A 69,680-nucleotide genomic window follows, 5' to 3' on the forward strand; every position below is an offset into this window, starting at 1 on the left:
AGTCATTGGTCTAGGGATAGGCATGTATCCTAAGCAAGTCCCTGGGACTCTTCAGAAGGAACAGGGGGTGCAGATGTTGAAGTCCCTGGCTCCAGTGACCCCACCCTTCTGTGATCTGGCTATCTGCTAATTTGAATTGTGTTTGTGTCACATGCAACCAAAAGAATCCTGTATAAGCCAGGAGTAGAGTGTTCAAAGAGACAGACTCTAAAATGTGAACAGATTGAATTAAGGTCAGCATGGTGGTTTTAACGTATGTCTGCATATTCTTGACATGCCTTCCATCAAGAGGAGAAATCTGTACCCTCCCCTCCCTCTTGACACTGGGCAGGCTTGGTGACCACCTTGATGAACAGAATGTGGTGGGAATGATAGTGTATGATGTCTGAGGTTAGGAGGCAAAGAGCCACAGGGCTTCTGCCAGTTTCTCTTGGGACACTCACCCTGGAAGACTTCAGCTGCCATGTAAGACATTCAGACCCCCAAGGCTGCCATATGGAGAGACCACGTGGAGAGAGAGTTGCCCGAGAAGCCCCAGCAGTTCCAGCCCCGGTGGTCAGCGTCTTCCCAGACCCTGGAAACCTTTATGGGACAAAGATGCCTTTGAGAGGACACCAGCCCCAGCCACTGTCTGAGACCACGAGTCAGGACTGCCTCACTGAGCCCAATCAAGCCACAGCATCATAAGCAAAAAACAACAACAACAAAAAAAAGTGATTGTTATTGTTTTAACCACTGTTTGGGGCTAGTTTGTTGCCCGGCAACAGGCAACCAGAACAGCAAAGGGAAGGCAGTCAGGATCCCTTCATTCTGTCTTTGGTAAGAATCAGTTAAGCTGTTTGTTCATCGATTACCTGCTGTGTCTGGGGACTAAGCCCACTGAGACTAGAGCCTTGGGAACTCAGGGAACTTGAGAAAGATTAAATGTTCATGTCGCCTGTAAATTACAGGATCATAAGATGCTGCATCCGGGGGTGATGAGAAGGAATGCACATCACCAAAGACGTGGAGCTGTGGAATGGTGTATAGTAGTTGGACACGACTTTGGAATATTTCAAAGGGCTGAGGAGATAAGCATGTTTGCAATTTTGGACAGGATCATTGCATCTCTAGAAAGGTCTCAGACAGAGAATGTGAGTGTGTGTGTGTGTGTGTGTGCGTGCAAACACACACGTGTGCACACATACCCAGGTACTGAATAGCCAAGGGTGTGGACTGTACTGGATCTGTTTTTCTCTTTACCCAGCACTCTTCCCTCCTTTTGAGAACAACCTTCCCTTCCTACTCCATTAGCCTTCTACTCCCCCTCCTCCTTCACTACGAGGTCTGACGCCACCATTGCCATCTTCTTACAATGCCCACCTCACCAGCACCATTGATCGGGAGGTAAAAACCTGACCCATGCCAGCCATCCTGGGCTCTTCCCCAGCACTGTTTACACTTGAACCGGGTGGGAATAGTAGGGTTGGAGGGAGAGACCCCTCCTCATTAAACCTGAATCTGTAAAGATGTAAGACCAAATCTGACAGTCGAAATGGTTCTAGCCTCATGAAGTGTGATATCAACCCAGAAAAAAGAATTAATGAGAGACCAGGGAAGCCTGTACGGTGCTTCAGTCCCTGCCTTTTCCACCATTTATTGGTATCAGCCGAAAATTCTTTGCCGAAGCTGTTTGATTCTGTCACCTGCAACCAATAGAATTTTTAACACAGGTCCAGGTACATAGAAAGCAGCCAATAAGTTCTTTTCACACTTAGCTCTTTCCTACTTCTGTGCTTCTAGCAAGAAGGAGAGAAGTCAAGTACACATGAGAAAATCACCCAAAGCCACACTCCGCTGGGGCTCAGGGAGCCACCAAGTCAGCTCACCTCATCACCCTACTGGGAGCCCTCAAAACATAGGAACACCCAGATCCCACCCAGGCCCCTGCATGAGAATCTTCAAGATGGGGCCTGGGTACCAGGATATTATTGAATTCCCTGAGTGGACTTCTGATGACATAAACACAGGTGTTATCTCCACTTCTTCCTAAAGTCTGATAAAATGACAGCAAAAGAATTAAAGAGCTAAACATATACAAAGGAAGAAAAAGAAAAGAAAACACAGGAGAAGAGCCAACAACAGATGAGAAATGTCAGTAGCATTCTGTAATATGGAAACTACATGAAGAGTCAAAAACAGAAATCGTCTAAGTACCTGCTGGGGAAGGCAAACGGAGGCAAGCCTATTGTACCCCAGGACCCCAGAAAGACTCAGGAGTTGATAATACTAGATACCCCTGAAGGCAGAGGTACAAAGTAGGGCTGCAAAGAAGAGGACTGATGGGAAGTCTGTGTAAGAAGCGATTCATACCCCGGGTGCCTGCACCATCCATGCAGCCAGGCAACAGCTCCTCCCGCACCAGGCAGAAGATGAGGTTCACTCTGGGAGGGTCACCAAGCCGGGGAGGCGGGGAGGGAGTCTGGGGTTTAGGCACAGGTGAGGGCAAGATGAGGTGCGTCTGAGAAAGGGAGAATTAAAGAAGATACTGCCGAACCTCCTCCCCCCTTCCCTTCTTACTCCCCAAATGCTGGAACTAAGTTGAAATTCTCAAGAGTATACAGAGGATTCCTCTCCAAGAAAACTGATAGGCCCAAGGGAAAGACCCCCAGATAAAAACATGTGGGTGTCCCCAACAAAAAGCCAAGTCCCCATCCATCTTCCACACCAGCTCGTAGTCCTGCTCATGTACACGGAGCTTCCATGGAGCTTCTCAGGGCCTCACGTTTAAGTATCATTGACAGCCAAGGCTCCCAGATAAGTGAGGAAAATCACTATAGGAAGAGAGAATCCAAAACCAATACACAGGACAAAGAAACCTGGAAGAAATAAAGACAGTACAGGGAATAGACAAAAACTTCTTTAAAAACTGTAATTCATATCCCATTAGATATAAGAGAAACTAGACTAAAATGCTATTTTTAAGTATCATTTGAGAACAAGAAATATGAGAGCAGAATAAAAGAAGTGGAAGATAAAGATGTGAGAAATTCAAAGAAATTAGAATTTTTTAATGGAAAATTAAAAAAGATGAATGATCATTCAAAAGATATTCCAAAAAGTGAAGATATAGGGAAAGAAACTGACCCCCAAAAAAGGACAAGAAAAATTCTTAGAACTAAAGGATACACATTTTCCTTTTATGATGCTGTAGGAAGCAGAATGTCCAGTCTCAAAACCCAAAAAAATACTGGGTAACTGTTCATCTTATCTTTACACTGCATACATTCACAGGAAATACATGGAAATAATAAAATAGCTGTACTTACCGAAGGCTTGCTCTATGCCAGGTACTTGCTGTGTTTTCTATTCCTTATATCTCATTTAATCTTCATGGCAATCCTATGAAGTAGGCACTATTATTTTTCCCACTTACAGATGAAAAAACTAAGACTCAAAGAAGTTAAGTAACTTTGGGAGCTGTGATTCAACCCAAGGCTGTCTGTCCTCCTAACTAACAATTATGCTCTTGTGTATCTTCTCTATTAATGCCAACTGTGTATATGTACACACACACACACACACATTTTTTTTTCCCCAAGTTTTGATGGGTTTTATTATTGTGTTTAAATTCTTTACTCCCCCAACTCCATGCCACTGTTCCCAGATTCTTTTCAATTGAAGTACAGTTAACTTACAATGTTGTGTGTTAGTTTCCAGTGTACAGCAAAGTGATTGACTTATACATATCTATCTTTCTTTCTATCTATCATCTATCTATCTATCTATCTATTCTTTTACAGATTCTTTTCCATTACAGATTATTACAAGATATTGAGTATAGTTCCCTGCGCCATATAGTTGGTCCTTGTTGTTTACCTATTTTATGTACAGTAGTGTGTATCTGTTAATCCTAACATACACACCCACATCTTTACCTGTGACATCCCTTGCTCTCACTACTTGGGTAGCTGCTAACAAGCCTTATTATGTGCTTTTTTTGGTTGTTATTTTACTTGTCAAAAAAACTTGGTCCCTCGTACCCCTTCACATTCTCAAGTTTTAACTAAATTGGTCATTTTCTGATTTTCATTTGGTAGAAATGTGAAAAATTGATCATTCCTATGGTCTGTCACATCAGCTCATATGGCCTTTTAACCTCCCAGTCAGTCCTTGGAAGTCAAAATCCCCTAGAAAAGAAAAATCGCTTTTGTCCTGTTTGATGAGGTAGGGACCTTCTAAGGAAGGACTTTACAGGAGTGGAAAAAATTACAACTGCTTGTCCCTCGCGTTCTCTATGAAATGCAAAGACCTGCTTGGCAGCCCGTATTGATAGATCTTGGGAGAGGCGCAAGACCGCCTTTCACCAAGGAATGTTTTATTTGAAATTGCAAAGATAATGTCAACAGTGTCTGTCTTTGGACGTTTTTCTAAAGGAAGGGTATATATTCAGCTGGTCTGACCCAACCCTCTCCAGATAAAGGCAATGACAGAAACTTTCAAGACATGTCAGCTGCTATGGAACACTACCATACACCAGCACTTGAAAGCATGGAAAAGCTCATAAAATGCCTCAAGGGCTACATTGCTGCTGCACAGCAAGAAGAGGACTTTCCTCAAAGATGCACATTTATGCAGTGGCTTAAGTTCTGTCCGTCCATTGAGGTGTTCTGACATGTCTGTTTCCAGTGTCTCTGATGCTTCCCTTCTGCTCCGCAAAGATTCTGCATGAGCAATGCCCAACTGCTAGCAGAGATCATCTCCTGCAATTCTCAAAGGTGAAAAGAGCAGTGAGCGAATTAGGGTTTGCTCCGGGCCAATATGTGCCAGCTATAGATTGCTGCAGCAGATAATCTACAGAGAGATTAGAAAACGGGGGATACAGCTACCAAAAGGAGAAAATGCGGGTACAATGAATGACGGTCCAGCTTTCAAGAGGGGGTTGTCCTGTGAAGAACTGAAAACAACTTTTTGGTAACACAAGAATATTATTTTCTTAAGCCACCAAATTACAATTATGCTGTTGACTGCTTAAGGAATTATTAGAAACTTGGAAATCACCTGTAGATCAAACTAAACAAATGGCAACGTTCAGCCAGGAAGAGCAATCATTCAATTATCCCCAAAGGGACAACACTCAAGGCATTTCCCTTGAATTTTCTTAAAATAATTTTTCTAAGTTGCTGAAAACGTATTTTGCCATTTAGCCAGGTTTTTCATGTTATTTCATTTTTGAGCTTTAAGATAACTTTATGGAATGGATAGGCCTGCCATGACTCTTCCCATTTTACAAAGAAAGAAATCAAAGTCCAGGAAAGATGAGACTGGTTCAGAGTCCCACAATTAGTAAGAATAATGGCTAAATTAGTACAGTACTTTAGAAGACACAAAGCACTTTCAAATACATCATACTCCATGGAACCCACCTAACAGTCCTGTGAGAATAATGTTACTGGTAGGTTCATTTTAAAGAGCGAAACTGAGGTTCTGAGGGGTGAGAAGGTTTTCATAGTTGCTAACATTGGTCCGTATAAGACCCTCATCTCAAATTCCAAATCTCAGCCTCTTTCCCCTTGAGGTTAAACCCAGCTCCATCAAGTACAAATCCATTGCACTTTCTGCTAAGCCATCTGCCCTTGAAGAAGACGGAGAAATAAATCTGCTTCCTCTTTAACTGGCAATTGTTAAGCCAGATGTTTTGAGAGCTTTAGCAGCCTTGGGTTCTATGTTGACTCTTTCAGCTCAGGGGGTATTGGAGCAATAGTCTACCCAGCAGTCAATTTAAACTGATTTACAAATGGAAGATGCCTGGGAAACGGTAGAAGTCTTAAGATGCCCTTATAGAGTACAATATTTGGCATTTTAGATCCAGCTAAGAACATCCATGGCTTTAGAACCACTAAGTGTCTTAGAATGCCATCACTAAGCCCTGAACCAGACCAGCGTACTTGAAATGAAAAGAAGTAAGTGAGGTAGTTTCAAACAAGATGATACTCAAGGGGCCATTCACAAAATGCCCCGCTGTCCTGTGTACCTTACACACTCCTTCTTTAGAGTAATCTAAATTGGGGTCCAGTGTGGGAGACAAGAGCGTATCTACAAACAAAGCCCAAAGGTTATTAGTCTTAACTTGGCATTCTGTCACTTTCCTTATTTACTCATTCAAAGTAAACCTTATTTTGGCATTGATTTTTGTGTCTAATTTCATTTTTCAAGCAAAATTTAAAGACTATCATTTCCACACACATGCACCCCATGAGAAACAGCTCCAGTGACAGCTTTTTTTATTAAAGTTCCTCATGACCAAACAATAGCGCTTCATTCATCTGAATTGAAAGACGAGGTTGTCAGAAAATCTGTAAGCTGTTTCCACACAAATGCCCCAAGTGCTATATGAATAAGGCCTCTGTTCAACTCCCTTCACAGATCTGGCTTCAGCACAAAACTTGGCTCAGTGGGTTTCATAAAACCAATCTTGAGCTGCCATACATACTCAGGGGGTTTTGTGTTGACTCTGAAAATACCATATATTTACCATGTATTTAATCTTTTCATGCAACACACTCATTCATTCATTTTCCACATTCCTGAAATATTAGTTTCCTGGGTATTCAAGGTCCACTTTGAGACACCAAACTGGCTGATTGCTCTTTAAGTTTTGTACAAAACAGTAAGAACTACTTTTCTGTCAACATTCTTACTTTCCTAAACAAAGTGAAGACTGGGTGAGAAAAGAAAAACTTAATATTGGGTTACAAAAGCCCCAAGTTTTTCTGTTCTCGTTTTGGAGTTCTTGTGTAACTATGAAGAGAGTCTTTGAATTCATGCTGAATCTCAATGTCAATGGAAATCTTGGTCCCAAGAGAATTGCTAGGGATTTAAAACAGAAAAGAGATCACATGACATGCGTAGCTGGCATAAGTCTGAGAAACCAGCTTATTAGGGAAGCTACTTTTTGAATCTCCACATGAAAGACAGATCTCGTGGCTGCAGACAGGATCGCGACTCAGGGAAGGTAGAGCAGGTGCCTATGGTGATTCTCAGATTACGCATTTGATTTTTTTTTTTTTTTTTTTGCATTTAAATAAGAAGTTAGGAGCTTCTTAATTGCTCACGTTTGTTTTTGGTACAGCTGCTCCCAGGAGAAGCGGGATCTTCGCCATCTGTGAATCGGCAGCGACTCCCAGCTTTACATCATAGCATATGTTAGCCGCAGTTTTCTGTTGCTCGCGCACTTGATATGTTCCTTGAAATCGCTACTTAAAACTCACTTATCCTGTGCCTCCGTGTGTTAAGCCCACTAGCTCGCCATTGGGTTGCTACCGTGTCTTCATTTAATTTAGCAGCTACTACATGCCTGTTCCTCTCCACGCTCTCAATAACCTTCAAGGATAGGGTTTTTTTTTTTAATTTATGTTATTGAAGTATAGCTGATTTACAATGTTGTGTTAATTTCTGCTGTACAGCAAAGTGACTCAGTTATATATATTTATACATTCTTTTTTATATTCGTTTCCAGTATGGTTTAATCACAGGACATTAAATACAGTCCCCTGTGCTACCCAGTAGGCACTTGTTGTTTATACATCCTAGATATAATAGTTTGCCCAAACTCCCAAGCCATCCTTCCCGCACCTATCCTCCCCCTTGGCAACCACAAGTCTTTTCTCTATGTTTGTGAGTCTGCTTTCGTTTCATAGATAGGTTCATTTGTGTCATATTTTAGATTCCATATATAAATATCATACGGTACTTTTCTTTCTCTGGTTTGACTAACTTTGCTTAGTATAATAATCACTAGGTCCAACCATGTTGCTGCAAAAGGCATTATTCATTCTTTTTTGTGGCTGAGTAGTATATATACCGCATATATACAATACCAGATTGTATATATACCACATCTTCTTTATCCATTCATCTGTTGATGGACATTTAGGTTGTTTTCATGTCTTGGCTACTGTGAATAGTGCTGCTGTGGATGTAGGGGTGCATCACCTTTTTGAATTATAGTTTTGTCTGGGTATATATCCAGGAGTAGGATTGCTGGATCATATGGTAACTCCTATTTTTAGCTTTTTGAGGAATCTCCATACTGTTTTCCATAGTGGCTGCAGCAATTTACATTCCTTCAGGGATAAGTATTGATGTCCCGGTTTTACAGATGAGCAAAGGGAGGTTCAGAGAGATCAAAGTAACTCAGCCACAGCGACAATGCTAGTCACTGGGAGAACTGGGGTCTGCCCTTAGGGCTACCTGACGGCAGAGCCTGGCCTAGCCATTGCCATGCGCTATTCCTTAGTGATGCACTGAGTCTGCCTGGAACAGGAGAAGGCCTAGGAACAACGAAGCGCCTCGGCCACGTTTGTATAAAGGTCACATGGATGATGAGTGAGGCTCGTGGATTCACCAAGTCCAGATCACCTAGTTCAAACTTCTACCGCAGTCAGCGGTTCCCTCCACAGCAGTCCAGGTAAATGGTTTTCCAGCCTGTACTTGAGCTGTTTTTAAATGAAAAAAGAAAAAAAAAGATGGTTAATGGCCATGCTATGATCACATTTACGTGCAAATATTCACGCAGTGTTTGCGTTTCTGCAGCAACGTCCTATTTGGGAGCAATTGTGCAAACAGCCACGATCAGGTTGGATCAACGTATTCCCACCAGCAGAGCCAGGCCCCCAGGAGAGACCCGGCAGTGAGGGACAATCAGGAATTGCAGTTCTTGTTGCTGTTTATGTGCCTTCCTGGGACTGACAATCTCGAAAGCGGTCCCCCAAAGGGCAGAACAGCATCTTTTGGAAACTGCACAAACAACATGAAAAACAGCTCACAAATGCCAAAGGCAGAAGAACCCCTCACAATCCCACCAGCCAAACGAATCATCTGTTTTCATTCTCCGTGCTTCCTGCTAGTCCTTACCACATGTAAACAGGATTTTTAAGGTTGTAATGAGCTATACGTGCAATTTGCTCTTCCACTTTGCATGCTTATCATTATATCATAAGCGGTTTCTGTTGCTGCACAGTCTGCCTGCTTCTCATTTTTAGTGACTGCATGATTGATAGATAATCCACCAAACCGACACAACATGATTTACTTAACTACTCACTCTTCTGTCGTTGCTCATTTCTCTTTATTATAAATTACTCCACAGTGATCATCTTCATTTTTATTGACTTTTTATTGACTTTTATTGACTTTTCCTTCTTTGGGATTCTTTCCTTGGAGTCAAAAATCGGTACGCTATTTTTTTTTTAATTTTTTCATCTTTATCAGAGTATAATTGCTTTACCGTGTTGTGTCAGTTTCTGCTGTACAGCAAAGTGAGTCAGCTGTATGTATACATATATCCCCATATCCCCTCCCTCTTGAGCCTCCCTCCCACCCCCCCATCCCACCCCTTTAGGTCTTCACAAAGCAGCCAGCTAATCTCCCTGTGCTCTGCAGCAGCTTCCCACTAGCCATCTATCTTACATTTGGTAGTGTATGTATGTCGATGCTACTCTCTCACTATGTCCCAGCTTTCCCATACTCGCCTGCCGTGTCCTCACGTCCATTCTCTACATCTGCATCTCTATTCCTGCCCTGCCGCTAGGTTCATCAGGACCATTTTTCTGGATTGCATGTATATGCCTTAGCATATATTTGTTTTCCTCTTTCTGATTTACTTCACTCTGTATGACAGACTATAGGTCCATCCACCTCACTACAAACAACTCAATGTCATTCCTTTTTATGGCTGAGTAATATTCCATTGTATATATATGCCACATCTTTTTTTTAATTAATTAATTAATTTATTTATTTATTTATTTATTTATTTATTTAATTTTTGGCTGCATTGGGTCTTTGTTGCTGCACGCAGGCTTTCTGTAGTTGCAGTGAGGGTGAGCAGAGGCTACTCTTTGTTGTGGTGAGCGGACTTCTCATTGTGGTGGCTTCTCTTGTTGCAGAGCACAGGCTCTAGGCACTCGGGCTTCAGTAGTTGCAGCACGGGGGCTCAGTAGTTATGGCTCTCCAGCTTTAGAGCGCAGGCTCAGTAGTTGTGGCACACAAGCTTAGTTGCTTGGAGGCATGTGGGGTCTTCCCAGACTAGGACTCGAACCTGTGTTCCCTGCGTTGGCAGGTAGATTCTTAACCACTGCACCACCAGGGAAGTCCCAATTGGTATGCTCTTTAAAAAAATAAAGTTGATGTGAGTGGATTCAGTATTGAATTTTATGACATACCACAGATCCAAGTCCTCAGTAGAATTCACATCAGGTATGGTTGTTCGGCTGTATATTACTTCATATTTAGGTATGTAATCACTTCGTGTCATAAATAGATAAAATTCTGCTCACAATAAGCTTACTTTCTAAAAGAAAGTTAAAGGGTTTTTTTTTTTTTTAAAGAGTAAAACATAGCTACAAGGGACCAGTTCCACTGAGAAGTGAACAGTGGGGACTCTATTTTGAAAATATTTGGGGAAAGGGAAAATTGGCTTCTGTCAATTGGCAAATGTTCCAGTGGGGCTTTGTTTTTGCTGGAATGTGTTATGTTGTTTGTACACATATATGGACCAGAGTCTCTGCTGAGTTTATAAAGTTAAGAAAAGATGATTGATAAAATCATTATTTTTGTCAATTTATCTCAGTAAAAGCCCACTGGAACTCCAAAAAATAAATAAATAAATAAAGAGTAAAACAATTTTCAACTCTTACCCCCAAAGAAAGTTCTTTTAATTTTTCTTATCTTTCCTTTTTAAAGTCTGCCACATGTAGCTTTTATAGCCTTCAAGCACGGGTTTTAAGTAGGAGGATGGGGTCATTTGTTATTCAGACAGATCACTTTGTCCCCAACATGAGAGGTGACCTGGACAGGATAGAGGAGCAACAGGGGTCCAGTTAGGAGACCCCAGCAATAGTCCCATCAGGGCAGGGTGAGGCTCTGAGGTATGTAGGGCAGGTGTGTTGGAGGTGGTCAGAAGGGGGCCAATGCAGGTGATACATCTTAGAATGGTCAGAGCTTGAAGGTCAATCAGGTATGCAGGTTATACAAGTGAACTGGTTTGCCAGGTTTGGGGAGATTTTCAGAAGAATAAGCCTGCCTCAAGCTTAGGTGTAGGAAAGACAGACACCTGCCAACTCACAGTTCTTTCAGGTGCCCCCAAATATGAGCTCACCTGCTCAAAATGCTGCTGTAGGAGAGTCATTTGTTTAAGTTGACATTTTCTCCATCAGCCTCCAGTTACAAATCAACCTGCTCTTGAATGAATGACACATTATGACATTATCCACAATGTGGTACTCGGGAAGGGGCACCAGGCTAGGGAGTCAGAGAACTGAGTCTAAGTCCTTGCTGTGTGGTCAGAGGGAGTGGCCTTGATCCTGCCAAGCCTCAGTTTATTTATCTGTAAAATGGGGACAATAATGTCTGTGCTGCCTGTTTCACAAGTTGTGTGTATCACGTGAGATCGCATATGTGAACTCTCTCTGTAAACTCTGATGTACAGCACAGATGTTGGAGGGGTGGGAGGCAGGAAGGGGAGGCAGGAAGCTGATCATGTCACCATCTGTTGCTGAATGGTGGAGAGCAGAGCCCTAAATGAATGGGACACAGGACAGGTAAATGTTGATGAGCGTACCTGAAGGATTGTCTTAGTCTGTTCAGGCTACCATAACAAAATACCACAGACGGGGGGCTTAAACAACAGACACTTATTTCTCATAGTTCTGGAGGCTGAGAAGTCCAAAAATCAAGTTGCTGGCAAACTCCGTTCCTGGTGAGGGCTCTCTTCCTGCTTTGCACATGACTACCCTCTTGCTGTGTCCCCACAGGGTGGAGAGAGTGAGCTCTGATGTCTCTCCCTCTTCTCTTTTTTTTTTTGGCACATGGGCTTAGCCGCTCCATGGCATGTGGGATCTGCCGGGAGCGGGGATCGAACCCATGTCCTCTGCATTGGCAGGAGGGTTCTTACCCACTGCGCCACCAGGGAAGCCCTCTTCCTCTTCTTATAACAGCACTAATCCCATCATGATTAGTGCTCCACGCTCATGACCTCATCCAGACCTAATTACCTCCCAAAGGCCCTACTTCCAAATACCATCCTATGGGGGCCAGACCTTCAGTATATGAATTTTGGGGGCACACGATATTCGATTCATGGTAGAGCACTGCAGGACAGGGCACTAAGAGAAATAGACCTAAATAGGAGGCTGATGGGGCTCTGAGCACCTAGAACAAGGGGATGCCTGAGGACTGTGAGTGAGTGTGTGAGCCCTGGCTCTGTCACTTTCTAGAGCTGGACAACTTGGACAGGCTACTGGCTTTGCCACACCTCAACTGCCTCCTCTAAAATGAAGACTTAACCCTTCATCCACTGGGTATTTCATTGAGTAGCTACTGTGTGCCAGGAAATGGTATAGGTGCTGGGGCCAAAACTGTTCACAAGGCAGGCCATGTCCCTGCCCTTGTGAAGCGTACATCCCCAAGGGATGCGAACAGTGTCCCATGGGGTTGCTCTGAAGAGTCCATGGTGTAACCTGCATGGCATGGCAGTCATGCAGAATAAGTGCTCTAGAATTGTTAGCTGCTGTTATCATCTGTTTCACCATTTTTCCTTGGGTTGGTCCTGTTAAGATGCTATATGAACAGAACAAATGAATAGAAATCAGGGGCATTAACCCAGAGGTCCAGTCATACGTCGCATCTGTTTGTATTTGCTGCCGTGGATAGAACTTCCAGGGTCACCCCCACACTGCCCATTTCACTGGGTAGCCAATATCTGTGCCATTTAACCATTCTCTGGGCACCCTTCTCCACTGGGTCCAGAAGGGCATTGCTTATTTAGGAAATGACACGTTCCGAGTTATTAATACATTCCAAATATTAAAATTTCAGTCGAAGTACTGGGAAAATCATGGCAGGCTCATAATTTAGGGAGGCCAGGTGGCTAATGAATGCTTGGTGCCTAGGAATATCTTGATTCCTCTGCCCCTCTCTCCCAATTAACAAAAGCGCTGATGATCTCAGGGCTGTTTCTGGCCAGCTGGGATAAATCAGCCCGCTGGCAGCTGCCCAAATGATGTATTTTAAGGGCACAGGCCATGTGGTTCTCTATTGCAAAGCAATTGGGGTCACCGTGTTTGCATATGGATTAACTTGCTGTGCAGGGATCCTAGCCACTTACTGCGCCTGCTGTGGGTTGACACGCAACAGCTATTCAGCAATGATAAAGAGGAAGCAGACCTAACGACCCTCCAGGATGCCCCCATCTTCATTGCTCTCTATTCCCATTTTTATTACTTTCAGCAAAGAGAATTCAGTTGGCTTTCCCTATCTGTTTTCACAGTCCCTGTTCTTAGAAGGAATTTCCCACAATTGATGGAAAAACGTATCTAGATGAGTATGGCTGGAGGACCATGAAGATCCAAATGGATGGGACTTGAAAGTTATCAGCTTGGCTCCTTTTCCTTAGTGATTCCAAAGCAAGACGTGTTAAAGTTATAGTCTTTTAAAATAAAGTGTTAATTGGATGAGCTGTTCTCGGGGGGAAACCCAGGACAAATCACGGTGAATGGGCTCAGGTGGTAATTGCTCTGTTGTGAAGAGTGCCTAGAAGGTCCTGAGGATTCTGTCTGCATTCCCCTGAGCAATTATGTGCAAAACAGAGATGACTGACTTACCCCCTATTTAGCCATCAATAAACATTTACCAGTGACCTACCATGTTCGACACGCAACGGTAAACACTGGATCCAAATATCTTCAAGACAGTCCCCAGCAACACAAGGTAGTATAATTTGGATGTCAATTGCTCTGCAATCCTTGTGATCCATGGTCATAGGTCCTGGATTTTCTAGGCTAGCTTTAATACTTCATTTTTTGTGTCATTATCCCCATAAACCACTGAAGTAGTCCAACAAGTCATCACCCAAATTACATTTTTCAGACTACCTCACCTACACAGGAGCAAGGCAAAAATCCTGTAAAACCACGGGTTCTGGTTTTTAACTAAAAATGATGGTCACTAAACACGAGTAGCTCCTACCATAAGGTCAGTGACCATTCATAATTCTACAAAGGCAATTAACAAGGAGAGTGAGCTTTTCCAGGAAGGTTTTCTGAACTATGGCTTGGCAAATGTTTTCGATGGCCCTTACATTGCTTCTTTTCATTAATTAATTAACTCAACAGTCTGGTGGGGAAAACAGACACATAACTAGGGCAGCTGGAGAAATGGCCAGAGCTTCGTATGTGCTTTGAAGGAAGATGGAATTTGCTCTAGGCACTGAGAGCCACTGTGGGGTCTCAAGCAGAGGCGAGAGGGGAAGTGAGTTGCACTTTAGAAAAGTTGATCTTGCTACAGTGTAAAGAGATTCAAGCGGGCAAGGCTGGAGGGAGGCAGGCAGACACAGAGGACGTTCTCGTGATATCCCAGGGATTACCGCCACATAAAGCCCCATTGAGGGAGATTTCAGTTCTTGAGAGTGGAAAGGTGAGATGCAGCCAACAATCCGAGAAACAGCCCCCTAGAGGGGTGCAGTGGCAGGCTCCAGCTCCAATTACTTATACATTATGTGGACTGACAAAAATTTAAAAGGCTCAAAATTGGCTAAAGGGAAAATCATCCTGCTTTGATGATCCCAAAAGGCAGATAATCAAACTAACCCCTGGTATTTAGCATTGGAATGCAACTTTTTTTGTATCTGCCATCAATGCAATGTTTTTTTGTTTATTTGTTCATTTTGTTTTGTTTTGTTTTGTTTTGTTTTAAGCTCTTTATTGGAACATAATTGCTTTACACTCTTGTGCCAGTTTTTGAGGTACACCAAAGTGAATGAGCTGTATTTATACATATATCCCCATATCCCTTCCTCCCGAGACTCCCTCCCACCCTCCCTATCCTGGCCCTCTAAGTCTTCACCCATCATCAAGTTTCTCTATGTTATGCAGCAACTTCCCACTAGCTATCTATTTTACGTTTGGTAGTGTATATGTGTCAATGCTACTCTCTCACTTTGTCCCAGAATCCCCTTTGCCCCCCACCTCCACCTTGTGTCCTCAAGTCCATTCTCTACAACTACATCTTTATTCTTGCCCTGCCACTGGGTTCATCAGTACCATTTTTTCAATTCTATATATATGAGTTAGCATATGGTATTTTTTTTTTCTTTCTGGCTTACTTCGCTCTGTATGACAATCTCTAGGTCCATCCACCTCATTACAAATAACTCAATTTCATTCCCTTTTATGGCTAATATTCCATTGTATATATGTGCCACATCTTCTTTATCCATTCATCTGTTGATGGGCATTTAGGTTGCTTCCATGTCCTGGCTATTGTAAATAGTGCTAATGCAATGTTTTTTAATTTTGTCAATATAAAAATATTCCCCGCACTAACTCCAAACTGACTGGACAGCAGAAAGTGGAAAAGGAAAAGCAAACAGAACCCATGAGCCAGCTCACAAGCACAGGGATGGAGGGACTGGAAGGACTCACCAAGACGTAACTGCCTACAACAGCTGGACATCAACACCCTCTCAGTGCCCCTAGTCATGGACATCAGTGTTGCCACTAGAAAGTTCTAGAGAGGCACCAGCTGCCTAAGTGGAGTAATTGTGGGTTAGTGACACCATGGAATCCCCTTCTTTCCCAGCGTTATTGAGATATAATTTACATAAATCAGTGTATAAGTTTAAGGGGAACAGCATCGTGGTTCAAGCTACATATATTGCTAAATGATTACCACAATAGGTTCAGCCAACATCCATCTTCTGATATAGATACAGTAAAAAGAAAGAAAAAAAGAAAAAAAGGAAAAGAGTTTTCTCCTGTGATGAGAATTCTTAGGCTATACTCTCTTAACTTTCCTGGCCATATACCATAATTCAAAAAGACACATGCACCCCAATGTTCATTGCAGCACTATTTATAATAGCCAGGGCATGGAAGCAACCTAAATGTTCATCAACAGAAGAATAGATAAAGGAGATGTGGTACATATATACAATGGAATGTTAGCCATAAAAAGGAATGAAATTCGGTCATTTGTAGAGAAGCAGATGGACCTAGAGACTGTCATACAGAGTGAAGTAAGTCAGAAAGAAAAGCAAATATCATATATTAAGGCATGTATGTGGAATCTGGAAAAATGGTATAGATGATCTTATTTGCAAAGCAGAAACAGAGACACAAATGTTTGGGTACCAAGGGGGAAAGAGGGGTTAGAATGAATTGGGAGATTGGGATTGACATATATACACTATTGATACTATGTATAAAAAGTAGATAACTAATGAGAACCTACTGAATAGCTCAGGGAACTCTACTCAGTACTCTGTGGTGACCTAAATGGAAAGGAAATCCAAAAAAGAGGGGATATTTGTATACCTATAGCTGATTCACTTTGCTGTACAGTAGAAACTAACACATTATAAAACAACTATACTCCAATAAGAATTAATTTAAAAAAACAACTCATATATATGTATATATATCACATAGCAGTGTTAAAAATAGCCATCATACTGTACATTACCTCCCTAGCATTTATTTTGTCTTGTAACTGGAAGTTTATACATTTTGAGCACCTTCCTTCAATTCCCCCTCCTCCCACACTCTGCCTCTAGTAACCACAAATCTGATTTCTTTTCCTATGAGTTTTTTTGTTCTGTTTTCTTTTTCTTTTAGATTCCACAAGTAGGTGAGATCATACAGTATTTGTCTTTCTCTCTTGGCTTATTTCACTTAGCATAATGCCTTCAAGGTTGATTCAAGTTGTCAATAATGGTAGAACTTCCTCATTTTTTAATGGCCAGATCATATTCCATTGTATATACATATCTCATCTTCTTTATCCATTTACCCACTGATGGACACAGGTTGTTTCCATATCTTGGTTATTGTAAACAGTGCTGCAACGAACATGAGAGTGCAGATATCTTTTTGAGTTAATGTTTTTGTTTTCTTTTGGAATCCCCCCTTTTAACCACTTGTCCATCATTTCCTCACCTAAATGCTGGACTGTACAGGAAGCAGTAGTGATAGAAAACTTGTATAAAAGTAGCTACAACAATATTGTTAATATTTGGAGCTCTACGCTGCTCCTCCATTCCTCTCCTGGAAGAGGGAGGTTCACCATGCATTCCCGGGAGACAAGAAGCTATTTCTGGTTCTCTACTCTTCATTCCAACACTTGGTCTCACCACCCTCTTAGAACAAAGTCTTTTCTTCCGAAGTGCATGCATCCATCCACATCATCTTTTTCTTTTTCTTTTTCTTTTTTTCACATCATCTTTTTTACTCCCTCACCTCCGGCCAAGGAGTTCCATGCAGAACATTCTCCCTCTTTCCTTAACAATTTCTGCAACTCTCTTACAGTTTTTCTTTCCATCACATCCCTATCACGCCTACTTCAACTTCAAAATCACCCTGACCTCAATATCCTCAACTCCTAGAAGCATCATCTCCAATCCCCTTTGTTCCTAAGTCCACATTTTAGACCATGTTTCTATGCAGAACCAAACCACCTCTAAGATCTCAAATTCTGTGTTTTCCCTCTCTGACTACAACCCTCATAGCTTTTCCTCTCCCACCCCATCAGGCCACCACTATCACACCAATCCTTCTACATCAGCCCCTCCCAGCTTCAAGGACTCCATTTCCAGCCCATAACCTAGAATCACTAGACCCTGACCTTCTGCCCTTCCCAAGACCATCTTCAATACCCAATTGTAATGGTTAATTTTTTTCAGCTTTACTGAGCTATAATTGACATATAAAATTGTAAGGTATTTAAAGTGTTACACTGTGGTGATTTGATACACATATACATTGTGAAAGAATTTTCCCCCATCTAGTTTATTAACATGTTGTGATGGTTAATTTTATGTGTCAATTTCACTGGACTAAAGGATGCCCAGATGGCTGGTAAAACATTTCTAGATATCTGCAAGGTATTTCTGGAAGAGATCAGCATTTGAATCGGTAGACTGAGTAAAGAAGATCCGCCCTGACCAATACGGTGGGCATCTTGCAGTCTGTTGAGGGTCTGAACAGAACCAAAGGATGGATGAAGGGTGAATTAACTCTCTCTGCTTGAGCTGCGACACCAATCTCCTGCCCACAGACATCTGCGCTGCTGATTCTCTCGTCTTCAGGACTCTAATTGGGAATTGATACCACCTGCTTTCCTAGGCCTCCAGTTTTTAGATGGAAGATCATGGCACTTCCCAGACTCCATAATCATGTGCACCAGCGCCCTGTATATATCTATATACAGCCTATTGGTTCTGTGTCTCTGGAGAACCCACAAAACCAGTACCTAGTCTGACCAGATACCCAGTCACTCCCAATATCATCCAGCACCCTCTGTCCTGCTCCTACTTTGTTCTGAGCTGATGGATTCCTGGTACCTTTGTGTTCTCCAGCTCCAAATGGTCATGACTCCTGTAAACTCCATATTGTGTTTCTCATACAACTGCTACCAACTTCTCCCACACTTCAGAAGCCCTGCTCAGTCTCCCAGCCTCTCTGTCTTAGCAGATGGCCCTCTCTACCTCCTCCCTGACACTACCAAGTACAACCTCTCCACCTGAATTTTCATAGCTTTTCCAATTAATGTGTTCAAAATTTAGCCAGCTCTCATGTCTGCAAGCCTCTATCCCCATCTATCATGGTGACTGTGGCTTCAGTAAGCCCATGAATAAAGTGGCCATGGTAGCAGGGAGAGATGCTATACATGGGCTCGACAACAAGGACTTTCCCTTACCAAAGACTGCCTTGGCTCCTGCTAAGTGCCTAATCAGTGATCAACAGCAGACATCAACACTAATTCCTGATGATGGCAGAGTAGGAGGACGCGTGCTCACTCCCCCTTGCAAGAGCACCGGAATTACAACTAACTGCTGAACAACCATTGACAGAAAGACACAGGAACTCACCAAAAAAAACCACCCCACATTCAGAGACAAAGGAGAAGCTGCAATGAGATGGTAGGAGGGGCGCAATCGCATTAAAATCAAATCCCATAAATGCTGGGTGGGTGACTCACAAGCTGGAGAACAGTTATATTGCAGAAGTCCTGAGGGTTCTGAGCCCCACGTCAGGCTTCCTAACCTGGGGGTCCAGCCACGGGAGAAGGAATTCCCAGAGAGTCAGACTTCGAAAGCCAGTGAGATTTGATTGCAGGACCTCCACAGGACTTGGGGAAACGGAGACTCCATTCTTGGAGGCCACACAAAAAAGTATGCTCACCAGGACACAGGGGGAAGGAGCAGTGACCCCATAGGAGACTGAACCAGACCTACCTGCAGGTGTTAGAGGGTTGCCTGCAGAGGTGAGGGGCAGCTGTGGCTCACTGAGGAGACAGGGACACTGGTGACAGGGGTTCTGAGAAGTGCTCATTGGCGTGAGCCCTCCCAGAGTCCACCATTAGCTCCACCAAAGAGCCTGTAAGCTCCAGTGCTGGGTCGCCTCAGGCCAAAAGACCACCAGGGTGGGAACACAGCCCCACCCATTGGCAGACAAGCAGATTTAAGTTTTAATGAGCTCCACCCACCAAATCAAAGTTTTACTAAGCTCCACCCACCCAGCCCAACCCACCATCAGTCCCCCCCATCAGGAAGCACCCACCAGCCTCCTAGAGAGCTTCCTCCACAAGAGGGCAGACAGCAGAATCAAGCAGTATCAGCAGTATTTCATCTTGTGGAACTGAAAGTCACAGGCACAGAAAGACAGAGAAAATGAAAAGGCAGAAAACTTTGTACCAGATGAAGGGACAAGATAAAACACCAGAAAAATAACTAAATGAAGAGGAGATAGGCACTCTTCTGGAAAAAGAATTCAGAATAATGATGGTGAAGATGATCCAGGATTTTGAAAAAAGATTGGATGCAAAGATCGAAAAGTTGCAAGAAAAGCTTAGCAAAGACCTAGAAGAATTAAAGAACAAACAAACAGAGATATGCAACACAATAACTGAAATGAAAAATACACTAGAAGGAACCAATAGCAGATTAACTGAGGCAGAAGGACGAATAAGTGAGCTGGAAGACAGAATGGTGAAAATCACTGATGCAGAAAAGGATAAAGAAAAGAGAATGAAAAGAACTGAAGACAGCCTGAGACCTCTGGGACAATGTTAAACACACCAACATTCGCATTATAGGGGTCCCAGAAGGAGATGAGAGAGAGAAAGGACCTGAGAAAATACTGGAAGAGATTATAGTTGAAAACTTCCCTAACATGGGAAAGGAAATAGCTACCCAAGTGCAGGAAGTGCAGAGAGTCCCAGCCAGGATAAACCCAAGGAGAAACATGCCAAGACATAGTAGTCAAATTGACAAAACTTAAAGACAGAGAAAAGTTATTAAAAGCAACAAGGGAAAAATGACAAATAACATACAAGGGAACTCCCATCAGGTTAACAGCTGATTTCTTAGCAGAAACTCTGCAAGCCAGAAGGGAGTGGCACGATATATTTCAAGTGATGACAGGGAAGAACCTACAACCAAGAATACTCTACCCAGCAAAGATCTCACTCAGATTCAATGGAGAAATCAAAAGCTTTACAGACAAGCAACAGCTAAGAGAATTCAGCACCACCAAACCAGCCCTACAACAAATGCTAAAGGAACTTCTCTAAGTGAGAAACATAAGGCAAAGACCTACAGAAACAAAAACAAAACAATTAAGAGAATGGTAATAGGAACATACATATCGATAATTACCTTGAATGTAAATGGACTAAATGCACCAACCAAAGACACAGACTGGTTGAATGGATACAAAAACAAGACCCTTCTATATGCTATCTCCAAGAGACCCACTTCAGACCTAGGGACACATACAGATGGAAAGTGAGGGGATGGAAAAAGATATTCCATGCAAATGGAAATCAAAAGAAAGCTGGAGTAGCGATACTCATAGCAGATAAAATGGACTTTAAAATAAAAAATGTTACAAGAGACAAGAAAGGACACTCCATAAAGATTGAGGGATCAATCCAAGAAGAAGAGATAACAATTATAAATATATATGCACCCAATATAGGAGCACCTCAATACATAAGGCAAATGCTAACAACTATGAAAGGGGAAATTGACAGTAACACAATCATAGTGGGGGAATTTAACACCCCACTGATGCCAATGGACAGATCATCCAGACAGAAAATTAATAAGGAAACACAAGCTTCAAATGACATAATAAATCAGCTTGATTTATTAGATATCTATAGGACATTACGTCCAAAAACAGCAGACTACACATTCTTCTCCAGTGCACATGGAACATTCTCCAGGATAGATCACATTTTGGGTCATAAATCAAGCCTTGGTAAATTCAAGCAAATTGAAATCACATCAAGCATCTTTTCTGACCACAATGCTATGAGATTAGAAATCAATTACAGGAAAAAAACTGTAAAAAACACAAACACATGGAGGCTAAACAATACTTTACTGAATAACCAACAGATCACTGAAGAAATCAAAGAGGAAATCCAAAAATACCTAGAGACAAATGACAATGAAAACACAATGATCCAAAACCTATGGGATGCAGCAAAGGCAGTTCTAAGAGGGAAGTTTATAGCAATACAATCCTACCTCAAGAAACAAGAAAACTCCCAAATAAACAATCTCACCTTACACCTAAAGAAACTAGAGAAAGAAGAGCAAACAAAACCCAAAGTGAGTAGACAGAGAGAAATCATAAAGATCACAGCAGAAATAAATGAAATATAGACAAAGAGAACAATAGCAAAAATCAATAAAACTAAAAGCTGGTTCTTTGAGAAGATAAGTAAAATTGATAAACCTCTAGCAAGACTCATCAAGAAAAAGCAGGAGAGGACACAAATCAATAAAATTAGAAATGAAACAGGAGAAGTTACAATGGACACCACAGAAATAAAAAGCACCATAAGAGATTACTACAAGCAACTATATGCCAATAAAATGGACAATCTGGATGAAATGGACAGATTCTTAGAAAGGTATACCTTCCAAGACTGAATCAGGAAGACATAGAAAATATGAACAGACCAATCACATGTAATGAAATTGAAACTGTGATTAATAATCTCCCAACAAACAAAAATCCAGGACCAGATGGATTCACAGGTGAATTTTATCAAAGATTTAGCAAAGAGCTAACACCCATCCTTCTCAAACTCTTCCAAACAAGTGCAGAGGAAGGAACACTCCCAAACTCATTTTATGAAGCCACCATCACCCTGATACCAAAACCAGACAAAGATACTACAAAAAAAGAAAACTACAGACCAATATCACTGCTGAATTTAGATGTAAAAGTCCTCAACAAAATACTAACCAACAGAATCCAACAACACATTAAAAGGATCATCCACCATGATCAAGTGGGGTTTATCCCTGGAATGCAAGGATTCTTCAATATATGCAAATCAATCAATGTGATACACCATATTAACAAACTGAAGGATAAAAACCACATGATCATCTCAATAGATGCAGAAAAAGCTTTTGACTAAATTCAACATCCATTTATGATAAAAACTCTCCAGAAGGTGGGCATAGAGGGAACCTACCTAGAGGGAACGTACCTCAACATAATAAAGGCCATATATGACAAACCCACAGCAAACATCATTCTCAATGGTGAAAAACTGCAAGCATTCCCTCTAAGACCAGGAACAAGACAAGGATGTCCACTCTCATCACTACTATTCAACATAGTTTTGGAAGTCCTTGCCACAGCAATCAAGGAAGAAAAAGAAATCAAAGCAATCCAAATTGGAAAAGAAGTAAAACTGTCACTGTTTGCAGATGACATGATACTATACATAGAAAATCCTAAAGATGCCACCAGAAAAGTACTCAAGCTAATCAATGAATTTGGTAAAGTTGCAGGATACAAAATTAACACACAGAAATCTCTTGCATTTCTATACACCAACAATGAAAGATCAGAATGAGAAATTAAGGAAACAATCCCATTCACCATTGCAACAAAAAGAATAAAATATCTAGGAATAAACCTAACCAAGGAGGTACAAGACCTGTACTCAGAAAACTATAAGACACTCATGAAAGAAGTCAAAGAAGACACAAACAGATGAAGGGACATACCATGTTCTTAGATTGGAAGAATCAACATTGTGAAAATGACTATATTACCAAAAGCAATTTACAGATTCAATGCAATCCCGATCAAATTTTCAATGGCATTTTTCACAGAACTAGAACAAGAAATTTTACGATTTGTATGGAAACACAAAAGACCCTGAATAGCCAAAGCAATCTTGAGAAGGAAAGACGGAGTTGGTGGAATCAGGCTTCCCGACTTCAGGCTATACTACAAGGCTACAGTGATCAAGACAGTATGGTACTGGCACAAAAACAGAAATATAGATCAATGGAACAGGATAGAAAGCCCAGAGATAAACTACAGTCAACTAATCTATAACAAAGGAGGCAAAGATATACAATGGAGGAAAGACAGCCTCATCAATAAGTGGTGCTGGGAAAACTGGACAGCTACATGTAAAAGAATGAAAGTAGAACACTCCCTAACACCATACACAAAACTAAACTCAAAATGGATAAAAGAGTCGAGGGAGGGAGGGAATACGGGGATATGTGTATAAAAACAGATGATTGAACTTGGTGTACCCCCCAAAAAATAATAAATAAATAAATAAAATTTTTTTTAAAATGGATAAAAGACCTAAATGTAAGGCCAGACACTATAAAACGCCTAGAGGAAAACATAGGAAGAACACACTTTGACGTAAATAACAGCAAGATCTTTTTCGATCTACCCCCTAGAATAATGGAAATAAAAACAAAAATAAATAAATGGGACCTAATGAAACTTCAAAGCTTCTGCACAGCAAAGGAAACTATAAGCAAGACGAAAAGACAGCCCTCAGAATGGGAGAAAATATTTGCAAACGAATCAACAGACAAAGGATTAATCTCCAAAATACATAAACAGTTCATCCAGCTCAATATCAAAAAAACAAACAACCCAATCCAAAAATGGGCAGAAGACCTGAATAGGCATTTCTCCAAAGGAGACATACAGATGGCCAAGAGGCACATGAAAAGCTGCTCAACATCACTAATTATTAGAGAAATGCAAATCAAAACTACAATGAGGTATCACCTCACACTCGTCAGAATGGGCATCATCAGAAAATCTATAAACAGTAAATGCTGGAGAGGGTGTGGAGAAAAAGGAATGCTCTTACATTGCTGGTGGGAATGTAAATTGATACAGCCACTATGGAAAACAGTATGGAGGTTCCTTGCAAAACTAAAAATAGAACGACCATATGTCCCAGCAATCCCACTACTGGGCATATACCCAGAGAACACCATCATTCAAAAAGACACATGCACTCCAATGTTCATTGCAGCACGATTTACAATAGCCAGGACATGGAAGCAACCTAAATGTCCATCAACAGATGAATGGATAAAGGAGATATGGTACATACATACAATGGAATATTACTCAGCTGTAAAAAGCAATGAAACTGGGACATTTGTAGAGACATGGATGGACCTAGAGACTGTCATACAGAGTGAAGTGAGTCAGAAAGAGAAAAACAAATATTGTATATTAACACATATATGTGGACTATAGAAAAATGGTACAAATCAACCAGTTTGCAAGGCAGAAATAGAGACACAGATGTAGAGAACAAACACATGGGCACCAAGTGGGGAAAGCAGGGAGGGTGGGGGAAGGGAATGAATTGGGAGATTGGGATACCAAATTGTACACTCTAAATAGGTGCAGTTTATTGTACAAAATAAAAAAAGTTAAAAAAAAACACTAAGTCCTGATATGACCATTATCTGGGAGGACCAGCAAGCCACCTTCTGAAAGGTTGATTATATTTGACATCTTCCATCGTGGAAGGGGCAGAGAGTCATTCTTGCTGGAATAGGTATGTAATCTGGATATGGATTCGCGTTCCCTACCTGTAATGCTTCTATCAGCACCACCCCCTGTGGTCTCAAAGAATGCCTTATCCACCTCACAGTATTCCCCATAGCATTGCATCTGGTCAGGAAACATTTCACAGCAAAGACTCATGCCCATGAAATTAGCTGGTCTTACAACATACTCTACCACCCAGAAGCAGCTGGCCTAACTTGAAAGGTGGAATGGCTTACTTAAGATTCAATTATGTTGCCAATTGGAAGACAGTATCTTGAGAGGATAAATACTGTCTTCAGGAATGTATTAGGTTGGCCAAAAAGTGCCTTCGGTTTTTAGGTAAAAATAAAAGACACCTTTTTCAATTTCTCCAAGAACTCTATTGAATGACGTATTCACCCTTATGTTCCACTACCTTCTGCCATTTTTCAGGCAACTTCATAATTCCATCTTCCCAAAACTATTTATCTTTTTGAGCAAAGAACTGTTCCAGGTATCTTTTACAGTCTTCCAGGGAATTGAAATTTTTTCCATTAAGAGAATTTTGTAAGGACCGAAATAAACAGAAATCCAAAGGTGCAATGTCTGATGAATACAGCAGATGAATCAGAACTTCCCAGCCAAGCTGTAACAGTTTTCGCCTGGTCATCAAAGAAACATGTCGTCTTGTGTTTTCTGTTGACTATTTCTGGATGTTTTTCATTGAGTGCTGCTTTCAGTTGGTCTAATTGGGAGCAGTACTTGTTGGAATTAATCATTTGGTTCTCTGGAAGGAGCTCATAATACAGGACTCCCTTCCAATCCCACCATACATACAACATCACCTTCTTTGGATGAAGACCGGCCTGTGCTGTGGTTGGTGGTGGTTCATTTTGCTTGCTGCACAATCTCTTCCATTCCACATTGTTGTACAGTACCCACTTTTCATCACCCGTCCCAATTTATTTTAAAAATGGAACGTTTTTGGACTTACCTGGAGGTGCACTGGTTAAGAATCTGTCTGTCATGCAGGGGACATGGGTTCAATCCCTGGTCCGGGAAGATCCCATGTGCCGCGGAGCAACTAAGCCCATGCGCCACAACTACTGAGCCTGTGCTCTAGAGCCCGAGAGCCACAACTGCTGAAGCCCACACGCCTAAAGCCTGTGCTCCACAACAAGAGAAGCCACTGTAGTGAGAAGCCTGAGCACTGCAACAAAGAGTAGCCCCCACTAGCCACAACTAGAGAAAGCTCACAGCAACAAAGACCCAATACAGCCAAAAAAAAAAAAAAGGACCATTTTCATTATGTTTCAGTAGAGAATCGCATATGGAAATATGGTCAAGAAGGTTTTTTTCCACTGACCTTATGTGGAACCCAAACATCAAAGCAGGTGCAATTGATTTAAATGCTTGATTTGGATATTTGGGATATGTCGGCTATCTCCTGAGTGGTATAACGTTGATTGTTCTCAACTGATGTTTTGATTTGATCGCTATCAACTTCGACTGGTCTACCCGACCGTGCAGCATCGTCCAGCGAGTAATCTCCAGCACGAAATTTCGCAAGCCACTTGGACACGTTCGGTCAGTCACAGCACCTTCTCCATATACTGTGCAAATCTTTTATTGCGTTTTGGCTGTGTTTTTACCTTTCTTGAAATAATAAAGCATAATAGGCCAAAAAAAAAAGTTTAGCCAGCTCTCCCTCCATCTTTCAAGCTGTTTGTGCTCGAAATGTGGGGATCATCTTGACATCTGTCTCTGCCCCACACCTCACACTCAATCAACCTTCACAGCTGGTCGATTCTACCTCCAAAATAGATCTCCAGTCCATTCACTCCTTCCCATCTCCATTGTTTAGGATTATCCTGGTCCTAACCACCGCCATCTCTCACTTGGACCACCAAGGACCCTCCTAAAATATCTACTCCTTTCACTCTTGCCCCTCTCCAATTTAGTCCTTCTAGCCCACAGAGATCAAAATGATGTTTCTATTCATTTATTTTATTTTATTTTTTGCAAGCAGTAATGACTTTACTTCTATGACTATCTATAAGGGAAAACATAGACTTATAGAAGGTCGCAAATTGAAAAGCTTTTTTGACCTTCCTTTCAGCTTAAAGATGAGAAAAAAAAAAAGCACCAAAGACGTGAAAAGCCTTACCCAAGGTCCCACAGCAAGTATATGGCAAATCTAGGAAAGAAAAGAGGCTTTTCAATTCCAGGCATAGCATTGTTCCATAGTCTGGTAAAGTATTTCCTTAGTATATAGCCAAAGATCTAGGCTACCAGGAAAAAGTGTCTGAAAAAGCAGAAAATGATAATAACAGAAAATATTCAGGTAAAAAATGTATCACAAGTTTGTGTGGGTTGTAATGAAAATGATGTTTTTAAATGCAAACCTGATCATGCCATTCCAAAGTTTCAAATCCCTTATGACCTCCCAATCCCAAGAGGAATGGAAGAGACCTAACATGGCCTTATCTGCTGAGATCACGGCCTCTCTTTGTAGCCTCATCTCCTGCCGTTCTTTCTCTCATGCTCTACAATCTTACTCCCCCAGACCCTCTCTCCTTCACAGGATTAATCTCCCTTGTTTTGGCTCCATCCCCTCCTTTCCCATCCCCCTCAGCCTTCAAATGTCCTTCCAGCCTGGGAGGGTTGGGAAGAACTTCCTTGATCCTCCAACCCCCTTGATCTATCCTCCTTATTTTCTTCTTCCCCTTAAAGCTAAAGTTCTTGAAAGAATTGTCTCCATTTGGAGTGCTCATTTTCTCCCCACCCACTCACTGCCATTTATTGTTTTATTCACTCATTTTTTTGAATAGTTAATACATGTTCACCAACGGAATTCAGAATGTTCCAAAAGGTACACAGTGAAGCACCTTCCTCTTACTGGTGTCCCCAAGCCCCACGGCTCTCCTCAGAGGCAACCCCTGCTGTCAGCATCTTGTGTGTCTTTCCAGTGAGCATGTACATACACATATTCTGGTTTGGGTTTTTTTTGTCTTTTGTTTTGTTTTGCTTTGTCTTTGGCCGCACCGCGTGGCTTGTGGGATCTTAGTTCCCCAACTAGGGATTGAACCCGCACCCTCGGCTGTGTAAGCACAGCCTCCTAACCACTGCACCACCAGGAAATTCCCTTGTTTGTATTTTTTATATAAATGGAGGCATTTATGAACATTTTCTATCCTTTGCTTTTTTCACTTAAAGTATCTTAGGTGGTGTTCTTACATCAGTATATCCAGATCTGTTTCATGCTTTTAAATGGCTGCCAGGACCCCTCTGTGAGGATGTACCCTAAATTCTCTGCTGTGGGCACTGAAAATGTTTCTAGTCCTTTGTTCTAACAAACATGCCCTAAGGAGTATCCTTGCATATAGAGGATTTTTCCAGCCTTGTGAGCACATCTGTGGGATAAATCCACAGAAATGAAATTATACTTTGCATTTTGGAATTAAATTTTCTCCATAAAATTTGTACTAATTCATCCATACTCTCCAAAAGATTGTTTTAACAAGGGTTTTATTTTTGCGAGTCTGATAGGTGAAAAAGAATACTTTTAATTATGTTGAAGAGCTATTTGAATTTCCCCTTCTGTGGAGTCTCTTTTCCTATTTTTTTTTCTATTGGTGGTCTTTTTTTATTAATTAATTCATTTATTTATTTTGGGTCTTTTGCTACATGCGGGCTTTCTCTAGTTGCGGTTGAGTGGGGGTTACTCTTTGTTGTGGTGCACGGGCTTCTCAGTGTGGTGGCATCTCTTGTTGTGGAGCACGGGCCCTAGGTGTGTGGGTTTCTGCAGTTGTGGCACACGGGCTCAGTAGTTGTGTTGCATGGGCTTGGTTGCTCTGCAGCATGTGGAATCTTCCTGGACCAAGGATTCTGTGTCCCCTGCATTGGCAGGCAGATTCTTAACCACTGCGTCACCAGGGAAGTCCCGGTGGTCTTTTAATGATTCCTAGGAACTCTCTATCTAAGAAAACGAGTTCCTGATCTGTGATATGAGTTGCAAATATTTTTAGTCACTCTGTGATGCTTTGCAGCATGTCTTGTGCCCAATAAATAAAGCAACTGGAACGGCTGTCTTATTGGTTCCCATGCCCTCCTAACTGGGAAATCCAGTGGCCTTTCTGTGTATGAGTTCCTGCTTCCGTGATTTCAGCATCTGACACTGCAGACCCATCCTTCCTGAACTCTGCTTTTCTTCATGCATCCCTACTTTATCCTGGCTTTTCTCCCAATTTTCTGACTGTGATTTCTCTTATTCCTTCTGAAATTCCAATTACAAGTGCCCTTGGGAGAAGAGGTCTTAAACTGCAGCAGCGCTGGGGGCCTGACCCTCTGTCGCCTGTAAGGGGGTTTTCCAGCCCCTTACATCTAGTGGGAGGTGCAGCCAGTGGTGCCCTGTCTGAGTCCAAGGCAGGCTCAGGACATTCCCAGGGCTCCTCTTTTCCAGCCTTCACATCAAGGTCAACAAGTCTGAAATTAGTTTCATCCCCTCTCTCAGAATTGCTCCTCCCAGATTCCCCATCTCCCTTGGGCTCCCACCACTCTCCAGTCCTCCTAGGCCTGAAACCTCATTCTCCCCAGCCCAGCACTGGCAGAGACCCTCAGACTCTTCTGTGCAAGTCTCTTCCATTCCTCTGCTCCTTCCCAGCTCCGCTGCCATCATCCTTGTCACCACGTGCCCCCTCTCATCAGCATCCTCTCATGACCTGACACTTCCTCCTGCTGCAGTCTGTCCATCCAACCTTCCTCTGCTCAGGAAAGCTCAAGCCCTCCCCTGCACCCACTCCCTCACTCCCCAGCACAAAGCTAGAACCCTATACCAATTAATGAAGCCTGGATCCAAGTGAGGTACCATGTAGTCCCAGTACTGGCAGATGGCATTTCCAAAAGTGGGAAAACTCTCCTGTTCTCCTTTTAAAATATGTACCATATCTATACATATTTTTATAGCTATATATGACGTATACTATATATATGTGTGTGTGTGTGTATATATATAGATAGATGTAGTTATTCCTTTGGACATATCAGTGTTTTTGGTGTATGTGTGTTGCCATTGTTGTTTTTGTCTCTTTGTTTAACTTACTTAGTCCATCAACCAGAATGTACTCTTATTCTGGTCTCCCCAGCTCCTTCCCTCCAGCCCTCCTGCTTGGCTTTCAGTTTTTCTGCAGCTGTACCCTCCTGCGAAGGCTCCTAGAGAAACCGGTGACAAGGGCCAGTCTCTAAGACCTCATCCATGCTCCTGGCCCGGCGCCATTCAGCAGTGCCAGGCCAGCATAAACCCTGGTAAACTTTGGCCAGTGTCCTCGCTCCACCTGCACGGCCCTGCTCTCCTCTGTGTCCTGTTTCACCAGCCCCCGCCCCGCAACGGCACACATCCAAGGACACTGCGGGAAATGGGCCTCCAGCCAAGCGTCACAGCAGAGCCCTCTGACACCCTAAAAGATCCTTGGATGGTGGAAAGAGTCCTGGCAATTTAGCATCTCTTGGGGTCTCAGGACTCGGCATCCCTAGTCTACTCACCAACCCCTACCATGACACACTCAGATTTACCAGGATGTTTGGGGGTGGGGTGGTGCAGTAGACTGGTGCAGGAGAGAGCGAAATGAGGGGGCATCCGGAATGCAGGAGGAGCTCACTGCTGCTTCGGGGCGGGAGAAGGAAGGGAGGAGAGAGGTGAGTCGCTGGGAGGGGTGGGGAGCGCTGGGCTGGCCCGGGCGGGACGGGGCACAGGGTGCGCGCGTGTGCGCCGCGTTGAAATGCCCGGCACGTCGGGACAGCACACCAGAGCCCAGGGCGCGCGCGGAGCCTCCCAGTGTCCCGCTCCTGCGGCCGCAGCCATGACGGAGAACTCGGACAAAGTGCCCATCGCCCTGGTGGGGCCCGACGACGTTGAGTTTTGTAGCCCCCCGGTGAGTACCGCCCGGGAGCCCCAGATACGCGGAGCCCGGATCCCCTATCCCGGGTCAGCGATTTGTGTCACCGAACTTGGGAGGTGGAGCAAATTTGGGCGCCCAAATGCGGGCTTGGGGTGGCGCCCCACGCGAGTGCGTGTGCAGGGGGCCCAGCATCCCCAGACGGATGTGAAGGGGAGGGTGGATAGGGAGGAAGAGGGGGCGTCGGGCGGCCGGCGGAGAGAGCAAACCCGGGGGGCGATGGCCCTGCAACTCGAAAAGTTTGTTCGGTGCACATCCACGCGCGAGGACCAGGGACCCGCGGGCGGGAGCGCCGCGAAAGGGGGCCCCCGGAACAGCCCGGGGCGAGCTGCCCCCCACCCCCTCCCACCACCACCCCCGATGCCCCGGGTCGCTGCGCGCGGACGTGACCGTGCCTCTCCCGCCGGCCCGCAGGCGTACGCCACGGTGACCGTGAAGCCCTCCAGCCCCGCGCGGCTGCTCAAGGTCGGAGCCGTGGTCCTCATTTCGGGGGCGGTGCTGCTGCTCTTCGGGGCCATCGGGGCCTTCTACTTCTGGAAGGGGAGCGACAATCACGTAAGTCCCGAGGACGGCGCGCGGGGTGCGGGGCCTGGGGGCGCGCGAGGTGGCGGGGTCCTGTCTGTCACTCGCGTGCCCCCTCCTAGGTGGTGCCGGAGCGCGCCCCCTCGCCCTGGCTAATGCTTTCCCCTCGGGGCCTCCCGGGCACCGTCTCCCTTCTTCCATCCGACTCCGGGACGCGGCTTCCCACTCACGGGCAACTTTGTAGAAAAACCAGGCAGGGATTTAAGGGAGAAAGCGCAGCGGGGAAATGCAGTGGACGGTTCCAGGAAAGCCCTTGTTGGCCCATCCCAGCCTGGCGCCTCCACTAAGCAGCTGAGTGACCGTGGGTAGGGCACGTCCCCTCTGGCCTCGCTTTATTCATCTTTAGGAAAGAAATGGAACTAAAGCCTCGCCCAGCTGAGGAAAGCTGTGAATTTAAGAACCTGGGACAAAGATAGTGGAAGAACACTCAGACACAATAAGGGGACGAACTTGACCTCTCAGGAGCTCCGCTCTCTCTCTCCCTCCCTTCCTCCCTCCCTTCCTCCCACACCCTCCTTTCTACTATCTCCCTCCCCCCCTCCCCCTTTAATGCCCTCTTCTCTCTTGCTGTAAGGGAAAAAAAAAAAAAAAGATCTAACTTCCTTAAAGATGGCAAATGTCTTTACAAATCAATTCTGGCCTGGTCATATGTGATTTAATGGTAAACGTTTTACTAACTGCTGTCCTGCTTTTTTTGTATGCAGCTATTTATTTTAAAGCTCAGTTGGCTCTCAAGGAATATAAAAAGTGCTTCGTACCCAACTGGGCAAAGTTCCAGTGTGTTCGTTAAATACCCTGAATTTTGTTCACCTATGTAAAGGGGGGCATTTTATCTTGATGACCATTGCCAGGCTTGGTATAAGCTTATTTCCACTAATGGAAAAGAATTCCATCTCCAGGGTACACACAAAGGGCTGTTTCTTAATCACTGCCCTCAGAGGATCAGTGACTGCTGTTTCCCCTTTCTCTCCCACCATGAAATTCAAAGCATGAACGAATTCCAGTACTTAGAGAAAATGGTGCTGAAAGCAATTCAACCATTTTACACATCACATCTTCTGCAGTGACTGCATAATTTGTATTTTTAACTCAAATGCCTAATGTAGATAAGCATGCCATTTAGCACCAAGTCTGTTTTAGAGACTATATCAAATTTACAAGCATCGATTTGTAGGATCAGAGCTGCACAGCATTTTGTGTATATTTGAAAAGTGCCTTAATGTACTTGTATATTTTAAATATAGAAGCTGGGCCAGATGCTCATATTTGAAAGCAACATATCTGAACATGAGAACGATTTCAATATCTTCATCTCCATTAATAGAAGGGTTTAGATTGTCATCCCTTGGGAAATTCAAATGTATGGTATTCGAATGTAAATGCTATCTTTTAGATGACAAAACTTCAATGGTATAAGCCCTTTGGGGGCAAAATTAGCTTTGCTTTTTTTTTTTGCTAAAGATTTTGGTCATGATATATATTGAAATAAATATCATTTGGCATTTAATTATTCAAGGCAAACACAGCTAACTGACAAGCTTCTAGAAAGAGAGATTGAAAGACCATCCTGAATGAGCAGGGCCTCCTTTCATCTTAACTTTTACTTTACTGCAAGAAGGTTGGTTGTCTGGTTCAAGAGAGCAGTATTAAATTCTAAAAATACGGAGGAATAGTGAATCACATTTTATTGCTAACAAAGTTATCCCTGTCTCTTATACAAGCAGCAAAATGAAGAAAATCATGGTAGGTTTTTTTTAATTTTTAGAACCCCCAAAATATTCCGTGCCGAACCATATTACTTAAGTCTGAAAAGCAAATCACAAAAGACTAAATAGAGTAAATTTGACACCATCTACGCATAGCACTTGCACAGTCTGCTTTCCCTGGATACAAATGTAAAAGGCCCAAACAAAACAATCAAAACAGGTAAGTCTCTGTCAAACAGAAAGACATCCCCATCCAAATGGACTACCCACTCTTTGGGGGTCATCCATGCCTCTGCTCCTCTATATTGGTTTATAGAGGGGAACCAGCAGTAATTCACCTCCTGTGCCTTTCATATGGTAAATCCCCTAAGGACAGATTTACTTGAAATCAGCTGGAGGACTCTAAAGCACTGGAGTGCTAATAACCAGGAAACAAGTGACTGGGCTCAAATATTGAGGCCATGTTTCATCCACATTATTGTAAACTGAACAAGGCATTGAAATATGGGAAGTTCCCACCAATATGAGATAACTGACAACCCTAGTCCTGGGATGAGGGGATGAGATCATTGCTTGGGGCCTTTATTCTCAGCCTGATTTTTTGAGACATTGTCCCAAACATGATGTAATTATCTTATGAACCCAGGCTTTATTAGAAACTCATTAGCAAAGCTCCTTGGCTGTAAAAGGCACCATATTGAGCAGAATTTTGGCACATAATAAACTTTCTTTGTGCTTGAATAGAAATAGCCTTAGGTGCTAACAACTCCATCAGTTGAGAGCAGATAATGTGATTACTGCTCCACCAACCCAGCCTCCCTCTGAGCTTCGGGCCCAGTACTTTGGAAATAATTTCCAACTTTTTACCACCCCCCCCAGCCCCAGGCACTTCAGGAGGGCACAAACCCCCACTGCTGCCCCGTGCAAGCTGGGCTGCAGTTACATTACAAAGTATGCAGTACCCATGCCCCTCGTTTGGGAGCTTTTGTTGGGGGAAGGTGGTGAAGGGTGGTGGTGGAGGAAAGTGAAATTAGGACCACAAGCCACAACTCTAGTGTTACCATCCTGTCTCCTTAGGACCTGCTAAGAATTTGGAAACAGTTCATTTTTCTTAAATTTAGGATTCCTTGAGTAGTAAAAAGCTTATGTGCAATGCAAAAAAAAATTTTTTTAAATTAAAAAAAGAGCCTCTTGTTGCATGAGTGAAGGAAGGACACTTGTGCCAGCAGAAACTCACACAGGCGTTGTCCGCCATGTGCCCTTTGACAGCCAAAATTAACTCCAGTGAATAGTGGCTGCTCAGAGAGCTCAGGGACAGAACAGAGCCCGCTTTCTGGGCCTTACCTGCAGAAAGCACTGGCTCAGCCAAAGAAAACAGGTTTCCCCAAATTGGCCGATGGTGAGGACTGCCTGAGGGGCAAAGTGAAAACAGATTGCTGGGCTCTGCTCCTGCTCCCCTAAATCAGAACCCCTAGAAGTGGTTCTTATGATCAGGTGAGCTGGGGAAACAGTGTCCTGCAGGAATCAAAGTTCATCAGAAGGAGGGAAGGAGGGGCACTGAGAGCTGGCTGAACTGCATGCTGCGAGTTTCTCTTCCACTGGCCGAGGGCTGTTGCCTAAAGGGGCACCAGCTAGCAAAGTCGTTTCTACATCTCTGCTGATAAAATAGCGCTCTGTGGGTTTTGCAATAATGAGTTTTCTACAAGTAATGATCCAGTAACAACAGATACTTTCCGCAGGGTTTGTCCACACGGCAGTCAGCCGTTCCTCATAATTAGGGAGAAAATCAGACTTGAATTGAATCTGAGCTCTTTGCAGTTCTGACCTACTGACCTGACACTAAGTAGCAAGTGTCTTTCATCGGTTCCCATTCCTTGCCCTTTAAAGATTTTATATTTGTATGTCATATGAGATATATATCATATATAAAATATAGATGTGTACATATGTAAGCCTCTAAGAAAAAGGAACAAAAGAGAAGAAAAAGAACCCACCTGCTACCTTACAACACAGAGAAGGTTCTAGCAGAGCAGCAGCACACAGAGCAGGAGCAGTGTGTGACTGACTTTTTAAACTGATGTTCTAACCAGATGTCTAAACTAACAGAGCCCTTTGGGTCATCTAATTTAGTGGTACACTGTAAAAAACACAAAATTTCTAATGGCAGAATTTTAAACAAGATGTTAGATATCCAGCACACAAAACAGATCAGAAGCAGAGCTGCTCTGGTTAAATTGCAGGTGGCTGGCGGGAGTGAGGGTGAAGAAGCCTCACAGTCCCACCTGCTCTTCCTCGCCTCACCTCTGGACCACCTCTGTGAAGTCCCAGAACTCTAAGGACATAAATGAAAATCACCTCTGAGGTTCCACTTGGTCGTTTTACACTCAAGGCAACTCCCGAGACCCAGGGATAAGTGGTGTGGCCACCTGTTTTTCTGATTCCTGGGCCAGTGCTCTTGGACCATGCCAGGCCTCCGTCCCTTCTCCCCACACGTCTCATAACAAAATGCCTTACGACACCATATGTCTGTCCCATAGAGTCATTAAAATGAGTACCTCTTATTTTGAGCTGAAACAGATGTGCACATTGACCTTGCTCTCCATAAATGTTACTCTGTCTCAGGCATATCCTAGTCCTGTCTGCAGTCCCTTCTGTATACCACACTCCATGCCAAATCTTGCCGGACTTGAAAAAAAATACCTTCAAAGTGAAGTGCCCCTGCAGATTTGTTCAGGTAACAGCCCAGTTAACCCTCTGCCTCCTCAATTTCCATTTATCCATCAATGGGTCTCGACTCTGGCTGCATCGTAGAATTGACCTTTAGAAAAAGGAAGATATCTGCTCAAGCCTCATCCCCACAGCTCTGATTTGATCAGTCCAGTGGGGGGAACCTCAGTGTGGTAGCTGGAGATTCTACTCAGGTGCTTCTACATGCAGCCAGGATTGCAAATCACTGAGCTATTTGAATTAGTATCACAGACTATCAAAAGCTTTACTTTTAAGATATTTTTTAAGAAATCATTGTATGAAATGATTGGTCTATGAAAGAAGTCCTCATAGATAACTGTCTGACTATTAAGGATGATTCAGTGTTATCTCTGAGAGATAGGAGAGCTGCTTTATATATTGCAGGTCTAAATATAAGCCCTGAATTTCTCTGAAAGGGAAGCATCACTAACTCTGATGTTCTCTTCCAGATTTACAATGTCCATTATACCATGAGTATCAATGGGAAATTACAAGATGGGTCAATGGAAATAGATGCTGGGAACAACTTGGAGACCTTTAAAATGGGAAGCGGAGCTGAAGAAGTGATTGAAGTTAATGATTTCCAGAATGTAAGTATATTTCATGCATTCAGGGAGTTTAACCAGGCAAGCCTGGGAGATGTCTCATTCAGGGAGAAGGAGTACCTCTCACGCACATCCAAATGGGACCCGTTCTTTACAGCAGTCACAGTACCGCTCACCCACCGGCACCGTGCAACATATTCCCTTTGAGAAAGGACCGCTCTTTGTCCTTTACATTTTCAAAATGAAAAAGCAACACCTTAGCCTTGAAAAAAACAAGTTCATGGAACTATACAAAGTCTTTGCAGAAAGACTTGTGAGAGCTATTTCTTTCCAAGCAGCTTTCTTAACACAGTGAATGAAATGCTCAAGCTCCTTTAGGACATTGCAAGTTCTGAAATTGGTACTTGTCAAGAGGAGGGAAATTTTAATAACCTAAATAATCTCATCAACAACAGGTGGAATCTGTTTATACAAGTTTCTCAATTCTTCAGGTTTCCCGTTTAATCCAGAAAATGAGCGTGGAGAAATTACCCTAGTGTATCATCTGCTTTCTGACCTGGGCCTATCACAGATGAAACATTTGAATCTCCTTTGAAAAGGGCACACATGTTTGTTTTCAAAAATTCAATTTACAGGCAATTGGAGACATTAAGGCATGCATCGATGCTTCCGTGGACATCTGCGAACCAAAGTGTCACTCCAGGCCTCCTTCCGGATGGCCACCGTAAATACCTTATTTTCTTTCATGTCCTAAGATGAGAAAGAGGCATCACTATTTGTGCTCTCCTGTTAAATGTGTAGATGGAGTAGGTGAGACTTCATCATGAAGAAAGGCTCTTGAAAATAATGTCTCTTCTGATAGTTTATTGCCCTACAAACATCTCATCGACCCGTCTTCCTTTGATTGATGAGAAAAACTAGAGATGCTTTTCATTTGAATGAAAGAACTCCCCTTGTTGATACCCAAACACACTTTACAAGCCCTTTTGAATACCAAACAGATGCTAACCTTAGAGCCCAGCTGATGTTAAACATTGTCTGATGATGACAAGGCCCGGCTGTGTTCAGCGCGGGCTCTGCCCTGGGGCCAGGCTCTGCAGTCCTGTGTGTGCCCGGCTGCATTTCGCTCAGTCATAGCTTTGCAAATGGTCCTGGTCAAGGGATAGGGATAATTTCTCTGCACCTATTAAAGGCTTTTACTGCAAGACCCAGGACAAGGCAAAAGGCTTTTTTTTTCCCTTTGCATTGCTCAATGTAAAATTATAAAATGCGTTGTTCACTCAACCCAGAACAAAAATGAATACCTAGGATGTGACACAGTATCAAGATATGCAAAGGTATCTACGCAGATAAATAAGAAAAGATCCATCTCTCTCAAGATGTGCGTGTATCAGGAATATCCTTCTAAAATATTTAACCCCGAACCCATATTTCTGTTTTATAATCCTTTGGTTCTAATAATGGTATTGATTGTGTTTTGTTCTCAGAGGCCAACGGGGCCACAAATATTTTATAAACTGATCAATTCTCTTTGATAGCTTCCCCATTTCTCCAAGTCAGAACTGGTGAGTAGAACATTTTTTTGATGGATAGCACCTGTTATGGGTTTAAATAAGCCTGGACTTCTGAAAACACATGAATCAGCCACAATGGTACCTGCACTATTACTTTCTCCTGTATTCTAAACCCTCAGTCAAATACAGGAAGGGTTTATTGGAGCCGACGTGTGCAAGGGATGGTGTGAAGCATGGAGGGTGCAAAGATGGCGGACACTTGTCCCTAAAGGACCTTACAGTCCGGTCCAGGAGGCGGACATCCACACAGAAACGGCTTCAGGTCAGGCTAGGAAACATGCTGCCACGGAGCTATGGACAGAGCTGTGGGGCCATCATGGAGGAGGCCGTAGCTGCTGGTTTTACAGAGGTGGCAATGCAGCTGAATCCAGCCTCTGAACCCCAACACTGAATGAATTTTCAGAGACAGAGTTTTGGGTGCAGTAGAAAAGAATAGCTTTATTGCTTTGCCAGGCAAAGGGGGCTGCAGTGGGATAATCCCCTCAAAACTGTGTCTCCCAACCTGGAGAGGGTCGTGAGAAGTTTTATAGTAATAGGTTTAAAAGGGCGTGATCAGTTCGTGGACAGTCTGCTGTTGGGTTGGTGGTGGGGTAAGTGGGAGTCAGCATCACGGATCTTCTGGTTTCAACTGGTGGGGGGTCTACATGCTTCTGGGCTACATACCGTTAACGTCTCGCATCTGGTGGGGGTTTCAGTATCTGCAAAACAGCTCAAAGATATTGTTGTGTGTATCCCTTGATGAGGAACCAGGACCCTACTCCAAGGCTGCACTGTTGTTTCTTGACTGTTCCTCCGTGGTCTCTGCATCCCCTCCCTTCCTTAATTAGCAACGGTTTGAACCTGCCCATTGGAACTCAGGGAAGCTCATGGAGGCTGAATGAAGCCTATGTCCTGTCATCAAGAAATGGGGGACACAGAAAGGCTTTGTGCCCAGGAGCCCCACAGGGGCAACCGTTGAATCGGGAAGAAGGATTTTGACTGGCAGAGAAGCAGGGCCAGGGTTTTCCAGGCCCAGGGAAGAACACGCAATACGCGTGCTCAGGTCTGCTCCCAAGTTCTAAGTAGCCCTGAAGGTGGGGAAAAGGAGAAGATGGGGTTGCAGGTGGGGTGAGAGTAGGAAAGTTTCTGAATTGTACGTAACAGACTTCCCTGCTAACGCGACCAAGACTGTAATGGAGCCAATGGGAAAAAAAGAGCCCCCTGAGAGGGAATTAGCACCGAACAAAGGGCTCCGGGCTCTACGCTGTTAGAGAAAACATTGTTCAGGACACTTGTTCAAGAAGGTAAGGCACGCTTCATTCAAGGAGGCTGCTACAGCGGGGGCTTTGTAGTAGGGGAGAGAGAATGGGCTCCACGCTGAATACAATCAGGAAAAGTGGGGATTTATAGCCAAGGAGCAGGATGGGGGCATTGGTGGATGGAAAATTACTTAACAGGTTCTTTGCTGAACTGACCTAACAGGCTTTTTTTGCTGCACGCTGGTCAAGGGGATCAGATATCCAGGTTGATCAGACCAAGGCTGACTCAGCAGGATTCTTGCTAAAACTGGAATAAATGGGCCAAGACAGAGCCTGAGACTGGGGCCTAGTAAACGGAGGCCTGAGAGGAGCCTAACTAGAGTGCGGTTAGGAGTATCTTTGACAATACCTTGTGGAACACAGAAGCTAGGTCTGTTGATAATGTATGAGTTACGTTCTAGAAAGTTATACCCTCAATAGCATTAGTGGAGTGGGTTTAAGCCAACCCTCTCTAATGACCCATTTATGCAACAAAAATCCTGGTTAGAAATTAAGATAGAATAAACTGGTGGCTATATACAGGTTTTCACTATACAATTCTTTTGACTTTGTGTACATTTGAAATTTTTTAATTTAAAAAAATGGAGGGGAAAAAGAAAGGTTAGCACAGCCTATCTGGTAGGTACATAGGTTATTGGTTTCAAGAATCAAAATGGTCTCAACTATAATATAAAGAAAAAATAAAGTGAAAGTAATTTATAATAAAATGTGGACTTGAACTTGAAAACATCATAAAGTCACATGCTTGGGTCACTGCCTATGCCACAGCCTAAAATGCAGACTGACCTAAATGTGTGTTGACAAATTAAATACCAGGTAATTTTCTCAAACAGTGAACAAAAGTACCATTGTCTCTCCGTTTGCACAATTATTCTGTTTCCAGGAAATTCGTTGTACGTTAAGACTATGCTAAAAATCACTTTATGTTTATATGTAAAACGGTGTTAGGTTCTAGGCAGAGACACTTACAATCAGGTTTTTCACCCAGGAACCTGGGTGGTTCGTTCTTCAGAGATCCTCTGAGCTGGTCGGAACCCAACACCCCTGGGCCCTGCAAACAAAGGTCCTCAGAGCCCCCAGGCTTTGTGACGATAAAAAACTCCCTCAAAAGTTTCTAAAGTATCCCCCCTGGAGGAAGGACCCCTTGCCCTTTTTGGGAACTTCTGGTTTAAGCCACAGAAATAAATGAGGTCCCCTAGAAAGAAAAAAATTTGTGTGACTAAGATGAGATTAGCTGACTCTTGATAAAAGGATGTTGGATCATTGTGACCCTCACTCATCACCTTTGTTAGCAAGTTTCCTCATTATCCCCAGCTTCTAAAGCCTGGTTTGTTTGCAAAAACAGGAGATTTGCTTGCCTTTCTTGTGCCTTTTCCTTCCCTCTATTTAATCTCTTAATGTATCCGGCTGCTTGATATGGATTTGTAGCTAGACAGGGTGGTTAATATGTGTGAATTCTTTCCCACAGGACCCATCCCTATGGGGTTTCAGTTTTCTTTGCAGCCTGTAGACTGTCAGAACTAACTCAATACTAGACTCACATTCAGGGTTATGAATCCTTCCATGGAGTCAGTTCCCTCCCTGGAGATATGGTAATGGCTGTATGGTATTTCCTCCCTGGCATCTCAGATTCAGAGGCTCTGAGGGCTTGAAGTTAAGAGAACATATCACATAGGAGCACAGTAACCCCCCTCCTCAACTTCTGCTTTTCAAACATGCACCCTAGATTTATAAGTAGGATGAGAACAGCAGACCTTCAGGAGACAGCATGATGGAGAGCAGTGGTTCTCCAAGCGTGTTTCTTAGGCCACCAGCCCCAGCAGAGAGCTTGTTAGAAATGCACAGTTTGGCCCCCACTCCAGACCTCCTGAATCAGAAACTCTGGGGGAGGGGACCAATATGCTATTTTATTTAACAGGTCCTCCAGGTGATTTGGATGCAAGGGAAAGTTTGTGAGCCACTAGTACAGAAGAAACTTGGGTCCAGAGGCTGTACCTTAGTCCCTTGAGGCTGCTATAACAAATTACCATAGACTGGGTGACTCTTAAACAACAGACATTTGCTTCTCATAGTTCTAGAGGCTGAAAAGTCCAAGACTAAGGTGCCAGCAGGCTGTATGTCTAGTGAGGGCCTTGCTTTCTGGCTCACAGGTGGCTGTCTTCTCACTGTGTCCTCACAAGGCAAAAGGGGAAGGGAGCTCTCTGGGGAAAGGGCACTAATCCCATTCATGGGGGCTCCACCCTCATGACTTCATCACTTCCCAAAGGCCCACCTCCAAGTACCATCACATGGGGGGTTAGGGTTCAACACATGAATTGGGGGTGGGGGGTGGGGAGAGAGCAGGGGACACAAGCATTCGGTGCATAGCAGGCTATTTCAGTTATTTAAAGGTTTGTTACCCTGAACAAGTTTCTTTCTCTCTAAACTGGTGGTCCTCAGGCGCAGCTGTACATTATAAACACATGCGGCACTTTTAAGCATGCCAGGGTCTGGGCACAGCCCCAGGCCAGTTAAATGGGAATCTCTGAGGAGAGGCCCAGGCATCTGTGTTTTTAAAATCCCTCCAGGTGATTTTGGTGCAGAGTCGAGACCCTCTGCAGGAAGCCTGGAGTTCTTCTTCTGTAAAGGGGGGTGAGGGTCATGCCTCCACCTCTCTCTGGGTGAGAGGTGACACTGGGAGGAATAAGAGAAATGTGTTACATGAGTACGTGGCCAATCAGGCCGCGTGGCAAATAATGTGAAGCTTCAGGAGGAAGGAGCCTTTCCTTCTCTCCTCCAGTCTGTCACCCCCTAGCTTTTGCAGGGCTCCTGGCTCTGAGATTCCATATGGTGTAACTTTCCATGAATATCCTCAAGCGTGAGTGACATTTGACTTGGTTCTTCATTTAAGAGGGCTGACTCCTAGCTTTCTAAAGGCTTTTTTTGCTCCCACGCCTTGGTGTTGACTTTGGAACAAGTTCTGTATCTTCCTGACATTTGTCTCAATTCAACAGAAGGTTGATCAGTTGAGACGTTCAGATTTGTGCTGTTGTCTACATTATTATGGCATAAAACTTGTAGATCTTTAATACTGTTTTTGAGCACTCACTAGTCATGAAATTAACCAGCAGGGTGAAAGTAAACACTCTTGGGTCAGGACGCACTGTTATGCCTGATGTGCTCTGTGGGCAGAATCAGTGCCCAGCTGTCAGCCAAGACTGGAGACTTGTGACTGAGGTCTCCCTTGAGGCTGGTCCCTAGGCAGATGAGGAGACATTGTTTATGTCTCACAGGGGACAAAAACAAAACATCCAAGTCCTTGGATAAGGTCTAGGAGCAAAACTCAGCTCCCAATGTTATAGAAAGCTACTATTTATTCTGGGCTCAGCAACTTAAGAAAAATCTGAACTCATGGAATTAATTATTTGGACCAACATCTTTTGAGAACCTTTGTGGGAGCACCAAACAAACAAAAACAAAAAACAAGAAAAGATTCAGGGCGATCTCAAGCTTAGAGTTGAGTAGGGAGGTGACATTTACAAGGAGCACAGGCACTAAGAACTAATGAGGGGTGAAGACGGGAGGGCTTTCAGGAAGTCAGAGGAAGGGGAGCCACTTAGCCTGGGATGGTCAGAAAAAGCTGCATAGAAAAGATGGCATTTCATCTGAGCTTGCGGAGTATGCGGAGCAATTAGAATACCCCATCTCAGCTCAAAGGCAGAGGCTGCCTCATCACACTAAAGTACCAGCCTTGTCATTCCTATCTCCTCACTCTGCTTTATTTTTCTCCATAGCACTTAATGTCACCTGACTTTATTTTTTATTTTTGGTAAATAATCCTAAAAGGTAAGTTCCGTGAGGGTAGAGACTCCATCTGTTTTGTTCATCCCTGTACCCAGGACCCGGAACAGTGCCTAACTCGCAGTAGACACTCAATAAACTGAATAAATGAAAGGATGGATAGATGGATGGATAAACTTTTGCTTCCTAGGGCATCACAGGAATCCGTTTTGCTGGAGGGGAGAAATGCTACATCAAAGCACAGGTGAAGGCTCGCGTTCCTGAGGTGGGCACCGTGACCAAGCAGAGCATCTCCTCCGAAGTGGTGGGTACCAGCCTGCTCCACACAGCAAGGGCATTGGGCAGACACTGAAGGCACAACCCTTTCTGTCTCTGGTTCCTGGATAGGTTCATGACCAGAACATAAGCTTTCTTTCTTCTCTGACAAAGGAACAATTATTTTGGTCCTGTTGTTGGTTCCAAGTGATCATTCTTACATGATGTAGTATAAGTAGAGGTTTGGAAACCTGGATTTTAAAGCGCATAAGGGGCTTGGTCATGACATGGCCCTTCTTTGCCTAATGTTAGGAAACTATCTGATCAGTGATTGAGACAACCTAAAGGACTTCACGTGTTAGGATCTTTATTAAAGGGGCCTCAGGAACCTCAGGCCTCGCTCCAGCCTCAGCGGCATCACTCAGTGGGGGATATCCCTCCTGAAAATTCCCCACAGCCTCTGCTGGAAAGTAGCGACAGGGTGCCCCTTGCCTGTATGTCAGGCAACTTCACGGGAGGTAGTTCTAATTGTTTTGCCCTTCGTTTAGCTGAATGACTCCCACTACAATTTCTTCCCACTGGTTCAAGTTCACCCCAGTGAGTCTACTCAACATACATCGAATTCCTTTCCTATGTGTAAGGCTTGTGAGGTTCTTTAAACATAATTTGTCCACTTATTATTAATAGCTTGCCTTTGAGCTTGGTTTTATAAAAATTTACATTAAGAATTGCACACAAGTTTCTAAAGACACGTTTAACAATAGTACCTTACACTTATTTGGTGCTTTAGGGCTTACGAAGTAGCCACATTCCTTATCATCTTCCATTTGAGTCGTGGCAGGGTAGGGTGCAAGAAAAATGGACCTTGGAAAGTGTGGGTTCAAATCTCAGCTCTGACACTTGCCGTGAATGTGGCTTCAACTCTTTCAGCCTCCGTTTTGTCGTCTACAAACTAGGGTGTGCACCCTGTCCCCATGGCCCTGAACCCACTAGATAATGAATAGATGGCTGCTGCTTTAATTCTTAATTTTATTATGATCATTTTTGATCCCTCCAGTATCCCTGTGTGGGAGGTGAATCAGGCATTAGCTCCCTCAAGGCAGATGAAGAAAAATAAGAGTAAACAAAGGTGCCTGGAAACTGCCCGATTGTTTGCTCTCCTAGGAGCAGCCCCAGGTGTCTCAAAACAAGAGCTACAACCAACCTGTGGGTTTGTAAAGTTGACTGTCATGTCTTCGGTATCTCCTCTACTCCCAGTTTCCCCAGCCATTCATCCCGTGAGATGGGGTCCAGCCCTTCATCCCTCTCTTCTGATTCTCCTCTGATCACGATCTGCTTTGTTCCCCGTGAGCTGCGCCCTTCCGAACACAAGTGTGGACCCGCTAGTCCACAGAGTCTGAAAATGAGACCGAGACCGCCTGTGTTCTGACCTTGAACATCTCTTATTGCAGTACCTTTTTTTTATTGTCTTATCACTCAGTTTCTATTATGAAGCCTTTAGTGAACTATAACCCTTGACATTTCCCCCATGAGTGGATGTAAAGAACCAACTTCCCAACCATAGCGGACTGAGATCTTATTATAAGTTTGCAGTACATTTTCTGATTTTTTTAAAAACAAAGTAACTTTTTTTTTTACTTTTAAAAACAATACTTTGTCATTGTAGAAATTTGGGAAATACATAAAAGAATAGAGAAGAAAGTCACCCACAGTTGCAAAACCCACAGAGAACTAATGTTAATGTTTCAGTAAATTTTCTTCATGTGCAAGTATGTGTGATATTCTTTCTTTTCATAATTGAAGTGATTCTGCTGTACATTCCTATTATTTTCACTTATTATTTTCACTTTCATCTAAAATGTAGGTTTAATGGATGTATTGTACATCATCATATGATCATAATTTTAAATTTATATGAATGAAAATTCCCTGTGCTGAATAGTTTTGCCTTTAAATCTTTGTCTGTATCTGATTCTTTTCTTAGGCCATAGAGGTGAATTCTTTTTCTTGTGTTTTAGTTGTTTATATGGTGTGTGGTGGATTCTCTGGTGGGCCAAACCAAATTCAGACAACATGTTCGTGTGAATTAGGAATGTGTTTGGCTGTCAGTAGCAGAAAATTACACGTTGAGTGACTTAAATAAGGATTTGTTTTTCTCCATAGTAAGTAACGTGGAAGTAGGCGGCCCCAGGCATTGGCTCCGTGGCCAGCATCTCTGATTTTTCTGGCCTGTCCTTCCAGCTCTAAACATCAGCCATGCAGTCAAGTAAGGAAGGCAGGAAGACGCTGAGCAGTGCCAACCGTGGCTTCCTTTTACTCGGGAAGAGCAGACGGCTGCTCGGCCCCCAGCACGCTTTAGCATGGACCATGCTGTCTAGAACTGGTGGGCACCCCGAGCTGCCGGGGAACCTGAGAAAGCAGGTGTCTCCCCTGGGGCTGGCACACTGCTGCCACAAACAAAAGCAGGATTGTGCTGCGAGGAAAGGGAGGGAGGCAGGACATGGGGTAGGCAGCCGAACGTGGGTGCCACACACTTTTTATTTAACATTCCTGTCTTGTAGGTTGCAAACATATACATTCTCCCTATCACCCCGTTCTGTCCCCACACACTTTAGATGGTGATGGGGTGGATTTATACACCACTAGCGCTCATACATTTTTCATCAGTTTTGTATAACTTTTAAAAGCTCCTGTACCCAAAGAGCATTCATTTCCTGGATGGAACCATTTAATTTAAGGTAAATAACTGAATTACCTGGGTGTTAGCTGCCTCCAATAACTTTAAGTTGTTTTGATGCAGCCAGAAGCCTGAGGGAGAAAGCATAAATGAAGTGCTGCTTTTAGCTAAAAAATAAGAAGACATTTTAATTTCTCCAACCTATGGCAAACTAATAAATACATGAAAGGAACAACCTGGCAAAATAAATTTGTCTCCTGGGTTATCAAACCGTTCTCAGCATCTCGCTGTAGAAGAAAATCCAGGGTTTAGCTTTGAAATCTTGGTGGTGTGCTTGATGCGAAGAACATCTGAAATATGTTTTATTATAGCTGGGAAGTGTAAAAATGGTTTATGTTAAATAGTGCTTTGAACTGAAGACATTAAAGGACCAATCGCTGGCTTTTTCCATTGTGGTTTGGAAGCGGCAGAACAAGCCCCCAAAGGACTTTCACTTCACACCAAGGGCTCCCCTATCCTTTATCAGATTCCAGAGTGCGTTCAATTGCCTTTCCTCTAAAACATCTCTGATCAAAAACATCAGATTAACCTAAAACTCAAAGTTGATATCAAGTAATTTTCACCTCCACTCAGAGCACTCATATTCACACATTCGAGGTACCCAAAGGCAGGACGATGTAAGGGGAGTGGAATATTGTGAGAAGAGCTACAAAGAGGAGACATTAGATCTCAGAGTGTGTGCGTGTATGTGGGGGTGTGTACACGCACACGCACACACACGTACGCACAATTCTCGTTAAGTTCTCCTTTTAAGTTTTACTGAAGTATAGCTGATTTACAATGTTGTGTTAATTTCTGCTCAGCAGAGTGACAGTTATACACACATATATGTTCCTTTTCATCTTCTTTTCCATTATGGTGTATCACAGGATGTTGAATATCGTTCCCTGTGCTCTACAGTAGGACGTTGTCGTTTATCATCCTATATATTACTAGTTTGCATCTGCTAATCTCAAACTCATTGAGTTTTATAGGGCAAAATAATCTTTTACGGACACATGAATCTTAACATGCAGCATATCCCACTGCCCTCTTTGATCAGTGCATTTCATTTTCACCTACTTACAGGAAGGCAAGATCATGCCAGTTAAATATGAAGAAAATTCTCTCATCTGGGTGGCTGTAGACCAGCCCGTGAAGGACAACAGCTTCTTGAGTTCCAAAGTCTTAGAACTCTGTGGTGACCTTCCTATTTTCTGGCTTAAACCGACCCACCCCAAAGGTAACATTTTAAATTTTCTTGACGCTGCTTGGAATTCTCCCTGCCCAGTGAGATTCCTGTGAGCCCCTGCACAGGCCCGAGCATGTGACAAGGAAGATAAATCCGGGAGCACCGCGCAGTGTCTCGGTAATTGGCATGAGAGATCAAACGGAAGGGAGAGGACAGCTGAGAATGTCACAGGGCAGGGCCTGAGCAGCAGGGTGGCAGGAAGCAGGGGGCCTAGAACACCTCTGCTTTACCTGCAGGTTTTATTTCTGACACTCCCACTGCTTCCGCTCTGGCCCTAATCTCTGTTGTTTGCACTTTGCAATTTTATATTATTTTATTCCTAAAGCAGAGAACCGAGGGACTAAGAAGCTGTCATACTACTGAATCTTTATTATGGTCACACCTTGAATCATGGGACAGCCAAAAGCAGCTGTGGGCATAGGCTGAGATTCCTCAAGTTCAAGGCTCAAATGTCCACTTCCAAGTCTGGGGAAAATAAATGAAGAGCCCCTGGGGTTAGGTTGGAGCACACCTGTGGGCTGTTTCCGGGTGGGGAAAGGCAGGGGAGCTCTGCAGGCTGGGCTCTCTCCCCGGATTTTGTCTGTCTGCAGGGCTACTCTCCTGATTTCCACCATAGTCACCCCACTGGCCTCCCAAAGGCCGACTTTGTAGCTCTGGCTCAAGCAGGGGAAGAAGGCCGCTCCCCGGGCACAGCTTAAATAGGCTATGTTGTCAGAAAGATTATGTTGAACACCAAGAGAGAGCAGCACGGAAATAAAGAAAATACCGGGATTAAAACCACCAGACTTAGGCGGGGGAACGGGCAGTTACTATTTAATGGGTGCAGAGTTTCAGTTTTGCAAGATGAAAGAAGTCCTGGAGATAGATGGTGATGATAGTTGCAGAGCAATGTGAGTGTGCTTAATGCCACTTAACTGTACACTTAAAAATGGTTAGAATGGTATGTTTTTTATCTATTTTACCCCAGTTGAAAAAAACAGAGACTTCCCTGGAGGTCCAGTGGCTAGGGCTTGGCGCTTCCAGTGCAGGGGACTCGGGTTCGATCTCTGGTTGGGTAACTAAGATCTCACATGCCACGCGGTGTCGCCAAAACATTTTTTAAAAAAGAAGAAAAACACACACACAGATACCAGGCTTAGAAAGTCCAGGCTTCTGATTCTGCCATGGCTTATTCCTGCAGTTCACAAGTCTTGTTCGGTTCCAAAGCTTAGATAAGATGGTTACTTTGCAGCCCAGGCAAAGCAAATAGGATGCAGTTTATAAGCCACTGGCAGTGGCTTGTCTGGAAGAGAAGGTTGAGAATTCCGAGAAAGAATCCTCTGAGCAGGGTCTGCCACAACCCTAGGGGGTTGGAAAGGAGTTGGGGGGAGGGGTGGGGTGCAGAGTGGTCAAATGGACCATTGGTTTTGCCATGGCGGTGGGGGGGCGGCGGGGGGAGGTCTTGCCCCAGTGGGTGATCGCACCTCAATTCTCTGGCCATTTACAAGTTCTGGCTTTCAGTTCCCCACCTGCCTCCCCATGGAATGGGCCTTCTTGCCTTCCACCACTCAGGAACTCCTTCTCCGATACCTTGTCACCTTTTCCAGTCAAGGACAAAAGTCTCCAGCTCGACTACCATGTACAGCTGTCTCTAATCACTTTTTGTTTGCGGACATGCCTCTTACCCAGAGAGTTTATTTATTCAACAAATCTTTATTGACATGTTTATTTTGTGCCATTTACTTGTTCTAGGCATCTTGAATGCACTGATGAACAGAGGAGACAAGAATCCATGCCCCCCAGGAGTTTTACATTGTAGCTAGAGGAGACACTCCATAAACACTAAACTAAAATAAGAAAATTGTATGGTATGAGCCAAGGTGCTGTGGAAAAAGAACAGAGCAGGGCAGGGGGTCTGGGGGTGCTACACCTCTACTGGCAGTGCTAGGATGACTGATAAAATGTGTACCCTCACCACCTGGGAAAGAGTTTGTTTCCACCCAAGATGACTTGGGTGACTTGGTCCCTCACAGCCCAATAGCATGACCACATCTTAAGTATTCAATTATGTATCATTAAGTATATTTATTTATTTATATTTATTTTTGGAATGTGTTGGGTCTTCATTGCTGTGCACAGGCTTTCTCTAGTTGTGGTGAGCAGGGGCTACTCTCTGTTGCAGTGCGTGGGCTTCTCACTGCGGTGGCTTCTCTTGTTGCAGAGCATGGGCTCTAGGCACACAGGCTTCAGTCATTGTGGCATATGGGCTCAGTAGTTGTGGCTCGCAGGCTCTAGAGCAAAGGCTCAATAGTTGTGGCACACGGACTTAGTTGCTCTGTGGCATATGGGATCTTCCCGGACCAGGGCTCGAACCCATGCCCCCTGCACTGGCAGGCAGATTCTTAACCACTGCGCCACCAGGGAAGCCCTAATTATGTATCATCAAGTATTAATTACACATCTTAGGTATTCAATTATCACACCATCCATCCAAGAATTACCCATCATATACAACATCAGAGAAGTGGAAATCACCTAAATGCTCCCAGATTTGAAAAGGATGAAATAAAGGCTGGTGTAGTCATAGGACGGAATATCATAGGCATTGCAATGAGGGATTGTTGTGTAATCTCTCATAAACACAGTCATACTTCACAATAAAGTCAATAAAATGAAACCCTCTCTGAGGATGCCTGGCTATCCCCCACCTAATTCTAAAAGAAGCCTCCCGGCTTCAGAGTCCAGCACCCCCTGCCCTTGGATCTTTACGCTGGCAGGTCACCAGTGTCATGTAGCTGTATCATCAGAGACACTGGCAGTGACGCTGTACAAGGTCAGAGGGAAGCAGCGGGGGGAGCTGAGGTCTGCTGAGCTCGGGCCGTGTGCCAGGCACCGTTCTGTGCTAGAGCTTTACATTTTGTCCTCATTTAATCTTTACCAACAACTGTCCAGGTAACTAGTAATACTCCCATTTTATAGATGAGGAAACTAAGGTTCACGGAGATTGCATCACTCTCCCGAGATCATTGTTAGTTAAAAGGTGTGGGGTTGGTAAAAAAAAAAAAATTTTTTAATTAAAAAAAAAAAAGAGGTGGAATTGAGATTTGAATCCAGGTCTCCCTGATGCCTCTCCAGTCCTGCCTCAAGAATCAGGAAACTATCCATGGAAGCTATCCACGGCTGCACGCACATCCATGCCCTCACAGATAACACAGCATCATGTCATCATCATCACCTACCATCTGAGGGCTTATTATATGCCAAACACTATGCAAAAACCCTCAGGCACAAATTCTCATGAACTCAAGAGTGGATATATGTATATGTACAACAGATTCACTTTGCTGTACACCTGAAACTAACACAACATTGTAAATCAACTACACTGCAGTAAATTTTTTTTTAAAGATAAATATCCAAAAAAAAAAAAAAAGGAATAAATTCTCTTGAACTCTGTCACTACCCTGTGAACTAGATACTATTATTATCCCCATTTTACAGAAGAAGAAACTGAGGCTCGGAGAGACACCAAAGCCCACCCTGTGTGATCCTCTCTCCATTCTTGTTACTTGGCAGCCAGTGGTCCAGCTGCAGGACACATGAGGTAGTGTGAACAAGGACACTGGGCTGGAAGCCAGAGAAGTTTACGTTCGGCCCTCATCTCTGCCACCCATTCTGTGATCTCAGCCAAGTCACTTGGTCTTTCTGAGCCTTGTTGTCCTTATGTATAAAGTATCTGCTTATTCTATCCCAAATGATTTTTAAAAGAATCAACAAGATAATAATAAATTCCCTGAAAACTGTAAAGCTTTATACACATATAGTAAATCCATGAGGAATGCGTAGGGCTGCAAGTAACAGTGGTTTCAACGAAGACAGGTTGACTTTTTTCATACAGCCAAAAGTCTGGAGGTAGGTTTTTGGCACTATCATCAACTCTCTTTCTAGCTTACCATCTGCTACCTGAGGCAGGCTGGCTTGTCATCCTCGTGCCCATCACTTCTGGTCACATAACCCAGATATCACATCTACATCCAAGGAAGGCAGACGAGACAGAGGAAGCTGTATCTGTCCCCTTTTACCAAGAAAGCAAAAGCTTTCCCAGAAACTGCACTGGCATATTATGCTTTATGTTTCGTCTGGCCACTCCTGGTTGCAAGGCAGGCTAGGGAAATAAATGCTATTTTACTTTCTCAGCTACTAAGTAGAGGCAGGCAAAAAGAAAGGGAATTAAGAATGGATTTTGTCAGTTCTCTTACAGCATCCACCTCAGTTAGTATTATAAACCAAATTCTGGTTATCTGATGTTTAACTACTAACCCAAGACCCTGAAACATGCTTTATTCTTACAAAAATCATCAAATACAAATTGAATTAGAATCTAGTCATGTGTGTGTTTTTAATATCCTTTTCTTGTTTTTCACCCTGATAAACAGACTTTCCTTAATTATTCAAATAAAGAAATTAACTTACAGCAATTTTTTCCCCCAGAAATCCAGAGAGAAAGAAGAGAATTGGTAAGAAAAATTGTTACAACAACGACCACGAGAAGATTGCGCAGTGGCCCACGGGGCAACCCGGGCACTGGAAGACCGAGTAATGAAACCGGACCCAGCGTTCAAGAGGATTCAGAGCCCTTCAACCCAGACAACCCTTATCATGTGCGTATTGGCGTTTGTACGACAGGCTCAGATGAGTGCTTTAAATCCAGCACTTAAGTGGTGGTATTTCTGCTCGAGATTTCAGATAAGCATCTAGTATTCAACTGAGATTTTTACTCAATTATTTTAAAAAATACATCTTAATTTGTTTGTTGCAGGGTTTATAAATGAGGGTAAAAAACACTTCAGCATTGCTTCTGTAGTGTAAAATCTTGATTGGTTGTACTCTGTTCAAAGTTGTTTTCTGTGCTCTCCTTTTTTGTTTGAGTCACAGGCAAATTTATAAAGACAAATTCATATCAGGAATTGATTATTTAAAAATACTTCCAAGAGTGTGCCTTGCAGGCAACACAAAGGATGAAAGTATTCTTTCCCCCTTTATATCCACTTTATTCACCCACTTGACAGACAGGTTTGTTGAGAACCTGCTCTTTCCCAGGCCCTGTGCACACAGACAGGAGTAACTTCTGCCCTGAGGGCGCTCCGTCCAGTCGAGAGACAGACTCATGACCTGTGTTCTGTCTAAACTTTAGATGGAAACCTTAAGAACTGGTGTTTGTAAGGATGACACCAACATGCTAAAACTTCCCAAATCTTCAGTGAAATGCAGTTTACCATTACTATATTTTGCAGGGTGTGAAAGTAGAAAAATAAACTATGTGTAACTAGTGTTTTAATTGAAAAAATAATACATTCATGTATTTTTTTTAAGCTATAAAAATGTATCCAATGAAAAGTGTCTCCCTTCTACCACAGACATCTTCCCCTGAGCAACCTGTTAACAATGGCTGTTTGCTCGGTTCCTTTGCATAAGTGTACACGCACACACGCACGTACATTTTTAACACAAAAGAGTATACACACCTTCTACACTTTGGTGTCTTTCCAGTTACAATACAGTTTTGGAATATTTTCTGTATCTCCTACCTGGACCCACCTCATTCATTTTAATGACGACCCTGTATTCCATTGTGTGGATAAATGTACAGAAATTGAACTAGTTCTGCTTTGGTGGGCATGTAAATTATTTTCCTCAAATACTGTTAATAGGATACACCTTGCACATGCCTCATAGGGTATGGGAAGGAGTAAATGAGGTAACACAAAGCTCTTAGCGCAGTGCTTGGCACATAGTAAGCATGAACTTACTCCATGTTAGCTGTTAGTCTTACCTGTACCTCTTGTACACTGTAGAAATATACCTTTAGCACAAGTGCTGACACATGGGTCTGCTAGGTCAAAGAATTTTACATTTTAATGGAGGACACTAAATTGTCTTCTGGGGAATTACAGCAGCTACATGTCTTCAAACGGTAATGAAAGGCCTAATTCATTATCAAACTTTTAAAAAGTCTTGGGTGTAAAAGTGTACCCCCTGGTTGTCTTATCCTGCCAGTCTTTATGTGTAAGGTTGAGCATCTTTTCATACAGAGAGAAGTCATTTGTACATTCTTTCCTATAGCCTATTCAGTCCTACAGTCATATTGTTTCATGTGTTGCAAATATATTTTCTAGTTTATCATTTTAGACTAATATATTTTAGAAAGATTTAGAGCAAAAAAGTGTTTTTAGTAACCCAAGGCTTACCAGGAAATTCAGGACACCACAGTACTTCATTCCCTAAAGCTCAAAGAATAATAAAGAAATAAAATCTGAATAGGCAAATAGAAAATTTAATATAGTTTATTCTCCAGGTAGCTGACTCAGCTGCATCTGGTTCTGGGGATAAGGGCATCAGCCCCTTTACAGAAGGGCAGGATGTGACTTTGCCCTGCTTCCAGACTTAAGTGAGATATATACATATATACATATATATATATATATATATATATATATATATATACACACACACACACACACACACACACACATACACATATAGGCCACATCTTGGGTCTTGTGGGATCTTAGTTCCCCAACCAGGGATTGAACCTGGGCCCTCAGCAGTGAAAGCGAGGAGTCATAACCACTGGACCACCAGGGAATTCCCAAGTGATTCATATTCTTGAAAAAATTCCACCAATATCAGTTTTTTCCTTTGTTATGTGTTCAGCTTTAATTAAGCAGGAACACCTTCCCTGTGATCTCAGTCCTTCACATATCCCTTTAGGGCAAGAACCTGAGATTTCGCCCAACTTTCTAATCCTAACAAACTTTGTTGAACCTTCAGGTGAGGAAATGCCTCAGTCAACAGGCTCTTCGACTCCTCCTGCCCTGGAAGAGTCCGCTACAATTAATTAATGAGGTGGTTTTATTTTTGCTGTTCTAGATGAACCTATTTCAAGAGATAAGGGGGGAAAAAATGAAAAGTCCAAAGAATTTTAAAAAAAATGGTGTAGGAGTAAGACAAACACCTTGATGACAAAATGTGAACACAGGCTGTACCAGATGGTGTTGAGGAATTCTTAGTTTTGTGAGGTATGATCATGGCAGTGTGGTGCAGGAAAATATTATCTTATTTTGGAGAGACATTCTAATGTGTTTGAGGGTGAAATGTCACAATGCCCTCAAGTCTCTTTATGTCAGAATTTAAAATACTTAAAAAAAAATCATATTTGACAAAAAGTTAGCGATTGTCAAATCTAGATGATGTTCAATACACAACTGTCTCCACTTTCCAGTATATTTGAAATTTCTCATAATAGAAAGCCCTCCCACCCCGTCCCCCCACACAAAAGTTAAAGATTTTTTTAAAAGAAAGACTTTACCAGGAAAGGTGATAGGGCTGCTTAAGTCTACTTTGCTCAAGCCTAACCTATGTTGGTGCTGCATCTCCCCAAGTTCCTCCTCTAGGAAAGAGGCTTAAATTGAAAACCGAATTTACAGTAATGATAAGAGCTTTTTGCTAATGTAATTCAAGGCCATATTAAAGCGGGTATAGAATCTATACCCCTAGAAATCCACGAAAAGGAAAAACAGATACATAAATTTGGCAGGGGCAAGTTTCTTCCAGTTCTGTGATCTCTCCAGCAGTGAAAATGCGGTTCCATAGGTGACTTTTACTTCAATACAAGTTTGTATTTATGTAACTGTAATTATGGCACATAGAAACTAGGTGAAGTTTAAGGTCTTGAATCTTTACCCATTATATGATGCCTTTTTCTAAGTGCTACAGACATGAAGGCAGAAGCTAAATGACTTGACAGTGATCTCAGCCAGTGCAAGTGGAACAGCAGTCTGTTGTCAGCCTGGATCAATGACTTTCAAAATGTGCTCCCCAGAGTCCTGGAAGCCATTACTACCTGGCACCAGGGTGCCTCAGCAGTGGCAGAAATGCTACTTTTGAATCATGCTTCCTTTCTGTTTTCCTATTTAAAATAAATTGAGTCACTAGGGAGTGGTAACCATGGCTCATTTTTAAGGCATGGAGAAACTTCACCATAACATTAAAAAAGGAAAACAAAACCTTCCTGCCAGTGACAGATTAGGTAGGGTGGAAGTTCCTTGATGTTAGAAGGATTTCTGAATTATAAGGTTCAAAGATTGAAAACTCTTTACAGAAAGTAATGCTGATTTCTGGAAGCAGTGAGACATTCAGGACCTTATTTTAAAATAATGTGCATGCTATAAACTTCTCATTATGAAGGAAACACAAATAATTCTCTCTTATTTCACAGCAGCAGGAAGGAGAAGGCATGACATTCGACCCTAGATTGGATCATGAAGGAATCTGCTGTATAGAATGCAGGCGGAGCTACACACACTGCCAGAAGATCTGTGAACCCCTGGGGGGCTATTACCCATGGCCTTACAATTACCAGGGTTGCCGTTCAGCCTGCAGAGTTGTCATGCCGTGTAGCTGGTGGGTGGCCCGCATCCTGGGCATGGTGTGATATCGCTTCATACACCAGGTGCTGTAAAGAATTAACTTCAGAGATGACCAAAGTTTGAGGCATCTTGATGCTGAAGGGACCACAAAGTATTTTATATTCCACCTGAGCAATGCTATTCGAGACACAGAATATTTTTCAACTGCTTCACAGAACTTTATCCTGAACAGTTGTACTGAAAGGGTAGTTTAAGTCTAAAATATCATATTAATCCTTTTATTACTTGCTATTTCTTGCTTTTCTTTGCCGGTAAGGCCTGCTTTTAAGACTTCCTTACTTAGAAATAATCATGAAAAATTATTTACAATTTGTCAAAGATCTCAACTGTACACTTGAGTTCCTTTTAAATCAAGTCACTGACTAAAACAATTGTCTTCTGTTGTTGTTTGCACAGAACCCCTCAATTGTTCTTCACATTTATGGTTCTTTCCCAGTCTTGCAAATGCGCCCCCAGCATTCCTAGATAAATACACAGACAAAAAAGGGAAAGCAAGACATATAATGGAATCTACCTGAGAGTAAACATTATAAACCTCAATGTGGTAGCTCATGCAGAATTCTCTATGGTATGTGCTGGCATGTGATTAACAGCTGGCCACCCTGTTAAGAGTCACCCCCCAAATAAGAGCATTAGGATAAAGAAGGAAAATGTAGTCAGAGGTAAATCCGACTTGTGGGGCAGGACTTTCATTGACGTTCTGAAAACCAGGTTTTCACACTCTTTCAATCTTTCCGTCAGTGGTCACTGGGCAGGAAGCAGCATAATGACATCCACCTCTGTAGTACAAATCAGGCTGCTGCTGTAGTCCAAGTACCAAGACGTTCCTCTCCCAGTAACACGGCTGGCAGTGCTGCTTGACAGGCACAGCTGAGGAGGAATGGCTTATTTATTTATAATGACATAAAGAATCTCAGGAACAAGGACTCTTTAAAAATTGAAATATTAGATCAGGAAGATGAGGGTATTTCATATCTTGGACATTTTAGTTTTGACTCTCATAGTTTAAGAGATTTAGAACTTTCCAAAGGAAAATAAGTTTTCCAAAACAACATAAAAATTCAGGGAGATGAAAGGTCTTGATACCATGATAGTCCCACAGTCAAACCATACTACTGTATATCTAGTGTTGCCAAGTTAAGTCTGTAAAGTCACACATAATTTTTAAAACTTGGTTATCAGATGAACATTCATATACCTGCATTTAATGGAATGTAGAGCAAGCTAGGTCTTTGGAGAAAAGAGGGATGAAGGAAAGATACATATTGAATTATATGTAATGTCACACTGTTCAGGCAGCAGCAATTTCCTACAGTTACAAATTTGCATGCTGAGTTTTCAAAATGGTTGTCACTCTATTGACTAAGCAAGTAAGTGCCAGTAGTTCTGCACACCATCTCCCACCTCACCACCCAGCAACCTGTATGTACTTGGTTCTGGAAATAAAGGGGCAAAAAAGAAAAAAGATTGAGTCAGTAATCCTACCCCAGAAGAGTTTGTGGTCTCATGAGATACAGATAATTGGGATTCAGTACACCAAAAGCCTTGATAAAGATGGGCGCATCAGGCTTCCTGGAGAAAGAGAATGCCTTCAATGGTTCTTCAAGGATGGGCAGGAGTTAGCCGGGTAGTGACAGGAAGGGCATTCCAGGCAGAGGGAGTAGTTCAAGTAGAGGTGTAAGGTTGTGCAGCACAAGCAGGGAAACAGAGCATCTGGCTGAGGTAGGCAATATCAAGATAGAAACGTAGGATTTCCCTGGAGGTCCAGTGGCTAAGAAACTGCGCTTCCACTGTAGGGGGCGCAGGTTCGATTCCTGGTTGGGAAGATCCCACATGCTGTGAGGTGAAGCCAAAAAAAAAAAAAAAAGGAAGTGAAGGCAGAAGCTGTATCCCACTCAAATTGCATGTTAACTCTGAATTTATTGATGGGGGGATAAGGAATAGGAAACCAATGAAAGGTTTTGGGCAAAGAGGAGGCTGGTTAAGTTTCCATTTTAGATGGATCCGCTTGGTAGCTTTCCACCTGAGAACTGAAGAGGTGCCAGACGTAGCAAGGAGAGCATGTCATAGGGAAGAAAGGCTGCCTCTTGAAAAGGTGCTCCTTTTCAAAGCACAACAATTAAATGAAATATAGGAGGTGGATAATTTACTTATTAGATACTGGAATTATGCTGTGTTATGAGAAGTCACTCAGTACTCAAGGAAGTCAACCTAACAGGAAAGAATAAAGATGTTTTTTAAGAGCAGAGGGGAAACTCAAGGTTGGATTAAGCATAGGAATGACAAGAGACTCAAATTGTGTTCAATGAAAAAAACTGCAGGTCTACTTTGAAAGAGAAGAGTCAAGTGTACAAAGGAAGAATATCTGGTAAAGGGAGCTAGGACACTGCTAAATACAAACTTTTCACACATTGGCACTAGTCCCTAGAGGACCTCTAACCAGGCCAATCCAAAAGCTGCAAATGCTGCCCGGTCTGCTGTGCTGAATCTTGACTTGTCCTTCAATTAACTCTCAGTTGTGATATAAACCAATCCTTATGGACATCACAGGTTCATTTTCAAGGTCCTAAGGTCCTAGTTTGACTCAGTCGTCTTAGATGTGATAGTTGCTGCTGTGTCAGCATAGAGAGAAAATGAAGAAATGGTATTGCTGGGTTTCAATAAGTGTTCTATGTTACATTAACATATCTCACTAATCAAACTTCCAATGTGATGTTAAAAACTTGTTTAACCTCATCCTTATACCTCCTTCCCACCACCACCTCAAATAACTGCTGCCACTAAAAAAGTAAATATATTCAGAATAATCACTTAACCCACTCAACAGTTGTTCTTACACCAGATTTTATTATACTCTGAAGTACAAGCTAGATTTTTACAAAGTAGAAATTCCTTGTGTGAGTGGAATAATTTAATTTTTATTTCTGTATAAGCTGAATATGCTGATTTGTTTTATGAACATTTACTTTATAGAAATGTCACATTTCTTTTTTAAGTGAACTGATTTATTGAGGGGGAAGGAGGAAGTTGATAAAAATCTACATGCATAGACAGTCCCAGTAGCGTATGCAGACAGAAAGGTGCAAATGTGAGTCAACGATGCAAACTTTCACAAAAACATTTTACAGGCAGAGTGAGTTCTGATGTTTATAAAAGAAAGCTGAATTCCTTCTAAGGGCCTTTGTACATATATGCATGCTCATATTTTACATGCATATACAGGTTTCACTTTGAAAAGTCCAGTATGTTAAAATCAAATTTACAAAACAGATTAAGTTAGTACTGACTGACTTTTAACAATAAAGGGACCCAACCGCAGGTTTTACTTAAACTGCTTACAATCAAAAGTAATCAATTTACATACAATTTTTGGGTACTTACTGTGAAAAGGTAAGTACATCCATATATACATTTATGCATGTAAAATCTAACCTAGCAAAATTTGCTAAGGTGTTTGCTTTACCGCAACTTCACCGTGTCTTAATAGTTCTTAAATCAAACATGCAGGAGTCAGTCTTTATTAGGGTCTGCGTTCCTGCCGTAGAGTGATACAGATAAGCAACGGCGCTGGAAACAGTCCACCTACGAAGCTATAAATAAGTCCCCAGATTAAAACATCAAATTATTGGAAATCATGTTTTAAGTTCCTCCTATGAGTTTACTAATAACTTTACAGATATTATACATCATATTCCTGTTCTCTTTGTGGCTGCTCCTTTACAAAACTTCTCCATATCAAATTTCTGTAATTGAATCAATCTCCTTTTTTTCATTTGTAATATGGCTACAAAAATTTTAATAGCAATGAGATAGTGTGGAAGAAATAACCTCTACACACTTTTTCTTACAACTGGCATTATATTTGCAAATGTACTTGCAATTTTTTTTTTTTAAAACATGATTTTAGTTTCCTGTTCTTCAGCCTTTCAAGGTGTAGATTATTTAATTAATAAAAATTTTCTTTTCAACTGCTTATGTTCCATTAACCTAGACTATTATCCATCTTTCTATAATGAATTTATTTCACACTGACAGCCAAAGACCTGGAATAAACTTCATCAAGCATAAACCTTCTCTTAGCAGGACATTATGCTTTTAAAGGCAAGTGGTTTCTTTTCAATTAAAACCATATTTCTGCCTATCAGTTACTAAGGTAACTATACAACTACGTAGTGAAAACGATCTCCACTCCAGAAGGATCTCCCTAACATATTCTACTCAACTTAATCAACCAGCACCATAATTTTTAATTCACTCAGCACCTATGTGTAATCAGGCAACATTTGAGAATATTCCAGTTGCTAAAGAAGAAAGAGAGCCTTATTACAAATTAGTACTATCATATTCCATATATACTTCATGAATACTATTCTAATATTCACTGCTCAATTTTAGTAATATCTCAGCAATGATAAATTAGCATCTTACCCAAATAGTCTCAATTTGTTTCACTTTGACTGAAAAAGATTTTCTTCCATCATGTGGTTTATCCCGTGGTTACATGGACTCAATGACTTATATCATAATGCCCCTAAGGTTCTTATAACAGAGGAACAAAAAAAATCATTAAGCCTCTCTCCTCTGCCTTTACATCTATGTAAGAGGGAAACAAATTTCTCAAAAGAACAAGATCCCAAGTAGCTTTTTACTTTTTTCTATAATTTTTTGGAAGTAAGACATCATAGATGTTTGTTGCTAATAACCTTACTTTTTCTCTCTCTCCTTTACTCCATGAAATCAGTGTCTTTTAAGGGCAAGGTCCCAGGTCATGTACTTCAAAGTCACCAGGTCATGATAAACACAGATTTACTGGGCCCAATCCCAAACTGACTGATTCAAAATCTCAGGGGGGAAACAGAGAAAGCCTACATTTAAAAAAAAAAGCTTCTCAGGCAAGGGTCATTCACCCTCAAGCTTGAGAACCACTATCTTATACAGAATGTTCCCAATGCTGTAATTTTTAGTTGCCTGATATTTGGGACAACTGTTAAAAGATCAATACAAGACTGGGGTAAATTGAGTTTTACGCAAGTTAAATTCTATCACCAACTATCTATGTGAGTGAAAGAACTCTTATGAAGAAAGAAGTATATGAGAGTGCTCTGGAAAAAATGCTTTTGTAAAACCAAAGGTTTAGACCAGACAGTATTTACGATTCATTCCAGCTCTAAAATTCTGATTTTATTTTTCTTTATTTTGTCTCATGTTGACAAGGAATGGAATGCAAATACATGTTTAAGAGAGTACAGGTACCAAAGCTACTTCTAGTCTTGGCAGATGGCCTAGAGAAACATGCCTGCTGATCTGATTTTGACAATTCTATTAAACATAAAACCCTATACCACACTTAAGTCCTTGTTCACAACCAGTCATTCTAATTAATCCAATTTTGTCTCAGTATCGAGTCTGCTATAGTTATATTCCAGAACAGGAAATAGCTTTGCTAAACAAAAGATTACACTAAAATGTGATATCACCTGTAATTTAATGTGTAAAGAGGAAAGAATAGAAATAAATATTTCAATAAAATACTGAACCTGAGGGCTTCACATATACCCATTAAGTCATGTACCATAACTCATTCACATCAATACCATCACGTATTCAGAGTAAAACTCCACTGCAATCCCTGTTAGATTTATACACTAAATTTGATTTGACTCTATGTACATTTGATAAAAATTAGAAACATTTTGAAAAGAATAACTGATAACATTATGCCAGCACTGAGGACAACAGGATTTTATATTAAGCTGGGGCAAGCCCTGGCATTGGCTACCATCATCCCACCTGCATTACCTGAAAGGCCCTACATGACCTAGGCCCCCATAGCCTCCACTCAACCTCAACCCTTGCTCACTCTGCCCCAGCCCCACAGCCTCTCCCAGCAGCCCACAAACACACCGCAACCTTCACATCTGCTGTTCCTTCTCCTGGCAGTGCTCCTTCTCAAGTATCTTCACAGCTCCCTCTGCTTCCTTCGAGTCTGTACTCAAGCATCACCTGCTGAGTTCTCAACTGATCTCCCATCTCATATTTCAACCACCTACTGTCCCCTTTGCACAGGCAGTTTTCTTCCTTAGCACTTAACATAATTTAATATACATTCTGCTTATTTCCCCCAGAAGCTAGGCTCCATAAATGCAGGAAATCTGTTCACCAGTGTATCCCTAGTGTCTAGAACAGTGTCTGGCACTCAACATCGATGAATCAATGTGTATGATATCATGAACAAGCATTTTTCACTTATCTATATTATTCTATATATTATTGTATTACCCATATTAAAGTGAAAACCCACTCCAAGGAAAAAAGTATATGGCTTTTGACAGGAAGACCGCAAAGCTATTAATATTGTTAAACAAGTAAAGTATGCAACCCTCACCAAAGAGATTCCTATACTTATTCAGTATCTCAAAATTTCTTTGGGGGTTTTCCAGAAAAAAATGTACTAGTAAGCAGTTCAAATTTTTACCTCCAGAAGCTGGTATGCGTATAAATGAAACTGCTTGACCCACTCTTGGTTTCCAGACCTGTACATATGCCCAAACCAATTCCTGGCTTTGTAAAACTCTGGCCTCCTTTACTCTACCCAAGTTTCTTGGGCTCAAGATTTTCTTCTCAAAGGATGACTACCAGAATTAGAAAATAAATTTCAGTCCTTTCTTTAAGGAAACACATATTTTGGTTTTAAAACAGTCAGGGGGGAATAAAAAGAATCTGAAAATTAAATAGCAACGCAAAAAAAATACTTGATTATCACATGGCTTTTGATTAGGTATATAACTGCTATTCCCTCTAGTGATGCAGATAACTGAAGAACAAATTAGATTTAGCTCTCATGACTAAGGATTCAAAATCTACTTTAAAATCACTATTCTATCTATACTGATGAATAATCAATTTCAAGGGCACATATTGGAAACAAACTACCGGGGCTTCCCTGGTGACGCAGTGGTTGGGAGTCCACGTGCCAATGCAGGGGACACAGGTTCGAGCCCTGGTCCAGGAAGATCCCACATGCCTCGGAGCAGCTAGGCCTGTGGGCCACAACTACTGAGCCCATGTGCCACAACTACTGAAGCCCAAGTGCCTAGAGCCTGTGCTCCACAACAAGAGAAGCCACCACAATGAGGAGGCCGCACACCACAATGAAGAGCAGCCCCTACTCTCCACAGCTAGAGAAAGCCCACGCACAGCAACAAAGACCCAATGCAGCCAAAATAAATAAAATAAAATAAAAATAAGCACAAAAAAAAAAGTACAGTTTTTAAAACTAATTAATTTGGTGTAAAATAACAGTTCCAACAGTTGAACTTCTATATGTAAAAAGCACTGTGCTCTGCATCAAAGATTCAAAAATAAGTAAATAACCACGTAATGAAGTACAACACACAGGGTAAAACAGACACTGTGCAACTAACTCTAAAACCAGTGAAATTCTGAGAGGCGCCTTAACAGAGGCATCAACAAGGCACCTCCACCACATCATAGCTGGAGTGGCAGTGAATTCCTGTGGAGGGCATGGAACAGGGGACTTCACAAGAGTATTCTAAAAACGAGGACGCAAAGAATGAAGAGAAGAAAATAAGGACATCTACCAAATTCTAAAGACTTACTCTATGCATCAGGTACTGCAGATACAAAGTTGGGAAGCCAGTCCCTGGCATCCTCCCCAAAGAAGCTCAGTAACATAAGGGAAGAAATGAGTCAACTGTAGTGACTTGATAAAGAACAGATCAAACTCTCAAACATGCTTACTAAACACGGTGGTTTTGGTTTGATTCTATCAAAGGACCTAATGGGTGCCTCAACCTTAAGCAAATAATCCAATCAAACTGCTACAAAGCTAGTCACTGAGAGAGTAGCACAAGATTAAACACCTTTCCTGGAGGTGGCATATGAGCTCAGTTTTGAAACATCAGTAGGAAATTAAAGCTTTCCAGTTCGGGCGGAAGAAGGAATGAAAATAATACATGGCCTATTCAGACAGGGCAGAGGCCTGCAAACTAAAAACAAGAAGAGCATGCAACAGAGTCTTTCTGTGGCACACAAAGCCTAAAATATTCACTATATGGCCCTTTACATAAAAAGTATGCAAACCCCTAAACAGACTATTCCTGTGTGCCTGGAGCTTAGGTACACAGTGAAGCAGTGACAGATACAGCTGAAAAAAACTGGCTGGGGTGGGGAGGTGGATGAATTGGAAGATTGGGGTTGACATATACATGCTAATACGTATAAAATAAATAACTAATAAAAAATGGCTGAGATTGAAAAATGAAAGCCTTGAATAGCAGCTAAAAGATTTGTTACCTTCCTTTTAGGAATTCCACTACACAATAGCACTGAGAAAAAAGAAATCAAGGACTTTATACTTAAGTGACATTTACCAGTCACGTACTTTTGAGTCAGGACTTAGTTAAGCCCTCAAAATCCTGACAGGTAATTATCATCCAGTGTTAGAGATGAGAAAAAACGTTCAGAAGGCTTAAGTCACTTGTCCTCAAAACCACCATTATTAAAACATCAAAACTTGGATTTTATGATACCAGATTCACATGTTAGTATCCTTTCTGCTATATAATAGTTACCTCTGTGGTAGTCAAAATAAAAGAAATTGATCATTTTGCAACCAATAAATAGGAAAATAGTAAGTAGTAATTCCAAGGATATACATTCAATTTCTTAGCATATTTCACAGGCACTAAGTTAAGCTAGCTAACTTGGGAAAGTGTTCATTTGTAGCTAATTAGGTCACAGAAAAGGTACAAATGACTGACAGAAAGTGGTAGCTGGCACAGAAGACCCCCAAACGTGAGTTTATAGCACTAGTGTGTATATATACAAAGGACTGCACATACTTTTTGCTCCCCACTGATTGAGGGGAAGGGAGCGAGGTAGAGAGGGAATAGACTGATGAACTAACTTGCAAAAAACAACTATCAGCTTCTGTACACTGATGGAAATGATAGCACAGAATCTGTGGTTTACAAGTGGTGTGATTTGGGGACTTGTTTTTATAAACCCTAATGGTCTTACTGTCTTGAGATTTATATCAAAATGGAATTAAAATCTAAGAACTTCTGAAAGGAAGTCCCTTAACATTCTACATATAGTTTGTATGTTCTGGCACCACTGTACTTTATGATTCTTTTTAAAGTACTGCTGACAATACTTGCATATTTAAGCTCTGCTTAAGTAAATTAAAATATCTAACTCAAAATAAAAGCTTTTCTATGAACTTTTATGCTCTCAACATAATTTTTTAAAATTATACTAATGATTTTTAACTAGCTGATATACCTTCCTCACACAGAATCATCCTGAATCTTGAAGGACTTAACTCAGAACAAAAAGGCTATCTACAGTACTTAAACGTCTCAGCCTAAATGTATATAAGATACTCTGATGTTATTGGTAACATTAAGCAACCCTCTCTGCACTTTACATGTACAGGTCCATAAAACTCTCTTCAAAAGCTTTGGAGCCAAATGTGTTTCTGAGTTCAGGATTTTGAATTTTAGAATGCAATACAGATATACTATTTATTTTTTAATAGGCTCAGTAAATCTCTGGTAGCATTCTATTATTAAACAGATTAATATTTCTGCAGCAAAATACGAGACTATTCATATTGTAAGTTTAGGACATGTTTTGTTTGTTTATTTTATTTTTGTCTTTAACCAGAGTCACACACACAAATTTAGTTTTTAGAGCCCTTTGGATTAGGATAAATAATTGTAGAATTATATTAACACATTCAACTCATAAAAGCCCATGAGGTGGGTGTTATTAGCCCAATTTCATAGACAGGAAAATCGAGGCACAGAGCATTAAGCACCTGTCCACTGTCACACAGCTAGTAAGCAGTGTAACCAGGACTGATCTCAAGCAGGCTGTCTTCAGAGTCCATACACTTAACCACTATGCAATACTACCTTTTAATGCACTTAACAGAGCATCAAGCACATAGTATGTATAACAGTTTACTATTATTTAGAGCTTTTGTAGTTGCACTGTAGAGCATGGTTTTTAAAAGACCATATACAAGCACTGAAGATTAATTTCTTTACTCCTTTTGATAACTAAAAATTGCTTTTGGGCCAACAGTACTGTTTTTGAGACATCTTTTGTGTAACTGAATTCTGTAAGAGAAAATAAAGTCAATGAGATATGTATGAGAAGTCTCAATGCAAAAATAAGAAAAAATCAAATTTGAAGGCACAGCAAAGGTAACATTTAGAAGACTCTAGACAAGCCAAAATTCAGAATATATAAAAAAGGCTAACATGATTGGAATGAAGAGACTAAATCTGAATCATTTCAATTTTATTGAAGAAAGCAGTGATACACTGATCCTAATATATGTATCTAGGTAGGAAAAAAACCTTGAAACAACTTTAGCACGTGAACAAAGAAAACTAGCGTGAGCGCCCCCAAGTTCAAAGAACAAGACTTAGACCAGGATGACGTGCCAGTCTTCTTTCACCTGTAACAGCTGTAAGCATATCTTGTTTCTCAAATCAGAATGATCTGCACTTGAGAAAAACAAAACTTTCAACACAAGTCAAGACTACTTGCTTGTATTACCTCTACAAGAGGCAAGAGATCTGGACTCCTAATAAGCTTTCGTACTTAAGAAACTGATGATAATATTCTGATCTTTAAGAAATATACTCCCCAGCTCATGTACAAGCAGATTTAAAAAAGGCAACTTGCACATTCTCTGCTTCATTGTCAGACAGTTGATTTATTAATAAAAATCACTTGTCCACCCAGTTCATTCAGTTGTTGACAGCATGGGAACTGACGTCTGACAGGCCTCAACTCAAATCCCAGCTCCATCACTTATCAGTGGAGTGAACTAGGCAAAGAACTTGGGCCTCACTATTCTGATCTGAAATGACAGGATACTCTCACTATCTCACAAGGCTGCTAGAAACAAGGTAGTACACATAAAGCACACCTGGCCCATAAAAAGCACTAGTACATAATACTGTTACTGCCTGCATGGGTTAGCAACGTGCACGATTTTTAGCTGATTTGGGGAATAAGTTTACTGAGGCAGGAAGAGAGGCTGAGAGTGAAACTAATTTCAGAAGCAAATCACAAGTGTGGCCCCAAATAGTAACTTTTGAGTAAATCAATATCTCCGATTTACCCACAAGTTCCCAAATGTTTCAAAAATAATCTCTCTTGGTATGTGTAAAATGATTTTATAATAGAATATGCATAGCTGGAGACAAAAGAGAGCAGATCAGTGTTGACGAGCCCTCTTATTTAAAACTACACATGACTCTTCCTGGCACAGAAACCATTATTTTGTCTTTTAGCTTCTATTATTTCCTCTCCTTGGTTCCTCCAAGGCAAAGCTGACGGACATCCATATTCTTATGGGGCTAAAATAAGCAGGTGAGAGTGTAAAGGTAAAGTTCTTTACAGCTAGCTGGTTTAAAAAAAAAAAAAAAAAGCAGCTCTAGTAACAAACAAACACACACACATAACACCCAGAAATGTTCTACCTATTTTTGGAAATGTCAGTAATAGCTACCAGTCAAGAGATGTGCACACCAATCTAGACAAGGAAGACCCCCATAAAATTAAAGTGTGCTAGGCAGATCAGATCCTTAATTAACAGGCAACAATGCTCTGGGTCAGTGATGTTATCTCTCAGATCAATGACCTAATCCGATATGTAGGTAATTGGGAAGGAGAAAAGGAAGGTAAAATGGGAAAGGACAACCAAAAAATATTCCCGTACTGAACTAAATTAAAATGTCTGTCTAAACTATTCATAATAGCATAGTGACACAGCTTCATTTTAAATATTTGAAATTTACCTAAAAAAATTTATTCAGGACAGGTCAATTATTTTCTCCCTTGTCCTATATAGTTAGCTTGCTAAAAAAATATAAATTTTTCCAGACTCAAGGAGACAATAGCAATTCAATCTTCCGCAGTTAGTGAATACCTCAAATCGAAGGAATGAAAATGCTGGTGGCGGGGGGAAGGGATGGTGGGCGGCACACAACTGTAGTTATTAGTGCAAACCATCCTTTTTTTCCACTCCATATAGAGACAGAAAAAACAGATTTTTTTCTTTAAGTGGCCAGTTACCTGCCTTTGAAGACTGAACTTGCTAGTTAGTAAGGAGCTCTGAAGGGGGTAGGACACAGGACAGAAAATTACCAAAATTGACCTTGATGTTTCAAACCTCTTGGTATAGCCATCTAAAGAGATTACTTTGTAACAGAATTCAAAGAAGCAGATTATCCCATTTAAGATTCTTTGACGACAGAATTCTGGCAAGTCATCAAGGTGCAAATAATTATCGAAATCAGGAGAACAGATTAAGAAAAATACATATCCCAAGACTAAACCTCAAAAAAGGAAAATAGAGAAAAAAATGTACATTCTAAAGAAACAAAAGGGTAACTACAGCATAAAGAGAACCAAGATTTGAGAACTGAAAATGGGAGTCTAGCCTGGTGGCCTAATGGTTAGGATTCCGGGCTGTCACTTTCCACCACTCACGTTCAATCCCTGGTGCGGGAACTGAGAAGGAAGGAGGGAGGGAGGGAGAAAGTGGGAGTCTAGAAAGAAAGTGGGACCAATTAATAGCCAAGCTGAGACAGCATAGAATAAGGATAAAGTTAAGAGGCTCAAATGAAGTTTTTTAACTTTCTGGAGTCTTACAAATTTTCGTTGTCTAGAATGCTGAAAGAGAAGCAGTACCTTAGAGTGGTACTTTAGGGCAAGCAGTTAGATACTTCTCAAAATTCCCTTCTTTACCCATAAACCTACTGTATTTAAACTAAGTAACATTGTAATATAAGATACTCATGTATATTAGGAACTCCATTTGGCTCAGCAAAATCCTGAATCCCATATCTTTAAGCAAATCTAGCCAACAGATAAACACTTTAGATAATGTATCCTTTAAAATACAGGCAAAACTAGTACTAGAACCTTTTTAAAAAACCCAACTTCTATTATAATAGTGTCATTCCTAAGAAAGAAAAAAAGTTGCTTTTAAGAGGCAAAAATGCTTCCTTATTTAGAATCATGGACTTTTAATTAAACTTTAAGACCCTACAGATTATTTACAGATAAAGGAACTAAGACACAGGAAGGCTGTAAACCTATTAAAGATTTTAAAGCTAGCGAGCAGCAGAGACTTGCTAGAGCTAGAATAGTCTTGTCTCTGGGGTAGTGCTGTTCGCCCCTGATTTACCACCTCTGTAGCAAGAGCCTCCCTACCCCTGAGGACTAATGGTACTGAGAAAACTTAACATAATCACTATCTTGTTTCCTAAGGAGAAAATTTTAGAAATTCATACCTGCAAGAACTTAATTTTGCCTTTTCCTTCAGTGTTCAAGATAAAAAAAAAAGTAGCCTGTAACTTGAAGCGTGTAAAGGGACAAGTGAAAACCCCTCCATGCATAAACAAGCAGTAACAGCAGGTTCTGGGCATTGCCTAGTATAACCCCACTTTTTCCTTATGAACTCCTCTACACATCACGTCAAATGGCCAGAAGGAAGAGGCTGAATTCCCACTCTTTCTGGAGATGATGGCTGATCTGCCTCCCATTCACCCTATCCCCAGCTATGAGGATAGAGTACTGCCTTGCCACAAAATGTGAGTGAGACCTAACAGATACGAAACTACAATGAGAAAATGAATCAGACCTACAGGTCATCCATACTCTCTGTTTTTATAACAGCTTAGACTGTCAAGAATCTTAGTCATAGAACACTTTTCTCCTGTCTCAGAACTGTATTTATAGTAAGTGAACTTACTTATAAATACAACTATTCCATAATTCCTTCATGAACATTAATTTTCTCTCTCTGTTAGATTATAAAGTCTTTGAAGTTAATGATGTCTTTTAGTTTTTGTATTCCCATGGTATCTATTTATTC

At 42.0% G+C, this 69,680-nt stretch overlaps 1 protein-coding gene across 2 annotated transcripts; it reads left to right on the forward strand.

Annotated features, from left to right (window-relative positions):
- The first annotated feature begins 30,626 nt into the window (after positions 1 to 30,626).
- On the forward strand, positions 30,627 to 59,668 carry CNMD (chondromodulin). Of its 2 annotated transcripts, none has more exons than XM_057707558.1 (7): positions 30,627 to 30,805; positions 31,244 to 31,384; positions 36,315 to 36,455; positions 43,253 to 43,366; positions 47,123 to 47,276; positions 51,756 to 51,925; positions 55,543 to 59,668. In XM_057707558.1, exons 1-7 carry the CDS (start codon positions 30,653 to 30,655, stop codon positions 55,756 to 55,758), a joined length of 1,089 nt encoding a protein of 362 aa, XP_057563541.1. In that variant the 5' UTR covers positions 30,627 to 30,652; the 3' UTR covers positions 55,759 to 59,668. The 2 variants fall into 2 exon arrangements, with proteins under 2 accessions (XP_057563541.1, XP_057563542.1); XM_057707559.1 differs by having other exon boundaries at positions 55,546 to 59,668.
- The last annotated feature ends 10,012 nt before the right edge of the window (positions 59,669 to 69,680 follow it).

Source organism: Hippopotamus amphibius, chromosome 14 (genome assembly GCF_030028045.1).
Source record: "Hippopotamus amphibius kiboko isolate mHipAmp2 chromosome 14, mHipAmp2.hap2, whole genome shotgun sequence".
Taxonomy (NCBI): Eukaryota; Metazoa; Chordata; class Mammalia; order Artiodactyla; family Hippopotamidae; genus Hippopotamus; species Hippopotamus amphibius.

What these genes read in the sequence shown, in the direction of transcription:
- CNMD (XM_057707558.1), top strand. Translation starts at nt 30,653, where the DNA reads ATGCCCGGCACGTCGGGACAGCACACCAGAGCCCAGGGCGCGCGCGGA. An exon ending in GGAAGGGGAGCGACAATCAC is followed by an intron (nt 31,385 to 36,314) that starts GTAAGTCCCGAG and finishes GTTCTCTTCCAG; the next exon opens with ATTTACAATGTCCATTATAC. An exon ending in AGAGCATCTCCTCCGAAGTG is followed by an intron (nt 43,367 to 47,122) that starts GTGGGTACCAGC and finishes ACCTACTTACAG; the next exon opens with GAAGGCAAGATCATGCCAGT.